Source organism: Macaca mulatta, chromosome 5, assembly GCF_049350105.2.
Source record: "Macaca mulatta isolate MMU2019108-1 chromosome 5, T2T-MMU8v2.0, whole genome shotgun sequence".
Classification (NCBI taxonomy): domain Eukaryota; kingdom Metazoa; phylum Chordata; class Mammalia; order Primates; family Cercopithecidae; genus Macaca; species Macaca mulatta.
Genome location: NC_133410.1, coordinates 24,256,095 through 24,328,183, shown reverse-complemented (window position 1 = coordinate 24,328,183; position 72,089 = coordinate 24,256,095). Strand labels below are relative to the sequence as shown.

At 40.9% G+C, this 72,089-nt stretch overlaps 1 protein-coding gene and 2 pseudogenes across 4 annotated transcripts; all 3 read right to left on the bottom strand.

Moving 5' to 3' along the window:
- Positions 1 to 16,351: 16,351 nt before the first annotated feature.
- LOC144341132 (small ribosomal subunit protein eS19 pseudogene) lies at positions 16,352 to 17,153 on the bottom strand (annotated as a pseudogene). Its single transcript, XR_013417796.1, has one exon. The product of XR_013417796.1 is annotated as a small ribosomal subunit protein eS19 pseudogene (transcript).
- Positions 17,154 to 29,793: 12,640 nt separating this feature from the next.
- Positions 29,794 to 64,850, bottom strand: PI4K2B (phosphatidylinositol 4-kinase type 2 beta). Of its 3 annotated transcripts, none has more exons than XM_078003217.1 (10): positions 64,175 to 64,850; positions 56,822 to 56,976; positions 54,010 to 54,210; positions 52,621 to 52,752; positions 49,779 to 49,932; positions 48,387 to 48,454; positions 44,478 to 44,577; positions 40,407 to 40,540; positions 39,780 to 39,839; positions 29,794 to 31,860 (listed from the first exon to the last, which is right to left on the bottom strand). In XM_078003217.1, the coding sequence occupies exons 2-10, from the start codon at positions 56,954 to 56,956 to the stop codon at positions 31,687 to 31,689; spliced, it is 1,158 nt and encodes a 385-aa protein (XP_077859343.1). In that variant the 5' UTR covers positions 56,957 to 56,976; positions 64,175 to 64,850; the 3' UTR covers positions 29,794 to 31,686. The 3 variants fall into 3 exon arrangements, with proteins under 3 accessions (XP_077859343.1, XP_002808453.3, XP_014993604.2); XM_002808407.4 differs by having other exon boundaries at positions 64,430 to 64,850; XM_015138118.3 differs by having other exon boundaries at positions 49,779 to 49,917; positions 64,430 to 64,850.
- On the bottom strand, positions 58,643 to 58,737 carry LOC114678616 (U2 spliceosomal RNA; annotated as a pseudogene).
- Positions 64,851 to 72,089: the final 7,239 nt, after the last annotated feature.

Sequence of the window (72,089 nt, the reverse complement as noted above, 5' to 3'; positions counted from 1 at the left end):
GGAAGACCAGCAACAAGAATAAAACCTGCAGAGACCCTACCACAGCAGCCTCTGCTTCCCAGTTCTGGATCCCGGCACCCCTGCTGAGAGGGCCCCGCAATCCCCTTGACTTTATCTCTCTAATTTCCAAGAGTAAAGCTCACCAAACCTTTTTCCAGCCCTGAAAAGTCTCAACTGTGAAAACTTGGCTGGGAAAGGACTTGGATACAAAGGGACTCTGTGTAGCCTTCCTTGGATCTTTGAAAAACAGCGACAACACTGCTGAACCAAACACCCTGAAACTAAGGACGCTTTCTGATAAGCTATTGAGATTCACTGGTCATTTCTGCTGTGCTGGACAAGAGCCTCAATGGAACAGGACTTTCAGAAGCCAATAAAGACCTGTGGCATGGAACTCCTGAGACTTTCTCCATCCACATCTCAAGGAGCTGCCCTGTCCCCTGTCTTCCTGCCTGAATAGGATACCTCTCTGGCATGAAAGCAGGGAATGAAGTGCAGGAGAGAACGTGTGTGTGTGTGTGTGTGTGTGTGTGTGTGTACGTAACTGCTTCTTGTAAACGCATAGAAATTAAACCTCAAGGCCGGGCGCGGTGGCTCAAGCCTGTAATCCCAGCACTTTGGGAGGCCGAGACGGGTGGATCACGAGGTCAGGAGATCGAGACCATCCTGGCTAACACAGTGAAACCCCGTCTCTACTAAAAAATACAAAAAACTAGCCGGGCGAGGTGGCAGGCGCCTGTAGTCCCAGCTACTCGGGAGGCTGAGGCAGGAGAATGGCGTAAACCTGGGAGGCGGAGCTTGCAGTGAGCTGAGATCCGGCCACTGCACTCCAGCCCGGGCTACAGAGCGAGACTCTGTCTCAAAAAAAAAAAAAAAAAAAGAAAGAAATTAAACCTCAAGATAAATACATCTGGCTGGCATGATGGCTCGCGTCTGTAATCCCAGCACTTTGGGAGGCCGAAGCAGGCAGATCGCTTGAGGTCAGAAGTTCAAGACCAACCTGGCCAACATGATGAAACATTGTCTCTGCTAAAACTATAAAATTTATCTGGGCATGGTGGCAGGCCCCCTGTAATCCCAGCTATTGGGAGGCTGAGGCAGGAGAATCACTTGAACAGAGAAGGCAGAGGTCGCAGTGAGCCGAGATCACACCACTGCACTCCAGCCTGGGCAACAGAGTAAGACTCCGTCTCAAAAAAGAAAAAAGAAAGACAAATAAATCTGCTGAAAAGTAAAATACCATGTTTAGTGGGTTGTTCTCCAAATGTTCATGTTCACTCAGAACATCATATGTGACCTTACTTGGCAGTAGGCTCTTCGCAGAAATAATCAGTTAATGCTCGAGATGAGATCACACTGGATTAGGGTGAATCCTATATCCAATGACTGGTGTCCTTATAAAAAAGAGGAAAGGACACAGGGAGACAAAGGCCATATGAAGACAGAGGTGGGCAGAGATTGGAGTTATCTGCCACAAGTCAAGGTACGCCTGAGGTCTCCAGAAGCAAAAGGCTTCCAGAAGCTTCTAGAGTTCCTCTAGACACTGAGGCAAGAAAGAGGCAAGAGGTGGTTTTAGCTGAAGGTGTGGCTTCCAGCCTCAGCCTGCTCACACAGGAGGCTCTGGGCACTGCCATATTGCCTTCTTTGAGGCTGGGGCTTTTCTAAACCTCTATCAGTCAGTCACAGGCTGTGAGTCTCCCTGTCACAATCCCAGATGTAAGCAGAAGTCCTGCATGGGACTTTAGAGAAGCCCCTTATAGGAACTGACTAGGTCTATCTCCTTGTTCTTTCCCCTCTCCTCCTCCCTGCAGTGTGGATGCAGATCTGAGGACTGAAGCTCTCTGGCAGCCACCTTGGATCATAGAGTCACCTGGAGACAGAGGCCAAAAAGATAGGAGGAACTGGACTACCTAACGTGGCTTCTTTGATATGAGAATAAACCGTTGTTCGGCCAGGCGTGGTGGCTCACGTCTATCATCCCAGAACTTTAGGAGGCCAAGGTAGGTAGATCACCTGCCTGGTTAGGAGTTTGAGACCAGCCTGACCAACATGGTGAAACCCTCTCTCTAATAAAAATACAAAACTTATCTGGGTGTGGTGGCAGGCACTTGTAATCCCAGCTACTAGGGAGGCTGAGGCAGGAAAATCACTTGAACCCGGGAGGTGGAGGTTGCAGTGAGCGGAGTTCGCACCTTTGCACGCTCCAGCCTGGGTGATAGAGCAAGACTCCGTCTCAAAAAAAAAAAAAAAAAAAAAAAAAAAAAGAATAAATCCTTGTGTATTTAAGTCACTTGTATTTTGTGTTTTCTGTTACATGCAACCCAATATAGGCTTGGGTTTTTTTTAAAGCCAAAAAAGTGTGATTTGTAACTAAAATTATATATACTGTATACTCTCCAAATGATTACTTTCCTCCCTTAAAAAGGGAAGAATTACACCAGTACACAATATATACATGTAACCAAACTGCACTTGTGCCCCCTAAATCTATAAAATTAGAAAAAGAAATATAATATGAAACACATATGTAATTTCAATTTTTTCAGTAGCCACATTTTTAAAAATACAGGCAAAATTTTTTTAAGATACCAATAATGGAAAAATTAGAACTTGGATAATTAAAATTTTTTTAAAAATTCTACCAATGTGTCTGGTGCTTTAAATATAGAAACGACTTCATCCATGTATAAATTCACAGGAGCTGTGATTGCACTCATCTCAACGAGGAAGTAGGATCAGAGAAGGTTGCCGTGTGGGGCAGTGGTAAAGAATGTTGGCTCTCAAGTCACATTGTCTTCGTTCTTTGTTTGTTTATTTTTTTTGTTTTTGTCTTGGTTCGAACCACAGCTCCACTACTCCTAGCTTAGGCAAGTTACTTAGTCTTTCTGTGCCTCAGTTTCTCATTCTGTAACATAGGGATGATAACCATAGTAGCTACCCTTTTAAGGTACCATTGGGAGGATTAAGAGTAATAATTCATATTAAGTACTTCCCACAGAGCCTGGAACATAATAAGCAATTAATAAAGTTTAGTCATTATAAAGGCTCAGGATTGGAGTTGAACCAGAATTTGAATGGAAATCTATCCAAGGCTGAGGCTGCTGCCCCTTTTGTAGTCTCAGTAGGTGCATTATAATGACCCTTTCTATGTGGGATGGAGTGTGCTGCCCGCTCCCTCGCCTCCGTTCCACCTCTCACCGCTGCTGGCTTGATTAACACCTACTCGTCCCCCAGGAGAGGGAAGCATTCTCTGAGCCCCAACATTGGGTTAGATGCTCGTGGGCTGTGCTCCTGCCGCATCCTGAATGTACACTCCTGGTATGAATTATCACTCCACATTATAATTGCCTAATTGCTGACTTGCACTCCCCTCTACACTGTAAGCCCTTTGAGAACAATGGTTGTGTATTTTTCTTATATCAACAGTACTGGCCAGTGGCTCATAGTAATCCCAGTACTTTGGGAGGCCAAGGCAGGAGGATCGCTTAAGCCCAGGAGTTTGAGACCGGCCTGGGCAACAAAGTGAGACCTCATCTCTACCAAAAATTAACAACAACAACAAAAATTAGCTGGGTGTGGTGATGTGTGCCCATGGTCCCAGCTACATGGGAGGCTGAAGTGGTAGGGTCACTCGAGCCTGGGAGGTTGAGGCTGCAGTGAGCCGTGTTTGTGCCACTCCAGCCTGTGAAACAGAGTAAGATCCTGTCTCAGAAAAAAATTACTGGCACATAATATTTACTATCTATGTATTGATTAAATTACTACTATAATCACATTTTTAAAATCTGCAAATATTTGAGCTGGAAGGGACCACTTAGACATCTCATCTAGTGTTTCCACCAAGGCCACCTGGGGGAATTTTGGAAATGTGTGGAGGTGTTTTTGGCTTTCACAAGAATTGGGGGACAGTTCCGGTATTTGGAGGGCAGCTGGGTGCTGAGTGACCTATAATAGTTAGGACAGTTCCACCTAATGTCCCACATACTTTTATTGTCTGCATATTTATGTAGATCAAAAAGCTGTTATAACGTCTTTAGCCTAGAAGACGTTATAACAGTTTTGATTTACACTATACAAAAACAAACTATTTTTGTTGTTGTTGTTGAGACAGAGTCTCGCTTTTTCACCCAGGCTGGAGTGCAGTGGCCGGATCTCAGCTCACTGCAAGCTCCGCCTCCCGGGTTTGCGCCATTCTCCTGCCTCAGCCTCCCGAGTAGCTGGGACTACAGGCGCCCGCCACCTCGCCCGGCTAGTTTTTTTTTTTTGTATTTTTTTTTTTTTAGTAGAGACGGGGTTTCACTGTATTAGCCAGGATGGTCTCGATCTCCTAACCTCGTGATCCGCCCGTCTTGGCCTCCCAAAGTGCTGGGATAAAACAAACTATTTTTGTACAGTTTTAATGTATCTGAGTATTTCAGGAACACAACTACTGTGTGTGTGAAGGGGAAATGACACTGTGTTTTATCCAGAATGCTCGCTATCATGGAAAAATCACATGAGCAATAGCACCTGGGCCCATGGTATCTGAATTCCCAGTACAACCTTCCTGTATCATCTGCATCTGTAGCCACTGCATTCATGATCATTGTGTCTGTCAGCAATTTTTGCATAATAAGCCATTCCAAGGCAAATAATGATCATTCTCTCCCATGCATGACTGGGTTTGCTGGGGGTTGGTTGGTCTTGGCTGGGCTCAGCTGAGCAGTCCTGCCTCAAGCATGGTTAGCTTGGCTTGGCCCCTTGCTTGTGTTGGACCCAGGTCTGTTCTTAGTATCTCATTGTGAGACCCAGGCAGATGGGGCCGCAGATTCCTGGGAGAGGCTCTTTTCATGACAGTGGCAGAAGCAGGAGAAAGCGAGCCTCCCTGCACAGCACATTTCAAGCTTTCATTCAGTCTTGTCTGCTGTTAGCCCAAGCGGCCAAAGCAGGCCCCATCGCCAAGCCTGAAGTCAACACGTGGAAAAGTAAAAGCACACGCCTGCCGTGGAGGTGGAGGAAAGAGAGTAAATACGTTTGAGCAAAAATCTAACCTACCTTAGTGATTCGACCTGATGGTCTTAATGTAGCCCTGATCTCAAAATGTCATAGACAAAAAAAAAAAAAAACCCATTTTGCCTTACATATCTCCAGTACTAATGTACTCTGATAAGAAAGTCCATGCCTCTGATCATTTCATTATAACTTAACCACGTGGTCATGACTATTTACATACAAAATACAGACAGTCGTGTGTCACCGAATGACAGGGATACATGCGGAGAAATGCATCACTAGGCGATTTCATCACTGTGTGAACATCATCGAATGGACTTACCCAAACCCCAGTGGTATAGCCTACATCCCCCTAGGCTACGGGGGATAGCCTCTTGCTCCTAGATTACAAACCTATACAGTGTGTTACTGGACTGAATACTAAAGGCAACTGGAACCCAGTGGGAAGTATTTGTGTATCTAGGCATCTCTAAACATAGAAAAGGCAAAGGAAAAATGCCGTAAAAAAGATTTTAAAAAAGCTACACCAGTCTAGGCACTTACCACAAATGGAGCTTGTAGGACTGGGAGTTGCTCTGGGTGGGTGAGTGAGTGAGTGAGTGGTGAGTGAATGTGAAGGCCTAGGACGTTACTGTACGCTACTGCAGATTTTGTAAATACTGTACACTTAGGCTATGCCAATTTTACTTTTTAAAAAGTAATTGCATCCCAACACTTTGGGAGGCTGAGGCGGGAGGACTGCTTTGACCCCAGGTGTTCAAGGCCAGCCTGGGCAATAGGGCAAGACTTCATCTCCGCTGAGATTTTTTTTAAAAATTAGCTGGGCATGCCGGCATGCGCTTGCAGTTCCACTGTGGGGGCAGTGGGGTGGGAGTGGGGGGTCATGGGGAGGAGGGGTGGGATGAGGTGGGAAGATCTCTTGAGCTCAGGAGGTCAAGGTTGCAGTGAGCTGTGACTGCACCACTGCACTTCAGCCTAAGTGATAGAGCCAGATCCTGTCTCAAAAAAAGGAATGGCAAATAGAAATTGCACCACAACAGCCCAATGGCTACAATGTCACTAGGAATTTTTCAGCTCCATAATCTTTTGGGGCCACCATCGTATATACAGTCAGTCACTGAGTAAAACATCATTATGCAGTTCATGACTATATTTTATTATAAATAACTGTCCTTTTATTTTTAATATATGTATTTTATTGGAAATTAGGTGTTTAGATACATTGTATAATGTATTAATTTCATTTCAAGAGAGTCAAGAGGTTTGCCAAGTACTTTTATGAAAAGGGGGCTGTGAACTCACACGTGTGAGACTCACAGAGGTAATCCAACAGAGCTCAGCATAGCAAGAGGCAGGAGAGCTGAGCCAGAGGGCATCCCTTGGAGTCCTGCCCTCCCGTGTACAAAGTGTGTCACTTCAGACATGGTGTTTCACATCCCTGAGGCTTTCTCAGCTGTGCTATGCGGTAATAATACAAAACTCTTCCTGGCTGCAGTAAGAATTAAGTAAGGTCTGGGCTGGGTGCGGTGGCTCACGCCTGCAATTCCAGCACTTTGGGAGGTCGAGGTGGGCAGATCACGAGGTCAGGAGATCGAGACCATCCTGGCTAACATGGTGAAATCCCGTCTTTACTAAAAATATAAAAAATTAGCCAGTCGTGGTGGTGGGTGCCTGTAGTCCCAGCTACTCGGGAGGCTGAGGGAGGAGAATGGTGTGAACCCGGGAGGTGGAGCTTGCAGTAAGCCAAGATCGAGCCACTGCACTCCAGCCTGGGGGACAAGCGAGACTCCGTCTCAAAAAAAAAAAAAAAAAAAAAGAATTAAGTAAGATCACATGTGTGACATTCAGGATGCTGAAAGGACACAGATGACACATTCAAGTGGGTTAATTGAGGGGTATTTCACAGAGGGACAATTTGCCAGGTTGTGGGCCAAGTTAAAATAAACCACTTAGAGAACATGCATTATCTTAAGGCTATTACAGCAGGGAGCCATTTCTACCCCCAGGTCTACAAGGCCAAAGCGACCTGGAAGTCTCTGGAACTTTCTTAGAACCCAAAAAGAATAAGTATATGGAAAACGCAACTCTACAACGGCTGTGGCCTTTGGTAGAGGGCCTCAGCCAACCACGACAAGCCCACTGGGCAGAAGCTGGTGAGATAAATGCTTCAATCTCACTCTCCTCCTTCTGCCTACAGATCTTTCTTCTGCGTGTCTCCTATTGGCAAAAAGCAACCAGAAGTGAGAAGTGTCCATAAAAGTGCCGCATAAAAGTCAGCCTCCCAGAGCACAAGGCAGGAGGGAAGGATGGAGAGTAGATTTGGAGGAGAAAACAGGAGATGTCCAGTGTAGCACGGACAACAGTTAGCACCCAGTAAAGTAAGATATACCAAGATACATGTGATAGCACCATGAAAGAAATAAGGAAGCACACACACAGACATGTACACATACAATACATATGCGTGCACAGGAAATTCAAATAACCTGCCCCAAATTATAAGGAGAACCGCCACTAGAATCAAGTTAATCTCTTCATTCAAAGTCAAAGACTTTTTCCACTTCATTCCTCTAAGGATTACATTAAATTTCTGCATCAACCATGACAACTTGTCCCAAGTTTCAGACTTTTGAAACTTAAAGTAAAGGTAATAATGTTTGTCCTCAAGACATATTAAGGGGATACTGTCCCAGTGAAGGAGCAGGACTTTAGCCAGAAATTCAGGGAATGAAGCATTTCCAACTCCTCACAGACAACACGGATAGCAAGTGTAGTTAGATGTTAAATTGCTTAGAAGTCATACTAGGGCAGTTACTTCCCTGATTTAAACTAGCACTTGGGTTTAAATGCAGTTCCTGGTTACCTTTAAGTACTGCAATTTAAAACAAACACTTGAAGCCTACAGTAGCTTTCTAGATTGTTCCCAAAGCCACCCTGAGATCAAAGGCAGTGTTGTTCTCCCAGACTGGCGTCCAGGCAGAAGCACCTGGTTAAACCAGTTCCATCGGCTATGGGATCAGCCCAGCCCAAGATGTTTATACAACGTTCTGACTCTTGGGGGAAGGCAAGTCTACTTGATTTTTCTGCTGCTTCTGCGAGTCTCAGAAGTTTCCGAAGCTTTACCTGTCAGGTAGGAATTGTGCAACCAGAGCTTCTGGGGCAGGCAGAGTTCTGGGAGTCAAAGGGAAAATAAACACATCTCTTTGCTTACAGAGATTAGCGGCTTCTTTTTGAAATCACATGCTTCCAATTTCCAGATCTTAAAAAACCCAGAGAGAACATGCAAGAGCACCAGCCACTGACTGCCAGGTTAGCATTTCACTGGCTAGACCCAGGCGCCAGGACTCTGAACAAATACATTTGGAAATGTCACTTGGTCTCTCCTGGAGTCAGGTTTGGATCAGTCTCTAGCTTGGGACCTCAGGTGCCTTTTCCTCTCAACCCCAGATTAACTCCATATATGCCATGGAACAGAAAACTTTAATAGCTTTATGACTCTAAATTTGTCACCATGCTCCAAGAAAGATGTCATCAAATCTAGAAATTTGCATGCACACATATTCACTTTATGCAATAATCCAAACCCATAAACACGGGTGTACGCCTTATTTCATCATCTAAAACCAAAGATCCAAAAGTGCCGTGAACACACAGACTCTGCTCAGTGGAGACCAAGACCGTTCGTGCCACATTTTTCACAAAACAACCCTCATTTCATCCTTGGTACAAACGCCACGAGCTATTTGCTCATGTCTTTTACATGTGGAGAAAGAGCTGATGTAGGAGATTGCAAGATCTGCCCTAAGACATGAAACTAACAGAGGGCAGAACCAAGATTTAAACTCAGATGCCTATCCCAAAACCCAAACTCAAAACAGAATTGTACATACTTTCCATCCACTTATTGAAGACAGACAATATTCAGAACATAAAGTAAGTAAGTTTACAGTATTTTTAAGTGACAAAAGTTAAATCGATTGTCATTTGCTTAGTGGTAGAATAAAAACTTTAAAGCTTAAGGATTTATTTCATTGAAGAACTCTTTATATGGTTTCTGAAGTAGGTTAAAAATTAGTAAACAAAATGATGCTGATTAATAATGCAGTTTGCCTAGATAAATGTATTTTTGTTATGTATTTTTAACCATTCAAGCAATAGGCTCACAATATTTAGGAATCTTCTTATGAGAAACACTGGGTAAAAGCAAAATAGCTCACATTAGTGAATGAGAACTCACAGATTAGAAGTCAAATACTACATTGTTGCATGTTATGTATTTTGTTCCTCTGAGATTTTATCCTTAATTAGTATCAATCATGACAATATTCTTTTGATATTGTGAAAAGAGTAGTAGGTTTGCTTGATGAAAATCAAAAGAGCATGGTACTGGCATAAAAACAGATGCACAGACCAATGAAACCGGATAGAGAGCCCAGAGAGAAAGCCACACATTTGTGGTCAATGGATTTTTGGCAAAGATGCCAGGAACACACAATGGGGAAAGGACAGTCTCTTTGATAAATGGCACTGGGAAAACTGGATATCCAATGAAGAAGAATGAAGGCAGACTCTCACCTCACACTATATACCAAAAATCAACTCCAAATGGATAAATATTTAAAATATAAGTTCCGAAACTGTAAAACTACAGAAGGAAAACATAGGGGAAAAGTTCCATGACGCTGGTCAAGGCAATAAGTTTTTGTGTGTAACCCCAAACGCACAGGCGACAAAAGCAAAAATAGATAAAAAGGATTCCATCAAACTAAAAAGCCTTTCAGAGCAAAGGAAACAATCAACAGAGTGAAGAGACAACCTGCAGAATGGGAGAATATATTTACAAACAATACATCTGATAAGGTCTGAATAGCCAAAATACATCAGGAACTCAAACAACTCAGTAACAAGTAAACAATCTGATTTTAAAATGGCAAAGGATCTGAATAGACGTTTCTCAAAAGAAGACATACATGGCCAACAAGTGTATGAAAAAATGCTCAACATGATTAGTCATCAGAGAAATGCAAATTGGAACTGCAAGTGATGGAAAGATGTGGGGAGAAGGGAACCCACATACACTGTTGGTGAGAATGTAAATTAGTACAGCCACTATGGAAAACAGTATAGGAATTCCTCCAAAACTTAAAAATAGAACTACCATATGATCTAGCAATCCCACTGCCGGGTATATATCTAAAGGAAATGAAATCAGTATGTCAAAGAGTTATCTGCACTCCCATGTTAATTGCAGAACTATTCATAATAGCCAAGGTATGGAATCAACCCAAGTGTCCATCAATGGAAGATGAATAAAGAAAAGGTGGCATAATACACAATGAAATGCCATTCAGTCTCAAGAAAGAAGAAAATCCTGTCATTTGTGACATGAATGAACCTGGAGAACATCATACTAACTGAAATATGTCAGGCACAAAAAGACAAATACGGCATAATCCCACTTATATGTGGAATGTAAAAAAAAAAAATTGATCTCATAAAAACAAAAAGAAGAACAGTAGTTAGCAGTGGCTGCGGGGAGATGTCGGTCAAAGGACACAAAATTTCAGTTAGATAGGAGGAATAAGTTCAAAATGTCTACTGCACATCTTGTAACTGCAGTTTGTATACTATGTTGTTTGGTTTTTGTTTGTTTCTTCTGTTCTGTTCTGTTTTGAAACAGGGTCTTGTTCTGTCACCCAGGCTGGAGTACAGTGGTGTGATCCTAGCCCACTGCAACCTCAACCTCTTTGACTCAAGTGATCCTCCCATCTCAGCCTCCTGAGTAGCTGGGACTGTAGGCATGTGCCACTGCACCCAGCTAACTTTTGTATTTTAAAAAATGTTTCGGAGACGAGGTTTCACCATGTTCCCCAGGCTGGTCTCAAACTCCTGGGCTCAAGCTATCTGCCCATCTGGACTCTTAAAGTGCTAGAATTACAGGTGCAAGCCACTATACCCAGCAATACTGTATTGTATACTTGAAAATTGCTCAGCCTGGCACAGTGGCTCACACCTATGATCCCAGCACTTTGGGAGGCTGGAGTGGGAGGATTACCTGAGGCCAGCAATTCAAGACCAGCCTGAACAACACAGAAAGATCCTGTCTTTATTTTTTAAAAAAATAAAAATTAGCTGGGCATGGTGACGTGCACCTGTAGTCTCAGGTACTCAGGAGGCTGAAGTAAAAGTATCCCTTGATCCTAGGAGGTCAAGTCTGCAGTGAACCAGGATCTCGCCACTGCACTCCGGTCTGGGCTGCAGAGCTAGACCCTGTCTTTGGAAAAAAAAAAAAAAAAAGAAAAGATCAAAAAGCAAATTGCTAAGGGAGTGGATTTTAAATGTTCTCACCACACACACACACACACAAAGTGAGCTAATGCATATGGTAAAAGCTTAATGGCCAGGCGCGGTGGCTCACACCTGTAATCCCAGCACTTTGGGAGGCCAAGGCGAGTGGATCACCTGAGGTCAAGAGTTCAAGACCAGCCTGACCAACATGGTGAAACCCTGTCTCTACTTAAAATACAAAAATTAGCCGGGTGTGGTGGCACACACCTGTTATCCCAGCTACTCAGGAGGCTGAGGCAGGAGAGTCATTTGAACCCGGGAGGTGGAGGTTTGCTGTGAGCCAAGATCGTGCCACTGTACTCTAGCCTGGGTGACAGAGCAAGACTCTATCTCAAAAAAAAAAAATTTAGCCATTTCACAACGTGTACATATACCAAAACATAATATTGTACACCATAAGTATATACAATTTTAACTTGTCAATTTAAAAGAGAAAATCAAAACACCATCATCATTTAAAAAGAGCTAAATAAAAACAATTCATTGGTGAAGCTGGGACAAGAACTAAGTTTTCAAAGAAGTGGGGGAAAGATCTAACAGTACTACACAGACAGGAATATTTTATGATTGTGAACAGAGCTCCTGCTGCTACAGCTCTCTGGATCCTTTGGGACTTCTCTACCATGATGAATTACTCAATCAAAATTAAAGATCTCTTATCTAACTCCTAGTGTAAAGGCGATATTCAGTTTATAGCACCATTAATGAAATACTTTGCCAGAAATATTTAACCGGTACCTATTTAAGCTTTTAGATGTCACTTCCAGTTTATAGAATATAGATTACAGGATCAAGTTGAACATCAAGAGGAGATAATTATACAAATCCAGAACCAAGAATATTCCAAATGTTAATGTCAGAGGAAAGCAAAGGAACTGTTCTAGATTAAAAGATAAAACAAGGCCGGGCCCGGTGGCTCATGCGTATAATCCCAGCACTTTGGAAGGCCGAGGTGGGTGGATCATTTGAGGTTAGGAGTTCAAGACCAGCCTGGCCAACATAGCGAAACCCTGTCTCTACTAAAAATACAAAAAAATTAGCCAGATGTGGTGGCACGTGCCTGTAATCCCAGCTACTCGGCAGAATCGCTCGAACCTGGGAGGTTTGAACCAGGGAGATGGAGGTTGCAGTGAGCTGAGATCACGCCACTGCACTCCAGCTTCAGTGACAGAGCGAGACTCCATCTCAAAAATAAGAAAAAAAGAAAAAGATCAAACAAAATGCATTGTATAAAATTTCATTGGATCCCAACACACACAAAAAAATCCAGCTGTAAAATATGTATTTGGTGAATAACTGAAGAAATTTTAATACGGTCTATATAGTGGAGTGGGAATTTTTTGTTAATTTTCTTTCTTTTTTTTTTTGACAGAGTCTTGCTCTGTCACCAGGCTGGAGTGCAGTGGCATGATCCCAGCTCACTGCCACCTCCACCTCCCAGGTTCAAGCGATTCTCCTGCCTCAACCTCCAGAGTAGCTGGAGATATAGGCACGTGCCACCACGCCCAGCTAATTTTTGTATTTTTAGTAGAGACAGGGTTTCACCATGTTGGCCAGGATGGCCTCGATCTCTTGACCTCGTGATCCGCCTGCCTCAGCCTTCTAAAGTGCTGGGATTACAGGCGTGAGCCACTGCGCCCGGCATGTTAATTTTCTTAGTAGAGATGATGTTGTAGTAAGTGGAGAATGACATTCTCTTTCTCTTCCAACATGGCCTCTCCATGAGACTAGTCTGGACTTCCTCCTAGCACAGTGGGCTCTGGGTAACCAGACTTCACACGTGGCTGCTGACTTCCCAGGGTGACAGTGGAGGCTCCGTGGTTTCTTAAAGGGTAACGTTAAAGCAAGCTGCAAGGCCAGCCCAAGTGGAAGGTGAGCAGAGGTAGATCCCACTTCATGATGAATGAAACAACTCATGCTTACAAAAAGGGAAGGAATTGATAGGGGCCATCTTTGGAGACTATCTACTCCCCAGTGCCAAGGACCTGATTAAACATATCAAGAGGTTGAATGAAAGCTTCGCCCTCCACAATACATGAGAAATCCAGACACTGAAAATATGTTTCTATTATAAATAAGAAAAATGTAGAGAGTTCACATTAAAGAGAGTCAATAAGCATTTGGTGTATAGAACATTTAGGTTCTTTTCCTTATATGCAAGGAATTTATCATCTATGAGGCAAAGGTAGAAATATGCAGGTATAAAACATGTAAGAGCAAGGATTAGGATATTATTCCCTAGAAGACATCTGACTTTAGATCTATTACCATTTTCAGCTTCCCCTCCCTCACTTTGAACAGTATTTGAGGAGTGAATCCCAGAAATGAAGCTATATTTTACTGATTTTTGCATTCCTACCAGTGTTTTGAGAATCTGGCACACAATGAGCACCCAATGTTTGTTGAATTCAATGAGTGAATCGTATCTATCATACAAACTGTTATCCATTCAGGAGTGGGAATTTTAGGAAATACACAAGGGCTGCAGCAAATACATATACCTGTCATAATTGAAAAATGAGCTGTTCTGGTTCACAACTCTGTAGAATAGAACCATGAGCCCAGTAATAAGAAACAACTTGATCTCAATAGTCAAAATAGGTACTGCAAATGCAGGTTGAAAAGTTCCTACGCGTAAGTAAAAACCTCTCAGATTCACTTTAGGAAGGGTTTATAGGTGGGTTGAAGACTCGATAGTTTCAAGATCCTTGTCCTATCTCAATCTTCCATCTGGGATATGACTAAGAAGGGGTACTGGCTAATGCATACACAGGTGCTTACAACTTTTATATAATACTTTGGGTGGTGTTATGGCTGAATCATGTCCTCCTCAAGTTCATATTTTGAAGCCCTAATCTCCAGTGTGACTGTAATTGGAGACAGGGCCTTTAGAGTTAAAGGAGGTCGGAAGGGTGGAGCCCTAATTCAATATGACTGGGGTCCTTGTAAGAAGAGAAAGAGACAGCAGGGATGTGCATGCAGAGAAAAGACCCTGTGAGGATACGGACATACAGCAGTTGTCTCCTTGGTCTTGGACTTCCAGCCTCCAGAACGGTGAGAAAATAAATTTCTGTTGTTTAAGCCACCCAGGCTGTGGTATTTTGTAATGGCAGTCCTCACAATCTAATAAAGCTGGCAAACAAAACATTCAGGTAAATGTGCTCTTTCATATTACACAGGCTTTTTAAAACAGTATAATAATTGCAACTTGGAAAATAACAGAATATAAAAACATTTACCTACCACTCGGATTTTAACAAATGTGGACATCTTGTCATATTTGCTTCAGATATCTTTTTTAACTTTAAGAAATAAATTTGTTTTTGTTTTTGGTTTTTTGAGATGGAGTCTTGCTCTGTTGCCCAGGCTGGAGTGCAGTGGTGCAATCTCGGCTCACTGCCATCTCCAACGCCAGTTCAAGCGATTCTCCTTAGTGTCCCAAGTATCTAGGATTACAGGCATGTGCCACCACACCTGGCCAATTTTTGTATTTTTAGTAGAAACAGGCTTTCACCACGTTGATCAAGCTGGACATCTGTGGGTTTTTTGTTTTGTTTTTGAGAAGGGGTCTTGTTGTGTCACCCAGACTGGAGTATAGTGGCATAATTACTGATCACTGAAACCTCTGCCTCTGCCTCCTAGGCTCAGGTGATTCTCCCATATCAGCCTCCTGAGTAGCTCAGACCACAGGTGCACACCACCATGCCCAGCTAATTTTTTGTATTTTTGGTAGAAACAGGGTTTCACCATGTTGTCCAGGCTGGTCTTGAACTCCTGGGCTCAAGCGATCTGCCTGCCTCCCTCCCAAAGTGCTGGGATTACAGGCATGAGCCACTGCGTACAGCCCAGAAATAACATTTTATACTTTTATACTTAAAACTTTATATTTTGGTACCCTTTGGGTCTGCTTCCATACTGTCCTAGCCCAGAGGTAATCACAATTCTGAAGAAGGAAACCATTCCTGTCCACGTATTTATATACTTACATATATGCAAATGTCAAAAAGCAACAGATAGTATTGCTTTGTATTTACATGAGTGATATGGTTAAATATTTGTGCAAGTTTTTTCCTTCAACATTGTTTTGAGGTTTACGTACACAATTTGATACATGTAGCTATAGTTGATTTATATTCACTGTTCTATAGTCTTCCATTGTATGAGCACACAATTTACTTATCCATTTTCCACTGACAGATCTTCAGGTTGTTCTCAATGTTTCAGTGTTATAAACACCACGGCATGGAACAACCTTGCATATGTCTGCTTGCATGCATTAGTACCACAGAGTATTTGCACCTTCAGTTGTACCAGATATTGCTCTCCAGAATGAGGCTGAGGTAGGTAGATCACTTGAGTTCAGGAGCTTGAGAACAGCCTGCGCAACACGGTGAAACCCTGTTTCTACTAAAAATACAAAAAAACTTAGCCAGGTGTGATGGTGGGTGCCTTTAGTCCTAGCTACTTTGGGGGCTGAGGCAGGAGGATCACTTGAACCTGCGAGGTGGAGGCTTCAGTGAGCCAAGATTGCACCACTGCACTCTAGCTTGGGTGACAAAGTGAGACCCTACCTCAAAAAAAAAAAAAAAAAAAAAAAAAAAAAAAAAAAAAAAAGGACTGTACCAATTGTCAGGGTTTAAAATTTCCCCATGTGAAATGGTAAATCATTTTTTATTACTGTGTGAAGGATAATCCACATACAATGAGCTGTACAATTTAATGGTCTTTCACAAATGTCTTCACTTGTGAAACCAGAACCATGATCAAGATAAAAACATTTCCAGGGGCCAAGATGGCTGACTAGAAACAGCTGCCGTCGGAAGCTCCCACTGAGAAGAAGAAAAACGGCAACTGAGGTATCCAGGTTCTCTCCTTGGGACTGGCTAGGAGGTTGGTGGGACCCATGGAGGCGGGTAAAAGCAGGGTGGTGCGACAGTCCACCTGGGAGCCACATGGGGTAAGGGGAGCTCCCACCCGTCTAAACCCAAAGAATGGACTTAGAGGCATGAAGAACAGCGCAAGTGAGACTTTTAATAACAGTCTTGCAAGAGTGGGTGTCTGGTGAGCAGGCACATCCAGGGCAGTCGCAACAGGTAATTTATCTCCTAGCAGCAAGTCCCTCCCCCAGTTCCTCGTTTGTTGAGTACTATGGGGTTACAATCTTCCCAGATGTCACCCAAGTTTCATTATCCCTCTTATAAGGTTATACCCCGTCCCCTTCTCCGCTTCAGTTTTGATTTCCCAATAACGAAACTGTCTTCTCTCTCTCTCTTTTTTCTTTCTTTTCTTTTCTTTTTTTTTTTAACGAATGAGGCAATTTATTAACCCAGCATTGTTTGTTCGAATGCTTCTTGTTGGCAGCTGCCACCTGCCCGGCAATTCTGTCCAGATCTCTCTGTCCCTGAGGTGTCAGTTTGCGGCCCCCATCTTGGTCCTTTTCCACCATTTTCAGCCCCTCCAGGGCTTGGAGGACTCGGCGAGCCACACTCTTGGAGCCTTGGCTGACGTGGCTGGGCGTGACGCCGTTTCTCTGACGTCCCCCATAGATCTTGGTCATGGAGCCAACCCCAGCGCCACCCCGGAGGTAGAGGTGCCGCGCTGTGGAAGCAGCTCGTGTGTAGAACCAGTTCTCATCATGGGGAGCAAGCTCTTTGTGCTTGGCTAGCTTGACGGTGTCCACCCATTCGGGGACTTTCAGCTTCCTGGACTTTTTGAGGAAGGTTGCCAGAGCTCTGACGAACTCCTGCTGGTTCATGTCTTTTACAGTAACTCCAGGCATCATGCGGCCTCGCGCTGCCAGTCAGGGGAAAGGGAACTTTCTTCTCTCTTATGGGTTGACCCTCCTCTACATTCTGTTCGCTTATTGTGACCTTCTAGGTGCATGAGCCATGCGGTTTGTCACATTTGCAGACTGGCTGCCATACTTAGATTTATCATGCCTTGCAAATGGACCATTTAAAATATTTTATCACAGAAAACCACACTTTTTCCATGGATCTGTGCAAGCTGCAGATCAGAAGGTCCCCCTTGTGAGCCCATGCCACCAGGGCCTTGGGTCCCAAGCACAGAGCTGTACAGATTCTCAGTGACCACTCAGCTGGAGACTGCTGAAGACTACTGAGCTACTGAGTTCCGGGTTGGGGGAGGCGGGGAGCCATCATCCCTACGGCTGCCTTTGGCCTAAGATGACTGAGCTGCTTGGGGGAGGGGCAGCAGTCACCACTGCAGCTCTAGTCTGCAATTTGGATCCATGAGGAATTTTCCACAGTGCAGCACAGTGGTTGTGGTCGATTGTGGCCAGACTGCCTCTTTAGGCCAGACCCCTGACCTATCCCTCCTCACTAGGTGGGGCCTCCCTGCGGGAATTTCAGCAACTCCAGCCAGGTGTTTATGGACAAAACTCTAATCTTCCTGGGACGAAGCCTCATGTGGAGAGGGATGGTCACGGTCTCTGGATCAGCTGACTCAGTCTTTCTGCCAGCTGGCTCTGAGAAATCCAGGCAGTCCAGATGAGTGGGCTTCCCCACAGCACAGTGCACCATCTCCGCTAAGGGGGCAGCCAGAGTGCTTTGTTAAACAGGTCTCTGATCCTGTACCTCCTGACTGGGTGAGACTTCTCAACAGAGGTTGCCAGACACCTTATGCAAGAGCATTCCTGCTAGTATTAAGTTGGTGCCCCTCTGGGACAGAGCTCCCAGAGAAAGGAGCAGGCAGCCATCTTTGCTCTTCTGCAGCCTCCACTGTTGACACCTTCAGGTCCAGGAGGGACCCAGGAAAATAGGGTCTGGAGTGGACCCCCAGCAAACTGCAGCAGCCCTATGGAAGAAGGGCCTGTTAAAAGAGAAACAAGCAAACAGAAAACAACAACAACAATGGCATCAACAAAAAAGTCCCCACAAAAACCCCATCCCAAGTTCAGCAGCCTCAAAGATAGAAGCTAGATTAACTCACAAAGATGAGAATCAATGAAAAATTGCTGAAAACTAAAAAATCCAGAGTGCCTCTTCTCCTTCAAATGATTGCAACGCCTCTCCACCAAGGGCACAAATTTGGGCAGAGGCTGAGATGCATAAATTTGACAGAAGCAGGCTTCAGAAGGTGGGTAATAACAAACTTCACTAAGCTAAAAGAGCATGTTCTAACCCAACGCAAAGAAGCTAAGGACCATGCTAAAACAATACAGGAGTTGTTACCAGAATAAGCAGTTTAGAAAGGAACATAAATGACCTGATGGAGCTGAAAAACAACACGGGAACTTCACAATGCAGCCACAAATATCAATAGCCAAATAGAGCAAGTGGAGGAAAGAATTTCAGAGCTTGAAGACTATCTTGTTGAAATGAGACAGGCAGACAAAATTAGAAAAAAAAAAAAAAAGAATGAAAAGGAACAAACAAAATCTCCAAGAACTATGGGATCATGGAAAAAGACCAAACCTACAACTGACTGGAGTACCTGAAAGAGACAGGAAGAATGGAACCAAGTTGGAAAACATACTTCAGGATATCATCCAGGAGAACTTCCCCAACCTAGCAAGACAGGCTAACATTCCAATTCAGAAAATCCAGAGAATTCCTGTAATATACTCCATGAGAAGATCAACCCCAAGACACATATTTATTTACCTCCAAGGTCAAAATGAAGGAAAAAATGTTAAGCACAGCCAGATAGAAAGACCAGGTCACCTACAAAAAGAAGGCCATCAGTCTAATCGTGGACCTCTCAGCAGAAACCCTAGAAGCCAGAAGAGATTGGGGCCCAATATTCCACATTCTTAAGGAAAAGAATTTCCAACCCAGAATTTCATATCTGCCTAAATTAAGCTTCATAAGTGAAAGAGAAATAAAATCCTTTTCAGACAACCAAATCCTGAGGCAATTCATCACCTCCAGGCCTGCCTTGCAAGAGCTCTTGAAGGAAGCACTAAATATGGAAAGGAAAAACCATTAACGGCCACTACAAAAACACACTGAAGTACAAAAACCAATGACACTATGAAGCATATACATCAATAAATATGCAAAATAGCCAGCTAGCATCATGATGACAGGATAAAATTCACACATAACAATATTAACCTTAAATGTAAATGTGCTAAATGCCCCAATTAAAAGACACAAAATGGCAAGCTGGATAAAGAGTCAAGACCCATCAGGTGCTGTATTCAAGAGACCCATCTCACATGCAAAGACACACATAGGCTCAAAATAAAGAGATGAAAGGAAATTTACCAAGCAAATGAAAAGCAGAAAAAAGCAGGAATTGCAATCCTGGTTTCTGACACAACAGATTTTAAACTAACAAAGATCAAAAAAGATTAAGAAGGGCATTACATAATGGTAAAGGGTTTAATTCAACAAGAAGAGCTAACTATCCTAAATATATATTCACCCAACACAGGAGCACCCAGATTCATAAAACTAGTTCATAGAGACGTACAAAGAGACTTAGACTCTCACACAATAATACTGGGAGAATTTAACACCCCACTGTCAATATTAAACAGATCATTGAGACAGAAAATTAACAAAGAGACTCAGGACTTAGACTCAGCTGTACATCAAGTGGACCTGATAGATACCTACAGAACTTTCCACTAAAAACAACAGAATATACATTCTTCTCAGTGCCACGTGGCACTAACTCTAAAATTGATCACATAATTGGAAGTAAAACACTCCTCAGCAAATGCGTAAGAACTGAAATCATAACAAACAGTCTCGCAGACCAAGCACAATCAAATTAGAACTCAAGATTTAAAAACTCACCCAAAACCACACAACTACATGGAAACTAAACAACTTGTCCTGAATGTCTCCTTGGTGATTAATGAAATTAAGGCAGAAATCAAGAAGTTCTTTGAAACCAAGGAGAACAAAAAGACAATGTTCCAGAATCTCTGGGATGCAGCTAAAGCAGTGTTAAGAGGGAAACGTATAGCAGTAAATGTCCACAACAAAAAGCTAGAAAGATCTCAAATTGACATCACAACTAAAAGAACTAGAGAACTGAGAGCAAACAAACCCTAAAGCTAGAAGAAGACAAGAAATAACCAAAATCAGACTGGAACTGAAGGAGATGGAGACATGAAAAATCCTTAAAAAAAAATCAACTAACCCGGGAGCCGGTTTTTTGAAAAAATTAATAAAATAGACTACTAGCTAGAGTAGCAAACAAGAAAAGAGAGGAGAATCAAATAGACACAATAAAAAATTATAAAGGAGATATCACCACTGACCCCACAGAAATGCAAGCAACCATTAGGGAATACTATAAACACCTCTATGTGAATAAACTAGAAAATTTAGAAGAGATGGATAAATTCCTGCATATATACACCCTCCCATGACTGAACCAGGAAGAAGTTGAATTCCTGAATAGAACAATAACAAGTTCTGAAATTGAGGCAGTAAGAAATAGCCAACCAACCAAAAAAAGCCCAGGACCAGACGGATTTACAGTTGAATTCTACCAGAAGTATAAAGAGAAGCTGGTACCATTTCTTCTGAAATTATTCCAAACAACTGAAAAGGAGAATATCCTCCCTAACTCATTTTATGAGGCCAGCATCATTCTGATACCAATACCTGGCAGAGATACAACAAAAAAAGAAAACTTCAGGTCAATATCCCTGATGAACATTGATGCAAAAATCCTCAATAAAATACTAGCAAACTAAATCCAGCAGCAAATCAAAAAGCTTACCTACCATGATCAAGTTTGCTTCATCCCCAGGATGCAAGGCTGGTTCAGTGTATGCAAATCAATAAACATAATTCATCACATAAACAGAACTACAGACAAAAATCACATGATTATCTCAATAGATGCAGAAAAGGCCTTCAGTAAAATTCAGCATCCCTTCATGTTAAAAACTCTCAATAAACTAGGTATTGATGGAACATACCTCAAAATAATAAAAGGCATTTATGACAAACCCACAACAATATCATACTGAACAGGCAAAAGCTGGAAGCATTCCCCTTGAAAACCAGCACAAGACAAGGATGCCCTCTCTCACCACTCCTATTCAACATAGTATTGGAATTTCTGGTCAGGGCAATCAGGCAAGAGAAAAAATAGAGTATTCAAATAGGAAGAGAGAAAGTTAAACTGTCTCTGTTTGCAGATGACATGATCCTATACCTAGAAAACCCCATCGTCTTGGCCCAAAAGCTTCTTAAGCTGATAAGCAACTTCAGTGAAGTCTCAGAAAACAAAATCAATATACAAAAGTCACAAGCATTCCTGTCCAAAAACCATAGACAAGCAGAGAGCCAAATCATGAATGAACTCCCATTCACAATTGCTACAAGGAGAATAAGATACCTAGGAATACAGCTAACCAAGGAAGTGAAGGACCTCTTCAAGGAGAACAACAAACCACTGCTCAAGGAAGTCAGAGAGGACACAAACAAATGGAAAAGCATTCCAAGTTCATGGATAAGAAGAATCAATATTGTGAAAATGGCCATACTGCCCAAATTAATTCATAGATTCAATGCTATTCCCATTCAACCACCTCAGACCTTCTTCACAGAATTAGAAAAAACTACTTTGAACTTCATATAGAACAACAACAACAACAAAAAGCCCGTGTAGCCAAGACAATCTTAAGCAAAAAGAACAATACTGGAGGCATATTACTCAACTTCAAACTCTACTGCAAGGCTACAGTAACCAACACAGCATGGTACTGGTACAAAAACAGACACATAGGCCAATGAAACAGAATAGAGATCTCAGAAATAAGACCACACATCTACAACCATCTGATCTTCAACAAATCTGACAAAAACAAGCAATGAGGAAAGAATTCCCTATTTAATAAATGGTTCTGGGAGAACTGGCTAGCCATATGCAGAAAATTGAAACTGGACCCCTTTTTTACACCTTCTATAAAAATGAAAGATGGATTAAAAACTTAAAAGTAAAATCCCAAACTGTAAAAACCCTAGAAGAAAATCTAGGCCATACCCATTCAGGACATTCGCATGGGCAAAGATTTCATCACAAAAAGGTCAAAAGCAATTGCAACAAAAGCAAAAATTGACAAATGGGATCTAATTAAACTAAAGAACTTCTGCACAGCAAAAGAAACTATTATCAGTGAGAAAGACAACCTACAGAATGGGAGAAAATTTTGAAGCTAGACAAAGGTCTAACATCCAGAATCTACAAGGAACTTAAGCAAATATACAAGAAAAAAACAAACAACCCTGTTAAAAAGTGGACAAAGGACATGAACAGACACTTCTCAAAAGAAGACATTTATGTGGCCAACAAACATATGAAAAAAAGCTCAACATCATTGATCATTAGATAAATGCAAATCAAAACTACAGTGAGGCTGGGCACGGTGGCTCATGCCTGTAATCCCAGCATTTGAGAGGCCAAGGCAGGTGGATCACTTGAGGTCAGGAGTTCAAGATCAGCCTGGCCAACATGGTGAAACCCTGTTTCTACTAAAAATACAAAAATTAGCCAGGCATGGTGGTGTGTGCCTGTAGTCCCAGCTACTTGGGAAGCTAAGGCAGCAGAATCGCTTGCACCCAGGAGGCAGATGTTTCAGTGAGCTGAGATCACACCCCAGCTTGGGCAACAGAGCAAGACTCCTTCACTCGCACACACAAAAAACTACAATGAGGCCGGGCGCGGTGGCTCAAGCCTGTAATCCCAGCACTTTGGGAGGCCGAGACGGGCGGATCACTAGGTCAGGAGATCGAGACCATCCTGGCTAACACGGTGAAACCCCGTCTCTACTAAAAAATACAAAAAACTAGCCGGGCGAGGTGGTGGGCGCCTGTAGTCCCAGCTACTCCGGAGGCTGAGGCAGGAGAATGGCGTAAACCCGGGAGGCGGAGCTTGCAGTGAGCTGAGATCCGGCCACTGCACCCCAGCCTGGGCGACAGAGCCAGACTCCGTCTCAAAAAAAACAAAAACAAAAACAAAAACAAAAACAAAACTACAGTGAGATAACATTTCACGCCAGTCAGAATGGTGATTATTAAAAAGTCAAGAAACAACAGATACTGGCGAGGGTATGGAGAAATAGGAACACTTTTACACTGTTGGTGGGAATGTAAATTAGTTCAACCATATGGAAAACAGTGTGGGGATTCCTCAAAGATCTAGAACCAGAAATACCATTTGATCCAGCAATCCCATTACTGGGTATATACCCAAGGAATACAAATCATTCTATTATAAAGATACATGCACGTGTATGTTCATTGCAGCACTATTCACAATAACAAAGACATGGAATTATTATTATTATTGTCAACCCAAATGTCCATCAATGATAGATTGGATAAAGCAAATGTGGTACATGTATACCATGGAATTCTATGCAGCCTTAAAAAGGAATGAAATCATGTCCTTTGCAGGGACATGGATGGAGCTTGAAGCCATTATTCTCAGCAAACTGTGCAGGAACAGAAAAACAAATACCACATGTTTTCGCTTACAAGTGGAAGCTGAACAGTGAGAACGCAGGGACACAGAGAGGGGAACAACACACACTGGGGCCTGTTGCAGGGATGGCATGGGACAAGAGACAGCACCCGGATAAATAGCTAATGCATATAAGGCTTAATACCTAGGTGATGGTGATGGGTTGATAGATGCAGCAAACCACCATGTCACACATTTACCTATGTAATAAACCTGCACGTCTTGCACATATATCCTGGAACATAAAATACAATTAAAAGAAAAGAAAAGTAAAAATATTTCCATCATCTCCCAAAGTTTCCTTATGCCTCCGTGCAATCCAGCCCTCCTTCAATGTCCATGCCGAAGCAACCACTGGACTGTTTTAACAATAGTTTTCATTTTAGAGAATTTTATATAAATGGAATTCATACAGTATGTTCTGTGTCTGGCTTTTCCAGTTACCGTAATGATTTTGAAATTCATCCATGTCACTGTGTATTAGTAGTTCATATCTCTTTACTGTATGGATATGCAGCATTTTGCTTATCCATTCACCTATCGGTGGACACTTGGGTTATTTTCAGTTCGGGGTCAAGGCTGTTATGAACATTTTCATGTGGATGTTTGCTTTTATTTATCTTGGGCAAGTATGAAGAAGTGGAATGACTGGGTGGTATGATAAGTGTATGTTTAATTTTACTCATGGTTTTTATTTGCATTTTCCTAATGACTAACAATGTTGAGTATCTTTTCATGTGCTTATTGGACATTCATTCCTACGTCTTCTTTTGTGAAGTGTCTATTTAAATATTTTGTTTCTTAATTAGGAATATTCTTTTATTATTGTTAATTAATTTTTTTGAGACAAAGTCTTGCTTGGTCATCCAGGCTGGAGTACAGTGATATGACCTTAGCTCACTGCAACCTCCGCCTCCCAGATTCAAGGGATTCTCATGCCTCAGCCTCCCAAGTAGCTGGGATTACATGCATGTGCCACCAGCCTGGCTAACTGTATTTTTAGTAGAGTTTTGCGATGTTGGCCAGTCTGGTCTTGAGCTCCTGGCCTCAGGTGATTCATTTGCCTTGACCTCCCAAAGTGTTGGGATTACAGGCGTGAGCCACTGCGCCCGGCCTGGGAATATTCTTGAGTTGCAAGATGACTTCATGCATTCTAGAATTCTGGATACAGGTACTTTAACAGATATGTTTGGCAAACATTTTCTCTCAGTTTGTAGCTGCAAACTGATTCTCTCAGTTTGTAGCTAGAAATGTCAGTTTCTTAAAAGTGTCTTTTGAAGAGAAGTTTTTAATTTTCATGAAGCCCAACTTCCTTTTTTTTTTTTAATGGTTTATGCCATTTGTAGTCTAAGAAATCTTTGCAAACCCAAAGCCATTAGATTTTCTGCTCTTTGCTTCTGGAAGTTTAGCTTTTATTAACTCTTTTAAGTCTATGAGGTGAAGGTGATGATTCATCTTTGATTTTTTTGCCTATCTCCCCCTACAGCACCATTTGTTGAAATGACTATCCTTTCCCATTGAATTGCCTTGGCACCTTTGTTAAAAAATCAGTTTACCACATGTATTGGGTTTATTTCTGGATTTTCTATTCTGTTTCATTGATCTATGTGTTTATACACCAATACTACAATGTCTGATTATTGTAGCTTTTTAAGTTTTGAGATCAGGTAGTATAAATCCTCCAACTTCATTCTTCTTGTCCAGCTGTTTTGGGCAAAACATTTCCATATACATTATAGAATTAGCTATCAATTTTTACAAATAAATTCAGATAGGATTTTGAGTTGAATCTATAAATTTGGGAAAATCAAGGTCTTAATATTATCAATACCTAAGCATTGTATAGCCTTCCACTTATCAGAATCTTTCAGTTTTTCCAATGCTCTCTTATGGCTTAGTGTAGAGATCTTACACATCTTCATGGACTTATTTCAAGGAATCTAATGTGTTTTGATGCTGCTGTAAATGATATCTTTTTAAATTTCAGACTAATGTTGCTCACATGTAAACCTTGCAAAATTCACTTATTAAGGCTAATAGGTTTCTGTAGATATTTTTGAATGTTCTACATGCATAATTATGCCATCTGTAAATAATAACAATTTTCTTTCTTCCTTTGACTTCTTGTTGTCTTACTGCACTGGTTAGGCTCTAGAGTATAACACTTGAGTAAAAATAGCAAGAGCAGGTGTCCTCGTCACATTACTGATCTCAGGAGGAAAGTGCAAAGCCAGAATAATAGTTCCCAAAGATGTCTCTATCTGGGGAATTAAAAAGTTGCAAATGGAATTAAGGTTGTATATTGGCCGACCTTAAAATGAGGAGATTATTCTAGATTATCTGGGAGGGCCCAATGTAATCACAAAGGCCCTTAAAAGTGGAAGAGGAAGGCAGAAGAGTCCGTTTAAGAGCAATGCAATAAGAAAAGGATTTAACCCACTGCCTCTGACTTCGAAGATGGAGGAGGAGAAACAGAGCTGAGTAATGTGAGTGGCCTTAAAAAGCTGGAAAGGGCGAGAAAATGGATTCTCCCTGAAGGCCTCCAGAAAGGAATGCAGCCCTACTGGCACCTTGATCTTAGCCCACTGAAACCTGCATCAAGACATCTACCTACGGACTGTAAGATAATAAATCTATGTTGTTCTGAGCCAGTAAGTTTATTATAACTTATTAGAGCAGCAATAGAGAACGAACACCCAAAGCTTTCGATTTTTCAACACTAAGTACGAAGTTTGCTGTTGGTTGGTTGCAGATATGTTGTCTATTTGCACTTGTGTCCCTTCCAGTTTACTTATTTTGTAGAGATGGGGGTCTTCCTATGTTGCCACGGCTGGTCTTGAACTCCTGGGATCAAGGGATCCTCCTGTCTTGGTCTCCAAAAGTGCTGGGATTACAGGTGTGACCCACCAGGCCTGGCCTTATTTTTATTGAGACAGATCTCACTCTGTCGCCTGGGTTGGAGTGCAGTGGTGTGATCATAGCTCACTGCAGCCTCAAACTCCTGAGCTCAAGTGATCCTCCTGCCTCAGCCTCCTTAGTAGCTGGGACTATGGGCATGCACAACCACACCTAAATTTTTACATTTTTTTGTAGAGATCGGGGGCTTGCCATGTTGCCCAGGCTGCTCTCCAACTCCTGGCCTTAGGGATCCTCCCACCTCGGCCTCCCCAAGTGCTAAGATTACAGGCATGAACTACCATGCCTGATCAGAGTTTTTCCAATTTTTGTTGTTCTTTCTTAGCTTCCATGGCTTCTTAAATTCCTTCAGCATGTTTTAAAACATGAGGTTACTGTTTTCCTCTGCTTTAAAGATGTTTCTGGGATACCTTCATTTTCTGTGGGTATGTTATGCAGATTGTAAACTTTTTTTTCTTTGAGCATATTGTAAGATGTAGTCTTACAATTTGTAAGATGTTTAAATCAGATGGATTTTCCTATATGTTTCTTCCTGTATTTTTTTTTTTTGAGACGGAGTCTCGCTCTGTCACCCAGGCTGGAGTGCAGTGGCTGGATCTCATCTCACTGCAAGCTCTGCCTCCCGGGTTTATGCCATTCTCCTGCCTCAGCCTCCCGAGTAGCTGGGACTACAGGCGCCGCCACCTCGCCCGGCTAGTTTTTTGTATTTTTCAGTAGACACGGGGTTTCACTGGGTTAGCCAGGATGGTCTCGATCTCCTGACCTCGTGATCCGCCCGTCTCGGCCTCCCAAAGTGCTGGGATTACAGGCTTGAGCCACCGCGCCCGGCTTCTTCCTGTATTTTTAAAAGATTCCTGTGTAGGAGATGAGGGTGGGCCAGGACAGTTTCTGAGCTTCCTGGCTCTTAGGGCTCTCTCTTCTGTCGTTACTACAGAGTATTAGATAAGACGGTTTTGTGTGTTCCTCCCTCTTCAGTACTTTGAGTTGTCTCATTCATTTGGTCCCCTCTTCTCTCATTATCTGAGCCACTCTCCTTTACCCCTGGGGTCCTTCCCTCATCTGTGCATGTTCTATTCCCAGTAGTTTTTCTCAATATAGCCCTATGTCCTCTCACTGGTTGTTTTTGAAAACTACAAAGACCAGATTGCCTTAGTACCTTCATACCTTTCTGCAGGCCCTTTTATTAGCTACCAGGTGAATGCTGGACAGCCTTCTACTAATTTTGATTACGGTTTTTGGTTTTACCAATTGAAATTTCCACCGCTAGTGGGGATCCTTCTTGTGGGGGCTTGGTACATGGTGGCAAATTCTGGGTTCTTTAGCTCTTAGGACCATCAAGAGTCCTAAATCCCCCTTCCCTTCTCTCTGCTTGATCCTCCGAAGCTGCTATTGCCACATGATCTTGTTGGTATTGATTTTATTTATTTTAAGAGATGAGGTCTCACTATGTTGCCCAGGCTAGTCTCGAACTACCTGAGCTCAAGGGATTCTCCGCCTTGGCCTCCAAAAGTGCTGGGATTACAGGCATGAGCTGCCATACCTGGCCATGTATTGATGGTTTTAACCCAAACTATTCATATTCTGGAATTCAAAAAGACAATCTTTCACCTAGCTTTAGTGAAGAAATGTTACGGTATGCCTCCTATATTTAACAGTGATTGGTACTTTTCTATTTACATCCTAATGTCTGGGATAGGATAGACTAGGCTAGAGTAACAATTACATTCAAAACTGTAGTGACTCAACACAGCACTTCTTTCTTGCTCATGTCACCGTCCAGTGTAGTCAGGAGGCTCTCCTGGTAGCTTTCCCCAGCAGTGCCTCCTGTGCCCTGGCTGCTTCCATTTTGCAAATTCTTTGTTCATAGCTGAATGGAAAGACAAGAGAGTGGTCAATCCTGACAGTCTTACTGCCAGGCCTGGAAGTTGCATATATCACTTGTCTCCACATCTCACTGGCCAGAACTCAGTCACGAGGTCCCAAACTAATTGCATGAGAGACTTGGAAACACAGTACAGCACTAAGAATCTCTGCTACAACTCTGTACAGTTGCCCAAGCAAGTTGGTGAAAGAAGGCAGGCTATAAAACCTAGGATGCTGCCTGTCTCTTCAAACAGCTGTACAAGGATTTCAGATGTAATTTGATCAAAGAACGTGGCGCCATCGTTTTTAAAAAAGGTTTTAATTCCATATAATACAGTACTTCTGTTGTTGTTGTTTGTTTGTTTGAGACAGAATCTACTCTGTCACCTAGGCTGGAAGCAGTGGTGCGATCTCGGCTCACTGCAACCTTGGCCCTCCCTCCCGGGTTCAAGTAATTCTCGTGCCTCAGCCTGTCAAGTAGCTGGGATCACAGGTGTGTGTCACTACGCCTGGGTCATTTTTGTATTTTTAGTAGAGATGGGGTTTCACCATCTTGGCGAGGCTGGTCTCGAACTTCTGACCTCAGGTGATCCGCCCACTTCGGCTGCCCAAAGTATTTCAAATTTTGGAAAAGTTTTGTGAATCAAATTATCTTCAAGTATGCAAAAACCATGTCTCCACAAACAGTCTTCAATTGCTGACCAATTTTGCGGTGATAAGGTGTTGGCATATTTAATTAGGTACAATTAAAATGTCTTTAATTATAAAGGTTTCAGTTAAATATCTTTTGGAATTATAAAGAATTAGGCTAGGCGTGGTGGCTCACGCCTGTAATCCCACCACTTTGGGAGACTGAGGTGGGCAGATCATTTGAGGTCAGGACTTCAAGACCAGCCTGGCTAACATAGTGAAACCCCATCTCTACTAAAAATACAAAAATTAGCCGGGCATAGTAGAGCACACCTGTAGTCCCAGCTACTCAGGAAGCTGAGGCAGGAGAATCGCTTGAACCTGGGAGGTGAAGGTTGTGGTGAGCTGAGATTGCGCCACTGCAACTCCAGTCTGGGCAACAGAGTGAGACTCCATCTCAAAAAACAAAACAAAACAAAAATTAAATTATATCTTTAATATATGAAGAAAATGGCAGTTTGGCCTCGTTTATAGTAAATGTGTTCACAAACATTCTAAATATTCCAAACACATACATACAGAAGAACATAATCTTATGACTTTTATTACCTTTAGTCTATCACATTTGACACTATAAATATACTCATTGAAGAAAAACCATACTATTTAAGAACTCAGTTCATGAAAGTTTACAAAATACAACCAATGTACTCTGACTTGTGGTTATAGCTTAACTATCTCAACTTCACTTTTCTGGTATGGTCAGATCTTTTGCAAATATTTCCATAGTATTGTAATTTTATGATATAAAACAGTAGCAATTTATTAAGCTTTCCATTATAAAAATTAATATGGCAATTCTCAAAATACTGAAAAAACTGTTTGATGAAAGGAGTACCCACATCACTGCAAAGTATTTCCTTTCTCTTAGAAAACATCTTCAAAAGGCACATTTTAATTACTAGTGTTTATCTAAAGATAGTAGTTTGAGTTTTGAATTTCCAGTCAATTTTCCATTACCTCAGAATCGAGCTAATGGAGGGTTGGAAGAGGTAGGAAAACGCAGGTTTCCAATGAACTCCCTCAGGGCAGCAGAATCCTCATTCATCTCATCCACGAAGACCAAAAGGAAGATGTAAGGGAAGTGGGAATGGCAGATCTGTTTTGCATCCTAATTTAACCTTCTATACAAAATACTTCATTAAAAGCAAATAAACAAACACAAGACAGTAAGCTTAGAAAACAAAAGGCCTAGACCACAAATTGCCCGGTTAAGCCCAAGTGGTGATATTGGTTTTAAGCCTCAAGAAAATGAAACTTCTGCTTCTGTAAAATCACATCTTCATCTGTTCAATTTAAATCACTTAGTGCAGTAACAATGTTACAAATTCCAATATGTCAGACATATGGATGATATTCAAAATAAAGTACAAAAATACATTTCAAAATCAAATATAAATGACTTTATGGTTATCTGCCATGCTCCCCTTTAATTTGACCTGATAGTCTATATTTGACTGTAATTATAATAACATCTGTAATTTCAAGTACAATAGTACAATAATAATAATTTTGAAGAACGTATGACCTAGGACCCCAAAATGCAATCCAATATACAATCTGGAGTATGGTTTCCTTTTTAGTGAAGTTTAATACTAATTGAAGTACTAAATTGAACAAGGCCAGTACTCTGAAGTACTAATTTCAAGTACTTGATCCCATGTAAGAAACAGAAGGGAATTTTTAAGGCAATTTTGGTATTCCAAAATATTGAGGATCTACCTTAACTTTCTATTATTCCCCTCAAGTCTCAATTGAGTGTTTCCACTTTTTTTTAAAAAAGGGGAGATTTCTTTAGTTTTTTTCCTCACTACAACAAAGTAATTCACCAAAAATATTCTCAAGTACAAAAACCAAAATGGTCCTCTATTACTTAGCCAAGATAAAATTTTCTGGTCCCTAATAATGGTCACTTTAGGAGTACTTATTCAAATTCTAAAATAGCAGCTTTTAAAATTAAGGCAACATTGCTTTATTCTTACCTGTTTTTCTATTAGCTAACTATTAAAGTTTATAAGAGCAATTTCAGACATAGGCATCCTCAAAGGCCTTTTGTAATGTAAGAAGAGTTAACATGAACATTCTTCTAATATTAAAAGTTACTGTATTCTACTTGGAATTCTAGAGTAATTACAGTCATTCCAGCATGTGTAAAATTACCTTTTAAACTAACAACAACATAAAATACAAATTTTCTACAAAAATACAATATTGGAGATACAGCACTTCTTCCCTGAAATAGAAATTTAATATTTGGAGAAAAAACTGTAAACTTTTGGTTACATTCAAAATATAACCTTTTAAAGACTTAAATTATTTGAGGTTTTAGCAACTGGAGCTCCTAACAGCAGATTTACATTACTACAATGTTTTTACACCACAATAATTCTAAACAGTTTGTTTATCTTACTCTTATATTTACTACCAGGAGGAAAAAAATGGCTTCCTGCAATTGACAGTCTGGGTAAAGGAATTGCTCAGGTGGACAATCCGACCCTGACTTCCACCTTGACTGCGTTCCACAATCACGCAAGGCATCTGTACTAGCTGGAAAGGACTCTTCCCGTCTCTCAATGCCTGAGTAAGATTTAAGATCTGTGGGAAGAAGAGAGATTTTTACCAATTTAAAGAAGATAAAAAGCTTCACTTCACTGACATTTTTTAAACCATTTATTTATTGTAATTTTTATTTCATCCATTTATGAGCAACAGAGACTGTGATGATGAGTACCTGTTATAAATATGTATTATAAGAATGTGTGTATGTTTACACACACACACACACACACACACACACACACACACAGCATTAACTTTTGCCAGATGGTAAGTTTAAAAATATTCTAGAATATCCTCCCTACGTCCAGAAGCAATGGAATCAAAGAACAGCAAGTGAAGAGGTCTACATACATATTCAATTTAACATAAAATCTCAACAAATACTGGTTTAAACAGTCTGGTTTTAACTAAATACTTGCCTTATCCATTCATTCAACAAATTTATTGCATGCCTACTATGTGCGAGGTTCTGCTCTAAGTGCTGGGCATACAATAGTTAAAAAAAAAAACAAGCAAAATTGCTGCCTTCGTAGAGCTTACACTTTAGCAGGGAGAGGAGTCAATAAACATGAATATGTAAATTATGCCATGTATTAGAAGGTGAAATTGCTATGGGAAAGCATGAAGCAGGGCAAATAGGTTAGACAATTTGGGAAGGGAGCCATTTCAAATAAAGGTACATTTAAGAGTTTACTCTTAATAAGAAAAATAAAATTAGGGAAACTAAAATATATTATATATCATGTTCAAAGATACTCTGAGAATTTATACTTCAGCATGCAAATAAAGTTATGAAACACAATACATAGATTATAGCTTATTCTGTTCTCTGTTCAGGTAAAATAAAATTATAGCAATTCATTTTCTTTTTTTGCTGCATATTAGGAGAAATGTTCTTTATTGTATATTTTAGAAATACAGATTTCTCCTTCAGGTATTTGAAAATATCTAATATATACATCCTATGCATTTCACTGGTTCTTGTAAAGACTAGTCAATAGTGATAAGCACAAATGTTTTCACATAAAGCCATACTAATAAATAAACTTCACAATACTTTAAGTATAAACTAGATGGTTTATTGATTGATTGATTGATTGATTTGATTGATGATTGTAGAGATGGGATCCTGCCATGTTGCCAGGGCTGATCTTGAATTCTGGGCTCATGTAGTCCTCCCACCTTTGCCTCTTAAAGTGCTGAGATTACAGGTGTGAGCCACCACAGCTGGCCAAACTAGATGGTTTCAGTTTGTAGAATATTTGGAGTATTTAACACATCAGGAAAATAGATCTTTACTGGTAAGGTGTTACAGGGTTATAGGTTATATTTATGTTTTAGGATCACTTTTAAGTTCTTCCCTTAAAATTTTCTTTTTCTTTTTTTTGAGACAGGGTCTTGCTTTGTCACCCAGGCTGGAGTGCAGTGTGCAATCACAGTTCACTGCAGCGTCTGCCTCCCAGGCTCAAGCGATCCTCCCACCCCAGACTCCAGAATAGCTGGGACTACAGGCACACGCCACCTCAGCTAATTTTTATACTGTTTGTAGAGACAGGGTTCCGCTTTGTTGCCCAGACTGGTCTTGAACTCCTAGGCTCGAGAGATCCACCCGCCTCAGCCTCCCAAAGTGCTAGGATTATAGGCATGAGCCACCACACCCAGCCTTCCCTTAAAATTTTCTAAATTGACTACATTTGGATAACAAGAAAAAAGTAATTTATGAAATTTGAGTTTATTATAAGCATTGTTCCTACCATGAATATAAAAGTGTGCACTAGCACAGTTAAGGAAGGAAATGTTTTGGTTAGTTTCCTCTTTGGGTTTAAAAAATTCTATTCTAAAAATGTTAGTCTAAATATACCAATTTAAGTAACAGCTAATATTTTCCTGACTCTAAGAACAATATGTGACTCTTGCAGAGAATATGGAAAACAGAAACGTTGGCCAGGTGTGGTGGCTCACGCCTGTAATCCCAGCACTTTGGGTGGCCAAGGTGGGTGGATCACTTGAGGCCAGGAGTTTGAGACCAGCCTGACCAACATGATGAAACCCCAACTCTACACAAAAATACAAAAAACAAAAATTAGCCAGGTGTGGTGGCACATGCCTGTAATCCCAGCTATCAGGAAGGCTGGGGCATGAGGATCGCTTGAACCCGGGTGGCAGAGGTTGCAGTGAGCTGAGATTGCGCCACTGCATTCCAGCCTGGGTTAAAGGGAGACTCTGTCTCCAAAAAAAAAAAAGTATAGGAAAACGAAAATTGCCCTACAAATTATCAATTTTCAAATAGTTACAGAAATTGCATAAATTATTAAATCCTGAAATTAATCTATTAATATTTCTCTGAGAATTCAGAAGACACTTAATAATTCTGCATTTATTTACTAAGGAAACACTTACTGAGCACTCACTGTGTTGGGGAGAAGAGGTGACCAAATGAGGGAAAAGCTATGTAAGCCCTTAAAGAACTCAAGTTCTAGAAGCAGCCACATGAACAAGTAATTGCAGTATAGTGTGATGGAAAGGACCTCTGCCCTGACTTTAAAATCTGATCCCCTCCCCCCCATACCACCTATTTTTTCATTTCTCAAAGAATAACCAATCTATTACTCTGTTTAAATCAGAGAGGATTATTTAAAAAAATAGAATGGAGCAAATTCTGCAGGCCAGGGGAGACACTAGACTTCTCCACCCATGCCATAATGACAGCTTGATAGGGATTTGACAGTTGTGGTCCAGGCAGGTGGTATAAACTCGTGGGCTTCTACATATTGACTTTGCTTTCCTTTAGATTAGTTCACTGGTCTCTAAATTTCAGGGGGCCTGAGAATTACTGCACTATATACATCAAACCACATATATCCTACGTTATCGTAGATTTTAAGCTATCTCTCTATAGCAATGTACCCCCTATGATGATTTAAAATCAAATTTCTGAGTAAAATGTGACACCAGCATATTCCCAGGGAGTGCTGCAAAAATCAGAACAACTCCCTGTTGGCAGGAGGAGTTTAGGAAGACTGACATGGGGGCTGAAAGAAAAACTCTTTCCTAGATAAAGAGGGAAAGGCATCAAGGGGGAGAGAATGGCATGCACAAGGGCACCACTGGGAAAGGGGAAGGAAGAGCAGTTCAGATTTGCCCAGCCCAGGGAGAGGGGCAAAACGGCAAGAGATAAAGGTAGACACACTGTTTGGAGCCTGACTGTGAAGGGTGTTGTTGACTGTGCTGAAAGCCTGGACTTGAGCCTGTATACATGGACAAATTAGAGGAGTTTTAAACAACAGAAGACATGCTCAGATTTGTTTTTAGAGATTGTTCTTGTTTCAGTGTGGAAGAGGAATGGGAGAAGAGGTAAGGTCAACTTAGAATGTCAGTAAATCCGGAGAAGAGAGGATAAGGGCCCCGGGCAGAGGCAATGCCTGCATGCTGCCAACTGGCCAGGCTGGGAGCCCCCTCATTTCACAGATACATGTTATTCAAGCCCTTTGAGCCACAGTCGTTCCACCTAAAATGTAGATTACTCTGTGGAGGTGTTGTGAGGATAAACAATAATAAGCATCATTAAAGTGTCCAGTAAGGGGTCAAGCACCAGGAGGTACTAAAGGGTTAGTTTCACTCTCTTTAACACCAATTATTATTGAATCTGTAAATGAGTTTCTGGTATATAAATCTCTGAATATAAGTTCATTGTGTTTTCAGAAAAAGTTTTAGTTATTATTTCTGCATTTTTTCAGGTCACATGGAAAATATATTTCACATTGCTTGTAAGAAAATATATTCTCAGTTTCAGTGTTCCAAATTAGAATATTAGATGAATTTTACCTACCCTGATTATGACCTATTGCTATTTAATATAAAATTCAAAACATGGTTTATCTTTAACGTTCATAAACATTGCTACCAGCTCTGAATTAAAAAAAAAAAACAAAACTTTCATATTGTTTCAGTCCACATCTTTAAGTGAAGAATTAGAGCATGCCATTGATTATATGTGTAAAACTCACAGCTTACTACAAACTAGGGCAAAAGACTTGGCTGTAGAAAGCACAAATCATTAAGTTAATAGGTAAAACTGGAAGGGAGAGGGATTTAAATTATATTTATAAATGACAGAAATAACACAAGTATTTCGACTCCAGGAATTCACTGAAGTAATTATTCTGTTGTTTGGAATACAGGTTAATTTTTTTTTTTTTTTTTTTTTTTTGAGACAAGGTCTTGCTCTGTTGGCCAGGCTGGAGTGTAGTGGTGTGATCACAGCTCATTACAACCTTGAACTCCTGGGCTCAAGCAATCCACCCACCTTGGCCTCCCAAACTCAGATTATAGGCATGAGCCAACACACCTGGCCCAATACCTGATTTTTTTTAGATCTTTTTTTTTTCCTTAAGAGATGAGGTCTTGGTCTGTTGCCCAGGCTACAGTGCAGTGGCTATGCACAGGTGTCATCACAGTGTACTACAGCCTCCAACTCTTGGGCTTAAACAATACTCCTGCCTCAGCCTCCCAAGTAGCTGGGACTACAGCCGTGAGCCACCACACCTGGCCTTAGACTAACTTATTTTTAAATAAGTAAAAAACAGCCAAAACCAGAGAGCTACACAATCATGTACATAGTCAGGACATATTATCTTTTTTGGCTATCAGAAAGTTCAAAATCAAATTAAAATTAAAAAACAAAACAAAATCAAATGACAACGTGTAATAACCAAAGTATCATCATTTTATTTCTTTCTCTCCTAAGTTATTGACCCTGTCATCTTCATATTTTATTACATTCATTTTTATAATGCCTTTTTCTTTTGTGCATGAGATAGGATATGAGTAAATAAACCTGAAATAGGAGACAGCCACGGACACATCTTTGTAACAGATCTCAGAACTGGAACACTCCCACACCTTCTTAGACAGGCTTTTTTTTTGAGACAAGGTCTTGCTCTGCTGCCCAGGTTGGAGTGCAGTGGCACAATCTCAGCTCACTGCAATCTCCTCTACCTCCGGGGCTCAAGTGATCCTCCTGCCTCAGGCTCCTGGCAGCTGGAACTACAAACACATGCCACCACGCCCAGCTAATTTTTGTATTTTTTTGTAGAGATGGGGTTTCGCCACGGTGCCCAGGCTGATCTTGAACTCCTGAGCTCAAGCAATCTGCCCTCCTCTGCCTCTCAAAATGCTGGGATTACAAGCATGAGTCACTACACCCAGACAGGCACTTTTTTTTTTTAATTTAAATTCCTCGGGTGTTAACTTTAAACCACAATTAAAGCTTACAAAATTATTTACAGCTTTTATTTACTTCTTTATTTTAAATCAGATTCCTAAAATAAAAATAAAGCTTTAGGGATAAGAAAGTTCCAGAAGATGAAGCATATTGATATGTCAAGTCAATTTGTTTCAAGCAAAAAGGTCAAATCAAGGCATACTTATCTATGCCTAAAAAATTTAGCTCAAATAAGTTTTGGGATGGCAAAACTCTGCAACATAATTATGATCATTGATCACCAAATCCTTTCACTGATGCCTGAATTACCAGAAAAAAGCCTCTTAGTGAGGCTGCTTGGCTGTCGTCTCCTCATCTACTAAGCAAATCTGTACCCCACTGTCCAGCCCAGCCTTCTGCAGCAGTCCTTAACTTTTTTTGAGGGATATAAATATTTTTGCTGAGATATAAATCCTATCTTCTCTCACACCCAACCCAAAATGCACATATTAACATTTTATACATAGTTTCAAGGAGTTCATAGAAGAATCTCAGAATTAAGATCTCCTCTTCAAAAACTTCTGTCTCACCACAGCCCTTCTTTAATGCGGAATTTCTAACTGCTCCAATGCCTTCTTTGTGGAATCTATCTACATTCTGGGGTTTAAGGCCCTCTATACTCTGGCTCCATCCTATTTCTCGAGCCTTCACTTAACTACTGGAAACTCACGACTGCATTAAGCACTGCATAAATGTGACAGAGCAGAGAGATGCATGAGCTGATAATCACCTGTCCCTTTTCACCGAGCCCTGACCTTCTCTGCAGAGCAAAACTCCATGACAGCAGAAACTTGGTTTTGCTTACTGCCTTATCTCCAGTAACTAGTTGCCAGCACTAGTTCTGTCAATAAATACTTGGTGAATGAATGAATGATTCTCTGATGTAATTATATGTACTTGTTAAAGTTGTATAATATAATAATCAGTGCAAAAACTTGACCCACTTTGTTTGCTACAGGTATTGTGGCAAACAGCTACCTTAAATTAAATGTATATTTTAGGAAGAGAGTGTTAATTTATAAGACACTAAAAGACAATGTTTACAGTACAATTTATTTCTGTTTCAAGCTTTCCTTTTGGAATAGAAATACCATTCATAGAGTCCAAGAAGCAGCAGTCATCTGAGAGTGAGCCCGGCCTGCAGGCCCACATCAGCAGACTTAATGCCTTGTACTTCTAACCTTTAACTAAAGGTGAGGAGGGGCTGGGCATGGTGGCTCACGCCTGTAATCCCAGCACTTTGGGAGGCTGAGGCGGCTGGATCATGAGGTCAGGAGTTCGAGACCAGCCTGACCAACACGGTGAAATCCCATCTCTACAAAAACATTAGCCGGGCGCGGTGGTGCACGCCTGTAATCCCAACTACTTGGGAGGCTGAGGCAGGAGAACCGCTGGAATCTGGGAGGCAGAGGTTGAAGTGAGCCAAGATCACACCATTGCACTCCAGCCTGAGCGACAGGGCAAGACTAGGTCTCCCAACAACAACAACAAAAATGTGAGGGGGGGATCAGGGAGAGGACTGAGTTACAATTAGTTTTTTCATGTTACAATCGACGCTCAATCTTGGTGACATGGTTATTCAGTGACTGCTCTAGCAAAAGCCAAACATATTCCGCAAAACAATAATAATAAATAATAATAATAATAGTAATCTATTGGCAACAGAACTTGGTACTGAAATGTCTAAGTGAATGGATCTGAGGGGGAAAAGGTAGTGATGCCCAAAATAGCTACCAAAATGGGGACCAACAATTCACAGCAAGGGAAACATTGAGCTAAATAAACAGTACACAACAAGGTCAGAACTACCTGATTTTTTTTTTTTTTTTTTTTTTTGAGACGGAGTCTCGCTCTGTCGCCCAGGCTGGAGTGCAGTGGCGCAATCTCGGCTCACTGCAAGCTGCGCCTCCCGGGTTCACGCCATTCTCCTGCCTCAGCCTCCCGAGTAGCTGGGACTACAGGCGCCCGCCACTGCGCCCGGCTAATTTTTTCTATTTTTAGTAGAGACGGAGTTTCACCATGGTCTCGATCTCCTGACCTTGTGATGCGCCCGCCTCGGCCTCCCAAAGTGCTGGGATTACAAGCGTGAGCCACCGCGCCCGGCCAGAACTACCTGATTTATAAGATAATAGAGGGAAGAAACCACTGAGCTAAATAAACAGTACACAACAAGGTCAGAACTACCTAATTTATAAGATAATAGAGGGAAGAAACTATTGGAGTCAACTTCATTTCTTTTTTTTTTTTTTTTTTTCTGAGATGCAGTTTCGCTCTTGTTGTTCAGGCTGGAGTGCAGTGGTGTGATCTCAGCTACTGCAACCTCCGCCTCCCAAGTTCAAGTGATTCTCCTGCCGCAGCCTTCCAAGTAGCTGGGATTACAGGTGCCCGCCACCACACCCAGCTAATTTTTTTGTGTATTTTTAGTAGAGATGGGGTTTCACCATGTTGGCCAGGCTGGTCTTGAACTCCTGACCTCAGGTGATCCACCCGCCTTGGCCTCCCAAAGTGCTGGGAATACAGGCGTGAGCCACTGCACTAGGCCGAATCAACTTCATTTCTAATCATCTGGGCTATTTTGGTTCAGCATAAGAGGTAGTATTAAAAATTCCATCTCCAGATCACAGTGGAGAAAACAGTTGACTACTGTTTCAAAGAGATTTTTTCCTTATGAACAAATAAAAAGGTAACTTACCTGACCCCTCATCACAGACATCTGACTTTCAAAAGTGGCTTTGTCAAATCCTTTATCAGTCTATTACAGAAAAGAAAAAAACAATTCCCAAAATAAAGACTTTGATATAAATATCTGAAAACAGATGAACTCTTCAACTCAGCAAATAAGGCCATTAAAAAGCTTTCCTAATCAATAAAATAAAACAAAAATAATATTTTTACCTGAGGTATTTTTGTATACTCCCAGAATGACATGAATAGACTTATTTATTTGTACCCCAACTTGTTCCAGAAAGGATTTAAGATGACTTTCCAGCCAATGAATTTAGGCTTTTTAAGAGAACTAAATCATAGCAGGTCACCAAATATGTATTATAATTTATAGAGTCTTCTTGTAAAAATTCAACTTTTGAAGAAAACAGCAAATTAAATTTTAATGTAGTCTCACTTCAAAGAATGCTCATAGTAAGTATAGCTTTATGAATGTATGCTCCTGTAAATAAAACTGCTAATTCCTCTCTCTCCTGTCAGGTTTTATGGCAAGCAGCAATACAAGAAATAGTGCATTGCAAATTAGCTCTATTAAGCAGTCTCTTCTATTTTAAGATTTCATTTTCTGCAATAATCAAACTAAGCATTAACTTACCTTAAAAAGTTCATAGAGATCTTCACATAAATCTTGCACAAAGTTCATGTCAGAAATATATGGTAGAATCAAGCTTCTTATTTCTTCAGAAAAAGGAACTTTTGCTTGAGGAAGCCAAGCCCAGTGAAATGGATCTAATAGGGAAAAAAGCATTCTCCTCATCAGTGGTAGGAAATGGTTTATTTAGACTCACATTTTTCCTGGTTCTTTCCTACAACTCCTAGGTTCTCCCCAAAAAAGGACAGGATAAGAACTTAATCAGAGTAAAACTATGCACTGCAATCCAAATTACTCAGATTTGGACAGTCAATTCAGATAGTAAACTCGTAATGTCTCTGAGTTTTAGACAGTAAAGAGTAAGAGTTTGGATAATGAATCTATCTCAAACAGTTCTAAATGTATCTCAATCTATCTGGTTCCTCAGTTCAGAAACTGATGAATACCTATACTTTGCACACAGCCCCAGATTGTTTTTATTATTATATATTTCTAAGAGAATGGGTCTCACTGTGTCACCCAGGCTGAAGGGCAGTGGCATGATTATAGCTCACTGCAGCCTCGAACTTCTGGGCTCAAGGGATTCTCCCACCTCAGCTTCAAAAGTAGCTGGGACTACAGGTACGTATCACCGCACCCAGGCACAGACTGAATACCACGGCTGAGGTCTGCCTGCCCTCCGCAGCTACAAATCATCAGGAATTGACCACTGACTTGTACACAGATGTTCTGAACTTTGCAATCATTAGGAGGTAAACAGGTGGGTCACTTTAAGAGACAAAAGATCCACGACTCTGAGCTAATTCTAGTTCTCCCTCAAGAAGACCATTAAATCTACACCGTGCCAAGACTACAGAGATTTGTACAGGTTTAATCTTCTAGAGAGGGTGCATATTCAGATTCCTGCAAGAGTGTAAGGTTTCTGACATGATCATCCACAGAGCTAACGTGAGCATATCCAATGAGAATCCCCAGCTTTTGGTGGATCCTACCACTTTGAAAGCCCTGAAGAAGAAATCTGCCTTTGGAGTCATTTCTCCTCAGTCACCCAGGTGGGGTGCAGTGACACAATCATAGTTCGCTATAGCCTCAATCTCCTGGGCTCAAGCAATTCTCTCGCCTCAGCCTCCCAAGTAGCTAGGACTACAGGAGCTCACCTCAATGCCTGGCTCTCACTTCTCGATCTATCTCATTGCACACAGTAGGAAGGTTACTTTGCATTCTGAAGAAAGTGTTTCCCCTGGCTCACATCTCCTTGTAGATATGTCCAATTTTTTTTTTTTAGTTTTCCCTGAATAATTTCATAGAAGAAAGGCCCTTATTTTTCATCTGCCTCTACCTTTAATCCCAACACTTAACTTCTAGTACTACCATCTAAACTCTCTCTCCTAAGGCCACCAGTCACCAGACCCAAGGGTCTGTCCAAAGGCTCACTTGCTGTTGTCATGCTACTTAATCTCTCTGTTGTATGTAGCACTGTTTTCTATCATCTCCTTTATGAAATTCTCTCCTCTGTGGCGTTGGAGATACCACTCTAAGTTTATCTTGTCTTGCAAGCTACTCCTTCTCTCTTTTGCTAGTTTTTCCTCCCCTCTTTCAATGTCACCATTAGCCGTGATTCCAGACTTAGTCCTTTCTCTTCTCTATTTGTTTAAGCATTCATAAAACATTTATTGAATACTTATGTACCTGGCATTGTGCTAAGCAATAGTGTTTGTTCTCTGTGATTTTCCTGGGTAATAGCAAACACACCATGGCTTCCACCAACAAGATGATAGCGTTTTGTTTTGTTTTGTTTTGTTTTTTGTTTTGAGACGGAGTCTTGCTCCGTCACCCAGGCTGGAGTGCAGTGGTGTGATCTCGGCTCATTGCAAGCTCCACCTCCTTGATTCACACCAGTCTCCTGTCTCAGCTTCCCGAGTAGCTAGGACTACAGGCACCCGCCACCACGCCCGGCTAATTTTTGTATTTTTGGTAGAAATGGGGTTTCACTGTGTTAGCCAGGATGGTCTTGATCTCCTGACCTCATGATCCACCCGCCTCAGCCTCCCAAAATGCTGGGATTACAGGCGTGAGTCACCGTACCCAGCCAAGATGACAGTTTAAAAGCTGTTTCCTCTCTCTCATATCCCAGGAATCAAAATAATAATAATAATAATAAATAAATATATGTCATACTGATTAAAAAAAAAAAAAAAGAAGAAGCCACCAGGAAGATAAACCACTGGACCTCTACACGTGAAATACAAAGCAAAAAATGCATAGAAATTGAAGAAAAAACTGGCAAAATCACAATCACAGTGATCATTAATTTCCTCTGAAAATTAACAGATTATATAGTCAGAAAATAAGTAAAGGATATGATATGACTAACAACCTTTAGGTTAGTAGACAGAATTTTGTGCTCATTCTTTTCAAATACTATCCTCTAAATAGGCCATATATAGGATCATACAGAAATTACTAACAAACTGTAAAACAGAATTTACACAGGCCATATGCACAGATCACAATGCAATAATGCTGGAAAATAACAACAATGAACAGTTTCTTAAAAATAGTAATAATGTACAATTAAAATAAGCTGACATAGAAATTTTAAGATCAAACAAAATACTTCTAAATTATTCCTGTCAAAAAGAAAATCAGAAAAAATGAGTATGTAAGGCAGAGTCATAGCGTAGCACCTGTGCAATCCGTGGTTTAGCCAAAATTATACCCAGAGGAAAATATGAGGCCTAATATGCATTTATAGGAAAGCAGTATAGTATGAACATAATAGGAAAAAAGAATAATGATGGAAAACATAAATCTATAAAAGAAAAAGCAAACAAACTAAAAGCCTGATCTATAAAATAAATAGGCAATTATCTGGGGGGGAAAAGCATAAATAATTAAATAAATAGAAGAGCCAATGCTTAACAACAGACAAATCTTTGGCAAGCCTAATGAGTAAAAGGCTCACTAATAAATTGAAGGAATTTAAAAGAGACATATCATGGATATGAAGATTTTTAAAACATACTATATATTTTTTATTTTATTTTTGAGACAGGGCCTTACACTGTGTCACCCAGGCTAGAGTGCGGTGGTGCCATCTTGGCTCACTGCAACCTCCACCTCCCAAGCTCAAGTAATCCTCCTCACCTCAGCCTCCCAAGTAGCTAGGACTGCAGGCATGGGCCATCACACCTGGCCCATTTTTGTATTTTTTGTAGAGATGGGGTTTCGCCATGTTGCCCAGGCTGGTCTTGAATTCCTGAGCTCAAGCGATCTGCTAGCCTCAGCCCCCAAAGTGCTGGGATTACAGGTGTGAGCCACCATGCCTGGCCCATATATCTTAAACACATACAAATGTCAGAAAACGACTATAATAAACTCCCATGTTAATTCAATTATTACCAATTTTTTTTGCAAAATTGGCTTTATTTATCTCTCCTGTCCACACCACCACAAGTATTTTAAGGCAAATTTCAGACATCATTTCATTTCACTCCCTAAACACTCAATATGCACAGAGGGAATTGTTTTAATTATAAGATAATTCTAATAAAATGCTATACTCATAAATTTAAAACTCAAGAAATCATGGAAAATTTTAAGCAAAATAAAAGTGTCTAAAACTGGTTCAAGAAGATGTAGAAAATGTAATCATTTACCACAAAAGAGACTGGGAAGGCAATTAAAGCACTACTCCCTAAGAATGAGGTCAGGTGGAGGGCAGGCCTAAATTGTTTTATAAGTGAATACAACCAAAAACTTAAAATATAGTTCTACCAAAATATTAAAATAATTTCAATGTTATATATATATTTAAAACTGGAACACTACTAAACTCATTTTCCAAGGATAACACAAAGCCTAAAAATCAAAACCAGTCATCCCAAACTAAGCAAACAATTCATAGCAAGACCCTGTAGTATACATTTGCATCCCTAATGCCTAAAACCGAGCCTTAATGAATAATCATATTTCATCTACTTTTTCCTCTTCTATGGTATCTGTAAATTTTTTTCCCTTCTCATTCTGGAAAAAAGATAATTATAGAATCCACAGAAGGTTCTAAATACTCACATGCTCTCCATTCATCAGGATGTTTAAAAGGAAATGCTAGACCATTATCAATTGCAGCTATTTTAATAAGGAATTCTTCATCATCAATCCATTTTGATTCCTATAGAGGAGAAAAATGATATGTTGATAAAAGAACCTATATAAATATTCCCAAAGGATAAATTATTTATAATAATTATTGATGTTTAAGAACATATTCTCTCTGAAAAGCCTACAAAAATTAACAATGCTACCAGAAAAAATACAAATTCACACAGGAATGGAAGAGACTGTCTGAAAAAACATGTATTTCCTAACCACTGTTTTTTAAAATTTGATATTATACCATTACTCAGTAATGGTTTTCTCTTTAAAAGGCTTGAAAATATTGTGACTTTAAAGTGATGTTCTAGATAATTTACTGCTAGATGCATTGCTTAAATGTATGATGTAAAATATTACTGATTTTTTTAAACACAAAAATCACCTTATTAAGACCTAGTCTTTCTTAGGGTCCCAAAGAAATAAGTCAAATACAAAATGTTTCTAAATGAAATTCCTTCAAAGACCATAATTAAATATAATAAGATCTAGTAGAAGGAACCTCAAGATATTCTTGAATGTAGGTGTTATCGTTTGGCCGTGTCCCCACCCAAAATCTCATCTTGAATTGTAATCCCTGTAATCCTTATGTGTCAAGGGCAGGACCAGGTGGAGGTAATCAGATCATGGGGGCGGTGTCCCCCATGCTGTTCTCGTGATAGTGAGTGAGTTCTCATGATAGTGAGTGAGTTCTCATGAGATTTGATGGTTTTGTAAGCGTCTGGCATTTCTCCTACTCGCACTCATTCTCCTGCCGCCCTGTGAAGAGGTGCCTTCTGCCATGATTGTAAGTTTCCTGAGGTCTCCCCAGCCATGCAGAATTGTGAGTCAATTAAATCTCTTTTCTTTATAAATTACCCTGCCTTGGGTATTTCTTCATAGCAGTGTGAGAATGTACTAATACAGTAGGCTGTTCCTAACTTCTGTATTCTTCCATAACAGAAATAAAGATCTCAGGAGAAAGAGGGTTTTCATGATAAAGAGTATTTCTGTGGAAGGTGATTTATCAAGCTGAACTATCTTTAGATGTAATTATTGTGAATATCTGTTTTATTTTATCATGGTGGTTCACATGGCCCTGATGTTAACTTCATATTTTTGGAATTGCTTTACTTAGAAATTAAAACAGACTAAAGTGAAACGTGTGTATTTTTTAAAGGAAAAAAAAGAGTATTCTGATTACTTAAACACAGATGGCCATTACTACTAAGTGGCCCAGATAAAATAAAAAAAAGTAAAACAGAAATTTTTTTTTTTTTTGAGACGGAGTCTCGCTGTGTCTCCCAGGCTGGAGTGCAGTGGTGTGATCTCGGCTCACTGCAAGCTCCGCCTCCCGGGTTCACGCCATTCTCCCGCCTCAGCCTCCCAACTAGCTGAGACTACAGGCGCCCGCCACCACGCCCGGCTAGTTTTTTGTATTTTTAGTAGAGACGGGGTTTCACCATGTTAGCCAGGATAGTCTCGATCTCCTGACCTCGTGATCCACCCGCCTCGGCCTCCCAAAGTGCTGGGATTACAGGCTTGAGCCACCGCGCCCGGCCAAAACAGAAATTTTTTAAGTTAAAAGTACTACAGTGAAGGCTGATGTGAGGTATGCCAACTTTATTTCTTTTAGTATATATCAAATGTCTTACACCTCATTGAAAGTGCACAAAATACTCGAGCAAAAGAATTTTCAGCAAAATCTAACTGCTCAAAATATACAAATAAAATAATTTCGGGAGCTTACGTTTATTTAATTATCTTTAATTTTTTTATTTTTTTGAGACAGGGTCTTGCTCTGTCACCCAGCTGGAGTGCAGAGGCACAATCACGACTCACCGCAGCCTTGACCTCCTGTGCCCAAGCGATCTCCCACCTCAGCCTCCCGAATCTCTGGAACCACAGGTGTTTGCCACCATGTCAGGCTAATTTATTTCATTTTACTTTTTCTACTCTCTTAAAGTCTTTTATTCTTAAGTGGTGCTTTAAAAAAATTTTTTTTTAATTCTTTGTAGACACAGGGTCTCAAACTCCTGGACTCAGTCAATCCTCCCACCTTGACATCCCAAAGTGCTGTGATTGCAGGCATGAGCCACTGTGCCTGGCCCAGGAGCTTATACATATGTGCATTTATGTTTGTATTTTAAGCCCATTTCTGCTACAACTGGCATTTATTTTTATTTCTACCATCTTCCTATTTACAACTTTATTAAGGTATAATTTACATACAATTAACTTCCTATATTAACAAGTACAATGTGATGAGCCTTGACATATGTGAAACTTTCACCCCAAAGTTTCCTTGTGTCCCTTTGCAGTCCAGCCTTCCCCCTACCCCCAGACCAGGCAACTACTGGTCTGTTTTCACTAGAAACGAGTTTGCATTTTCTAATTTTTAAATATAAATATAATCATACGATATGTTCCCTTTATGTGTAGCTTCTTTCACTCAGCATAATTTTAAATTTCATCCATGCTATTGTGTGTATCAAGTTTGTTCCTTTTTATTGCTAAGTGCTGTGAATATATATATTTAAATATCCTTGATAAACATTTAAAAGTACAAACTTTTAAAAATGATGCAACAGCTTTAAGTCATTACTTGAGAACATAAATTATAAATATTGAAGAAATATTTTTAATCACTTAAAACTTTCCCAAATGTACAAACTGTTTTAAACTTGTAAAAGTATTTTGAAAAAAAAAAAAATCTTTTTTTTTTTGTTTTTTTTTTTTTTTGAGACGGAGTCTCGCTCTGTCTCCCAGGCTGGAGTGCAGTGGCAGGATCTCAGCTCACTGCAAGCTCCGCCTCCCGGGTTTACGCCATTCTCCTGCCTCAGCCTCCCAAGTAGCTGGGACTACAGTCGCCACCTCGCCCGGCTAGATTTTTGTATTTTTTAGTAGAGATGGGGTTTCACCATGTTAGCCAGGATGGTCTTGATCTCCTGACCTCGTGATCCGCCCGTCTCGGCCTCCCAAAGTGCTGGGATTACAGGCTTGAGCCACCGCGCCCGGCCGAAAAAAAAAATCTTATGTAAATATCTAAAACTTGAACTTGGTACTCAAAGTCGATAGCAATGACTCTAAAATCTGTAACTCTGATATCAGTGTTGAGGCTCTATGCAGTCCATTATATATGTTAAAACCAGCTTCTTATAAATAGTAAAAGTACTTAATAATTTTTTGAAGTTCAGTGGACGTGATTCACAGGTTAAGCACACATGTTCCATTTATTAGGTAATATTGTATTATTTAACACTGAAGGAAAAGACTCAGAAGAAAGTGAATTAGTAAAATACAAACATGGTGAACAAAAATCCCAGAAGCCTTTATTACATAAAAGCAAAATACGGGGATTCTATAAATTTCTGAAACTCTAAAAGTACTAAGCAGGTATTATTCTTCTATTCTAATATGAAATAAAAAATAAAGCTGCCCAACAATTGACAAAAGAAAAAACAGAACTGGCTGGGCGTGGTGGCACACGACTGTGTTCCCAGCACTTTGGGAGGCTGAGGCGGGTGGATTGCTTGAGGCCAGGAGTTTGAGACTAGCCTGGCCAACATGGCAAAACTCCGTCCCTATTTAAAACAAACAAACAAAAAAAATCAAGAATCAAGAATGCAATGTAAACAAGTGACAAAAATTAAAAGTGTGAGAAAAACAGAAAAAGTAGATGTAAAAACCAAAGATTAAGTGAAAGAAGGAGGAAATGGTGAAGAATAACTTAAAGGAATCTTTTACAGAAATTGAATATATATATTCACAAGTTATACACAATTATATACATATATGTGTGTATGTGTGTATATATATATAAACATATAAAATTGTAAATTTCCTTACCTTATGGTCAATTTCCTTTTCACATTTCTGCTTTTCATATCTGACTAACCAATTATCATTGCCCCTGTCTTTCAAAACAAACAAGAAAATCTGTTACTTCATTTCTATGGACATCATGGCTTAATATCAATGAGAAAAATCTAGTGATCTCCTGATTTTTGAGACTTTCACTGGTTATCCACAGCATATTAAAGGTCACAATTTAACACAAAGAAACTTAAAAAAAAACAAACCCATAAATGTGAGTTAACATTTATTGAATATTTTCTCTGGGCCAACATTGTTTTAAGTGCTTAGTATGTAATAATTCATGTAATCCTCAAAACTACTACCCTGTGAGGTGATACAATTATTAAATCGAGGTTATTAAAATCAAAGAGCTTTTCTTCACTTTAGGAAGAAAAAGCATTAACCCCTATTTCTAGGCAAATTTCTAAGCAGGCTTACCTCATGTCAGCATAGAAGTGGTCTAGACTGTAAATATATATACATATAAATTAAGACAGTAAATCTGGAAAATTATTTGATGCTTTGCCAAAAACTAAATAAGAAAACATTTTGAACCAATGGTTCTCAAACTTCAGAATGCATCAGAATTACCTGGAGGGTACCTTAAAACCCAGCCTGCCAGCACTCACTTGCAATTTCTGTTCCAAAAGGTCTAGCATAGTGTCTGAGAAGATGCGTGTTTAACAAATTGTCACGTAATGCTGACCCTGAGAGTCCAGGAACCCACAGTGGGGAGCTCCTGCTTTGGATAATCTACATCAAGGTCAACCCGAGGCCTGCAGGTCACATGCTGCCCAGGATGGCCTTGAATGTGGCCCAACAAAAATTTGTAAACTTTCCTAAAACATTATGAGTTTTTTTTGAGACTTTTTTTTTTTTTTTTAAGTTCATCAGCTGTCATTGGTGTTACTGTATTTTATATGTGGCCCAAGACAATTCTTTCATTGTGGCCCAGGGAAGCCAAAAGACTGGACACCCCTGGTCTACATCATTGCCCCTTTATAGCACAGGAAAAATTAAGAGTTTAGTGTCTTTATAGACTACACTAACAGTTACATAATGTCAAAATAAGCACCTAACATAATTTACACAATGAAGCCTTAATTACTCACACTGTGCAGATAACCAATATCTGACTTTGCCTTGCCCCTAGGAAATTCCTCCCTAGGGGACAGGAACTGATCTAAGAGCCTGCTTTGAATCAGAATCTATCCCACACAGGATGACTTCTGCCCAGGAGAGTCAATACTAGATAGACAGAGGTAGACAGAGAAAGTGGCTTCAAGACTTCAGCAACAAAAGTTTACCACTTTGGTTTAGATAACAAGAATATAGTTTGAAAATGAACAAGATTTGAGTAAACAAATGAGAGAACTTCAATACCTGTATTTCTGATGATGTAATCCAAAACAACCAATCTTTCAAATTGTGACTGAAATTGTTTTCTAATATTCTCAGGCAAAGGGTCAGCTTCAAATTTCCTAAGCCAATATTCAGCCTCCTTGTAACCTTCAACAAATAACTGAAAGGAACCAATCTATAATTTTAAGAACTATAGTTAGAAGAGAAAGTACAAGAACAAGGGGATTAATATTTATATTTCTCAGCAGTACTGTCAAAAAATACGTCATGTAAACACAATAAGAAAGAAGACTTAATACTAATTTAGATAAGCCATATTTATCAAGAAAACTATTTTTATACACTAATTTTAAATAATTGCATAAAGAATACATAGCAGATAAAAAATGCTTACCCCTAGAGTTTCAAGGAGCATAGCAGTTATTTTGGGAAAATTTTAAAAAAGAATAAACATGTATCTCCAATGTGACACTCTGAAAAAGAATGCCGTTTTCTAAAAATATTCATTAAGATGAATGTAATTATGGAGGCCAAATTTTAAACCTATTCTGCTTATTCAATAACAGTGCAATTTTATCTTACTGAATAAACTTTTCCAGATTCTTTTTCTGACATAAAATACAGTACATAATTTTTTTATTTTTTCATTTTTTCATTTTTTTTTTAGCTGTTAGACTCTTTCTTTGAATTCTAAATAAATCATTTTATTTTAAAAATAGGATGAGGCCAGGTGTGGTGGCTCACACCTGTAATCCCAGCACTTTGGGAGGCTGAGGCGGGTGGATCACTTGAGGCCACGAGTTTGAGACCAGCCTGGCCAACATGGTAAAACCCCATCTCTATTAAAAATACAAAAAATTAGCCATGTGTGGTGGCACGCGCCTGTAGTCCCAGCTACTCAGAAGGCTGAGGCAGGAGAATCGCTTGAACTTGGGAGGCGGAGGTTACAGTGAGCCAAGATGGCACCACTGCACTCCAGCCTGGGTGACAGAGCGAGATTCTGTCTCAAAAAAAAAAAAAAAAAAGAAAAAAAAGGACAGATTCCTTAACCACACAGATTCACAGATTAAATACCCTGTCTAAAATTGTAAAGAACAAATCTATTAATCATAATATTGATAGTAGTTTTGAAAAAGTCCTTTCCTTGAAGATATGACCATTTAAAAAGGCATTTTTGTTAACAAGATTACTAGTTAACAGTAAACAGTTTGTTGGAGAAGGAAATACAAATTTAAGTAGTATGTGACAAACAGGTAATAGGTAACCCTAGTTTCCTTCAAAAATACAAACAAATCACCACAAAGAAAATCTGCTTTTTATTCTAACGCTTTATGTTTTTGTTGTTGGCATGAAATTTTAATGATTTCCTAAAGGTGTTCTTCAAAATACTTATAACTAAGAACTAGTAGTCACAAATATGGAAATAATATCCTCCTTTAGGCCTTTTAAAAACTTTCAAACTCCCTGCCCACTTTGAGTAAAATTTATCTTAAAAGTTAGGTTAACGATGAATTCCTACTGAAATTCTTTTTATCTAGATAAATGTACAGAAGCAAGAAAATCATAAGCCAAATACATTTCTAAAAAATAAATCTTGGTCGGGCACAGTGGCTCACACCTGTAATCCCAGCACTTTGGGAGGCCGAGGTGGGAGGATCACGAGGTCAGGAGATCGAAACCATCCTGGCTAACACGGTGAAACCCCGTCTCTACTAAAAACACAAAAAATTAGCCGGGCGTGGTGGCAGGCGCCTGTAGTCCCAGCTACTTGGAAGGCTGAGGCAGGAGAATGGCATGAACCTGGGAGGTGGAGCTTGCAGTGAGCCGAGATAGCGCCACTGCACTCCAGCCTAGGTGACAGAGCGAGACTCTGTCTCAAAAAATAAATAAATAAATAAATAAATAAATCTTAAAGCTTTTTCTAGAATGCCTTTCCCATTAACCCTCTCTACCCTTGTTCAGCTGGCTGCTTACCATCCCTCAGGTTTATTTAAAGGTGATAAGAAAAAAGAAAATCTAATGTGTAGTAAGTAAATATAGCTGCTACCATTTACTTAACCTTTACTATGTACCAAGTACTTGACATGAATTTCTTAGTTTTATCCTCACAACAACCTAAGAGGTAGTTTTTATCATTCTCATTTTATGGAAACTGGGGCTTAGAGAGTAAGGAACTTGGCCAGGCACAGTGGCTAACACTTGAAATCCCAGCACTTTGGGAGGCCAAGGCGAGAGGATTGCTTCAGCCCAGGAATTCAAGACCAGCCTAGGCAACATGGTGAGACTCTATCTCTACAAAAAAAAAATTTAAAAATTAGCCAGGCTGGTAGTGTGCACCTGTGGTCCCAGCTACTCAGAAGGCTGAGGCAGGAAGATTATTTGAGCCCACGAGGTTGAGGCTGCAGAAAGTACCTGTTCACAACACTGTACTCCAGATGGGGCAACACAGTGAGACCCTCTATCAAAAAAAAAAAAAAAGAGAGAGAGAAAGAGAGAGCGAATAAGGAACTTGCCCAAGGTCTCAGAGCAAACTAGCAGAGAGGCTGGGATTAGGTCTGATTCCAGACCTGTGCTTTTACCCATTATTTTATAAGCCTTTCATGCAACCTCTTCCTGGAAACACCTCCCATCCCTCTAAACTGGGTTAGGTGTCCATCTATCCTCTAAGAGCTCCCTGAACTTACCATCATCTCAACAGCTTTATATTACACTGAAATTACCTGTTTACTATAAGCTCCTGGAAGATGAAAAATCTGTGCTATAATAATATCCACAGCTAACAGCACAATACGCATTCTGGCTCCTAGAGCTCGGATGTATGTGCCCGATTGCCCTCTAAATAAAGCTTATCAGAGAAACTTACCTTAGGAGGGAGTCCTATCCTATGAAACTTTCTACCCACTTTTGGCACTTTTTCTAAAGCATATTTTTTGCCTCTTGATTTTGCACGGTCAATCGCATTATAGTTAAATGTCTCACTGACAAGCCAAACCACCTAGAAACATACAATATAGAAAAATGGTTAGAATTTGTATTATAGTATCTCTATTCATATACACCATGAAATTCACTCTAATGATGAAAATTAGCAAAGTGTAACCCTGTAATAAAGGCCCTAGAAAATCTAAAACAGAAAAGCCAGGGAATTTTGCAAAGCCTTGTTAAATGAATGGCACATATTTCCTTCTGAGAGCGGTATAAAAGCCTTTCAGAGGCCTAAAATTTGCCAGTGGTGAAAGTAACAGCATTAAAATGTAGACTTAGGAATAAACATTTTAAGAAAGAAGGCTTCAAGTAAAAATTTAGAAAGGACGCCAGGTTAGCTGGGTGCAGTGGCTCACGCCTGTAATCCCAGCACTTTGGGGGTCTGTGGCAGGTAGACTGCTTGAGCTCAGGAGTTTGAGACCAGCCTGGGCAACATGGAGAAATTTCATCTCTACTAAAAATACAAAAACTGGCTGGGTGTGGTGGTGCATGCCTGTATTACCAGCTACTCAGGAGGCGGAGGTGGGAGGATCACTTGAGCCCAGCAGGACAAGGCTGCAGTGAGCCATGATTGCATCACTACACTCCAGCCTGGCACGAGACCCTATCTCCAAAAAAAGAAAAGAAAAGAAAGGATGCGGGTGCCAGGCACATGATGGTATGTGCCTGCAGTCCCAGCTACTCAGGAGGCTGAGGTGGGAGGATCACCTGAGCCCAGCAGGACAAGGCTGCAGTGAGCCATGATAAAGAGAAAAGATGTAGATGCCAGGCACATGCTAGTGTGCCAGTAGTCCCAGCTACTCAGAAGGCTGAGGCAAGAGGACTGCGTGAGCACAGAAATTTAAGGCTAGTCTGGGCAACACAGCAACACTCTGTCTCTTAAAAAAAAAAAGAAAAGAAAAGAAAAGAAAAAAATTTTGTATAAAGGCTGAAAGGACAACAATAGTAGTCTTCAAGCACATTGGCTATCTCTGCCTTCAATAGGATCTCTGGATCCCCTGATATTTTCCTGCCTTCTGAATGCTAGGTCTTTATCCTCTTTTTGTTAGCATTGTCGGATCTCACAGGGACAAGACACATTCCCTTAAATACTTTGTGGATCTACACTAGAATCAATTTACTAGTTACCAGTCACTAATGACTCTTGGAGTACTACCAAAAAAGGGGCTCCACTTTAGGTTCTATCATTAGGAATAAATACTGAAATATTCAGATATAAGCAGGTTGTAAATTAAAAGTCCATGGTTAAAAATAAAGTCTGGCTTACCTTTGTTTTAGGTACGATGCCCAGATGAAGCTTGTTGTCCACAAAATAGGCACCCGCTTCGGAAAGGTACCCCTGATTAGGAATCAGGCAGCCTCGGCCAAAGCAGCAAGGGCAGCAGACCTTATGGACATATTTGGTCCATTTTGGATTGAGTTGACCATAAGGCTCTTCTGATTTGGGTTTAAACACACCAATAATTTTCTATAGCAAAAAGTAAAAATCTTATTAGACTTTTTATATATATAGATAATCATCCATAAAATGCATTCTAATAAATTGTTTTCTACTGCTTCCCACCAAAGATACAGGCACAAATCCTCAAACTATTAAGAGGATTTATAAACCTCAAATATTAATATATTTAGTTCAAATCACATTTTCGTATTCATTCTCATTCAACAATCTAAAATCAAGACCAGTAGTTTTCAAACTGTGTTCTGACAAACCCTGGGAAGGTGAAGGCAAGGCTCTAAGACCCCATGCCCCTTGACCAGATTAACTCTAATTTCACCTGTTTTATATTGCTGGATTTCCAAGTTAAGAAAGAGTTTCACTGGGCCAGGTGTAGTGGCGCACACCTGTAATGCCAGCACTTTGGGAGGCCAAGGCAGGCGGATCACAAGGTCAGGAGATCGAGACCATCCTGGCTAACACTGTGTAACCCCGTCTCTACTAAAAATACAAGAAATTAGCCGGGCGTGGTGGCGGGCACCTGTAGCTGTAGTCCCAGCTACTCAGGAAGCTGAGGCAGAAGAATGGCGTGAACCCGGGAGGCGGAGCTTGCAGTGAGCTGCGATTGTGCCACTGCACTCCAACCTGGGTGAAAGAGCGAGACTCTGTCACAAAAAAAAAAAAAAAGAAAAAAGAAAAAGAAAAAGTGTTTCACTGATTTTTAAATGTTTGAAAATCACCATTCTAGGTCAAACAATGTTATTATTCAATATCTATTACATATCCACATTACATGTTTGCTGTTTACTTTCCCCACATTAAAGTACATTGTAATAAGCAGGGACTTGGTTTGTTAGGGCTGCATTTCCAGTACTCAGAACAGTACCTGATGCACAGTAGACATCCAAGTATGTGTTAAATTAACGAATCCAATGACAAAAACCACCTCTAAAATACAAAGATGATAAGATACAGTACACATCCATGCTGTCAGATTCTCCTACCTTAATTCTTTTCCAGTTATTTTTTCAGGAACCAACTTAAAGTAAACTCTTGGCCAGGCCCGGTGGTTCACACCTGTAATACCAGCACTTTGGGAGGTGAGCAGATCACTTGAGGTCAGGAGACAAGCTGGCCAACATGGGGAAATCCCATCTCTACTAAAAATACAAAAATTAGCTGGGCATGGTGGCGTGCGCCTGTAATCCCAGCTACTCAGGAGGCTGAGGCAGGATAATCACTTGAACCAGGGAGGTGGAGATTGCAGTGAGCTGAGATTGCACCACTGCACTCCAGCCTGGGCAACAGAGTGAGAATCCATCTTAATAAATAAATTGATTAATTAAATAAAATAAACTCTCTCCTATTAAAAAATCTTTTTTTGCTCACGAATGTCTAAAAGTCTCTATACTCTTATCGTTTGATACAATATATTCATATTCAATTTAGAAGCTTAATTATCCTTAGACAAGAACAAGTCTTATTATAAGTATATAATTGCTTTATAACACAATAAATATAATGCAATACAGTCTGAGTCACTAGTAAAAAAGTCAGCAAGATCAAATTAAGAAATCAAGCTTAGAATAAAGATTGAGAGATTGACAGTACCTACAAATACATTTTAATCTCAAAAAGGGTTTATGCTTTAAAATCATTTTTAAAATATAACTTCAATCTGCAAAAAAAGTGGGGGTGAAATTATAAATGTTATTCCCCCAGAGAAAAGAACTGCTCATTATGCATCATTCAGAAAGCTTTTAGAAAAAAAAACAATGTATTTTTGAAAAATTCTAGACTAAGTGGAGCAAAGTGCCACATCAACTTCTCTTTTCCGGTCTAGAATCATCCTGTGGTTCATTTCACTTTCACATTCCAGTACTTTCAAACTTCAGATTGCTGAGCCTCCTTCCCCTGGTAAAATGCCAGAAAAGGTATTCACTACCTTTGAAAAAAATCAAGTACTTTGGAAATGACATTAAACAAGTTTTGAAGGTTTAAACTTCCACTGTGTTTGGCTAATAAGGTTACAGACTTCCATAAGATAAGGACTTGTGAATATATATACTCAATAAGGCTACAGCGGAATGTGGGTATTCAATAAATGCTTGAAACCAAGTATAAAATAACAAAATAGCAAACTGTGACTTGAAATGATTAGCTCTGTTTGTAAACACCAGAGTGCTTTAGTAAAAGCAAAAAATTGAGGCCGGGCACAGTGGCTCACACCTGTAATCTCAACATTTCGGGAGCCAAAGCTGAGGTTTGCTTAAGCCTAGAAGTGCAAGACCAGCCAGGACAATATAGGGAGACCCCTGTCTCTACAAATAATTACAAAAATTAGCCCAGTGTGGTGGCATACTCCTGTGGTCCCACCTACTCGGGAGGCTGAGATGGGAGGATTGCCTGAGCCCAGGAGGTCAAGGTTACAGTGAGGTTATGATTGCACCACTGCACTCCAGTCTGGGTGAGAGAGGGGGACCCCATCTCAAAAAACAAACAAAAACTGACCTTTATTTTGGAAAAGAGGTTACAATCAGACTTAACAGGAAAATATCTTTAGAAACTCACAATGATTTCATATTTAAATTAGTATTTACCAAAGTTTCTATTACATATAATAGGTCTGTGAAATTCTCACCCTCTTAGGATCCTTCACAAAGTAACTTCCACTTGAACCTTGAGAGATCCTTTCTGGAAAAATTCCAACTTCTATTGCTTGCTCTGCTCTCAGTATAATATCTGCAAATTCTGGGTCATCCAAGAATGCATTCATCTCTGAAGTACCAGTAGTTACTGCATTAAGAAGAAATACCAGCTATGAGAATGCTCATGATATGGACCTGCAATATGGATTGGCTTGCTGGTATCAGGACATAAGGTACAGAAAAATGTAATCAAGATTTGTATAGACTGCTCCGATCCTCCTTCCTCTCCACTGCCTAACAACACCCACTTCTCTTCAATTTCCAAATAACATGGGGGCTGGGGCAGGCACAGTGGCTCACGCCTGTAATCCCAGCACTTTGGGAGGCTGAGGCGAGTGGATCACTTGAGGTCAGGAGTTCAAGACCAGACTGGCCAACGTGGCAAAACCCCGTGTCTACTAAAAATACAAAAAATTAGCCAGTGTGGTGGTGGGCGCCTGTAATTCCAGCTACTCGGAAGGCTGAGGCAGGAGAATCCCTTGAATCTGGGAGGTGGAGGTTGCAGTGAGCAGAGACTGAGCTACTGCACTCCAGCCTGGGCAACAAGAGTGAGACGCTGTCTAAAAAATAAATAAATAAATAAATAAAAATAATAACATGGGAGGAAGTTCACTGTTCGTTAAAATAATACTAATACTTATTTACTTGAACTTCTGTCCTGCAATGATTTATCCTCCATCCTACTTCATCCTCTAGTTCCCCAATCATACCTCAGATCTTGTCAATACCAGTAACTGCAACCTCACCACACTTTCAATGTCAAGCACCTCCTGTCTTCCCAGTTCAGTCCCTCTGGCACTCCAAGTCCAAATATTCTTCTGCCCTACTAGAACCTATGAAGGACTGCTCCCCCACGTCACTGGAATTCTCTCCCTTCAAGTCCTTGCTTCCCGCCTCCTTGGCCAGCTTAAATTATGCTGGGTCTTCACAGAAGCATTCTTTCTTCCTCCCCTCATCATGGTCACCTGCAAAACTCCCAGTCCTGGTAAAACCCAACTGTCTACCAACTCCATGCCTGCACCAGGGCAGCAGAATTGAAGAAGTGCACACAAGCCAATTCCTCTCCTCAAATTCCCAACACCTCCTCTTCCATCCTGTCTCTCAGGAGAGGATCTAGCTTCCTATTTCATTAATAAGCAGCAATCACAAAATACCACGACCAGCCCCCAGCATTTATCTACCCACTACTTAACTTTGGAATGGCCCAGGTTCCATTCATGGTCCTCTTCTCTTCGTTACCAACACTGATGACTCCCAAATTTCTAATTCAAGTCTGGACTTCTGCCCTAAACTCGACTACTGTATTCAACATCTCCACTTGGATGCTTAATAGACATCTCAAACTTTACCACCCAAAACTTCATTCTTCACCTTTGCCACACCTCCCAAAGGCTTCATCCCTACGTTTCCCATATTGCAGTTGCTGGCACCTCCAAATCTTCCAGTTGCTTAGGCCAAAAACCTTATAATCATCCATGATCTCACACTCTTACCCTCTACATCCAATCAGCAAGTTGTATTGACTCTACCTTAAATAAATACCCAAAATCCAACCACCTCTTGCCATCTCCATTCCTTCCACATGATTCAGGTTACCATTGGCTCTCACCTCGATTATTCTAAGAGCCTCCTAACTGGTCTCCCTCTCTCACCCATGCCCTCTCTATACCTAACAGAGGAGCTAGGAATCCTTTTTCTTTGTAACTTTTAAGTTCAGGGGTACAAGTGCAGGTTACATAAGTAAACTTCTATCTTGAGGGTTTGTTGTACAGATTATTTCATCACCCAGATATTAAACTGGTAAGAAGAGATGCTACACTTGATCTTAGCCAAAAGACTGAGAAGCGATCACCCGGGTATTAAGCTTAGTACCCATTAGTTACTGGTCCTGACTCTCTCCCTCCTCCTACCCTCCACCTTCCGAAAGGCCCTGGTATATGTTGTTCCCCTCTATGTGTCCGTGTGTTCTCATCATTTAGCTCCCATTTATTAGTGAGAACATGTGGTGTTTGGTTTTCTGTTCCTGTGTTAGTTCGCTGAGGATAATAGCCTCCTGCTCCATTCATGTCCTTGCAAAGGACATGATCTCGTTCTTTTTTATGGCTCTTAAAACATACATCATGTCACTCTTTTGGACCAACCAGCCCATTTATTTCCCATCTCACAATAACTCCAAGTCATTATGACCCCCAAGACCCTTATCTAATCTCTAACCTCCACTTTACTTTTCTATTTAGCACTTACCATCTAATCTACTACGTATTTATTTTGGGTGCTCCAAGAAACCAGGGAACTCCAAGACAAGAGAAACTTCAAAACAAGGATTTATTTCACCGCTGTATCCCCAGAACTTACAGAACTTATTATGTTCCTGGAACATAATAAGCACTTAATAAACACTTGCTGAATGACCTTGCCCTGACCACACCTAAGGGTTATTACTGGTCCTTTAAAATGCAGAGACTAAAAGTGGAGAATAAAAATAAGAGAACTCATTGTATAACCTTTTTTATTTAGCACAGTTGAAGTATGTATGAAGTATGTATGAAGTATGTAAGTAACTTATCGAGTTTCCATCTCAAACAAATAAATCAAAATGAACTCTCTCTTGAGGATTAGAACTATAAACCTAAACCTGCCCATCTTTACCATATCTTACCCACTAACCAGAATATTTTCTAGAACAAAATAGATGTTCACTGGCCGGGTGCAGTGGCTCACGCCTGTAATCCCAGCATGTTGGGAGACTGAGGCAGGAGGGTCACTTGTGTCCAGGAGTTCAAGACCAGCCTGGGCAACATAGTGAGACCCTATCTCTGTAAAAAAATGAAAAATTAGCTGGGTACAGTGGCATTTACCTGTAGTCCCAGCTACTTAGGAGGCTAAGGTAGGAGGATCACTTGTGCCCAGGAGTTCAAAGCAGCAGTGAGCCATGATCATGCCACTGCACTCAGCCTGAGTGTCAGAATAAGGCCCTGTCTCAAAAAAAAAAAAAGGAAACTTGAGGTGTTCACAAATTTGGTGCACTGAACCCAGCCTCAGGGCTTTTGGCGCTATTCATCCTTCAGGTCTGGAATTGGATGCCACTTTCTCTAAGTCTTCCCTGGCCCCTACATCTAGGGCATGGCTCCATGCCTCAATGCACAGCTTTCCCCATCCAAGCACATATACACAGTCTGTTAGGGCTGTTTGTTTTGACTGTTTCCTCCATTAGGCTATAAAGCTGTGAGACGATAGGGCAGGTTAACAGGCATCCATCTAATACAGGTCACTAATGTTTCCCCAAAGCCTTGATTTCCACTGCACCCAGTAGGCACTCAGAATATTTGATGAATGATGCACGTCTGCAATGGATGGAAAACAATGTATTTTATGCACTGGTTGAGAAATACTCTCCAACACACTGCCACTCACTGTCTTTCAAAAGCTCACTTATGGAGAATGGTCAAAACACATGGAACATCTACTCTGCTAAAACCTTCCTCTAAATTAAACCAGATTATCAGTACATTGAATCTAGATGAGGCAATATAAATAGCACCAATAGTTAAAAACTATTTCTGCTGAAATGGGCTTCAGGGAAGTTTTAAGAACTACCTCTATAAAATTAATCACTTTTATCACAGATATTGTTTAGCATACAGCATTCACCAAGAGACTGTGACAGGCTATCCTTTGTCCATTCTGTTTTGGTTCAAATAACCAGTTTATTTTAACTTTATAGACCTCGTGATTGTGTTTCTCTCAAGTTAGCTGATCAGTAATCTTAAAAACTAAATTGATGGGTTGCCTGCATTAAGCATCTGAGGTGCATCTTGTGTACTCTTATTCCAGGCTCCATCTTCTTCTCATCTTTCTTCCTTTTAAATGATTTTCTTACTCTATTCACGTATTTATAAGCCACCATGAATCATTAAATGACTTACAAATTCATTTTCTTTTACTTTGGCAGCTCCTTGTGAATTCCAACACTGTTTTCTAACTGTTAGGCTCTCTAACAGAAGCTAAGTGCGTCTGATTTGTATTAACTGGGACCTTGGAGAAGTCACTTCACTTCTTTGTGCTTTTTGTTGTTGTTGTTTTTGTTTTTGAGACAGGGTCTTGTTCTGTAACCCAGGCTGGAGTACAGTGGTGGAATTATAGCCCACTGTACTCAGTGTAACCTGAAACTCATGGGCTCAAGCAGTCCTCCTGCCTCGGTCTCCTGAGTAGCTTGGACTACAGGTGTGCATCAAAGAGGCCTCCCAAAGTGTTGGGATTACACGCATAAGCTACCATGTCCAGCCTCTCTCTGTACTTTCTTAAAATGAGAACAAGGCCAGGCATGGTGGCTCACACCTATAATCTCAGTGGTCTGTGAGGCCAAGGCAGGTGGATCACCTGAGGTCAGGAGTTCAAGACCAGCCTGACCAACATGGTGAAACCCCGTTTCTACTAAAAATACAAAATTAGCCAGGCATGGTGGCGCGTGCCTATAATCCCAGCTACTTGGGAGGGTGAGGCAGGAGAATCACTTGAACCCGGGAAGTGGCGGTTGCAGTGAGCCAAGATCATGCCATTACACTCCAGCCTGGGCGACAAGAGTGAAGCTCTGTCCCCCCACTGCCACCCACTGCCCCCCCCCAAAAAAAACAGTACTCACATCACAGGGTTGGTTATGAATTAATATATATGAAGCATATAGAAGTATCCCTAGCACATATTAACTGCTATGTAGGCATTAGCTATCATTACTACCCAATTCACTGATTAAAATAACTAGAACAAGGAACGCACTAATCCTTCCACTTTGACACTGATCCAACAACACTATGGTTTATGCTGTTTGTAGATTTTGTTAAATGCCTTGTTAAAGATAACAGACATGACATTCTTCCACTGGTTAAAGTACATAAACCTCTTGCTTATATGAACAAGAGTTAAGCATCATAAATGATGTTCATATTAACCTAAAGGCAATAATTTCTTGGAACTAGTGAGGTAGTTTCATGGAAATCAGATGGTAAAGGACAAATGAAGTTAATGGAGTCACTTAAAAAATAACTAAGCTTAAAAATCGAGTTAAATTACTCAATCATGAACATTTTAGTCTTTAAAATTTTTTTAAAGTTTTCACAGAAACTATTTTAAAGTCCCAATAAAGGTAAAAACCTCCAAAATAACCAGAGACACAATTATTTTATAACACTTGTGGACCCACGGCAAAATGGAAAAAGGGCAGAACATGAAAAAAGAACTAGGCTTTTTTCTGTTTTATCACTTCCTGGGTGATTTATCACTTCCTGGGTATCTGACTTCAGGCAAACCATTTACTCTGAAGTCCTACGAGCTACCAGTCATTACCAGTTTATTAATTCTGAATCCTCATAACGAGAATAAGGGTGAATAACAACTAACTTGCTGTGCTGTTGTGAGAATAATTTTTTTTTTTTTTTTTTTGAGACAAAGTCTCACTCTGTCGCCTAGGCTATAGTGCAGTGGAGCCATCTCTGCTCACTGCAACCTCCACCTCTCAGATTCAGCAGCGATTCTCCTGCCTCAGCCTCCCGAGTAGCTGGAATTACAAGCGCCCGCCACTATGCCTGGCTAATTTTTGTATTTTTAGTAGAGGTGGGGTTTCACCATGTTGGCCAGGCTGGTCTCAAACTCCTGACCTCAAATGATCCACCCACCTAGGCCTTCCAAAGTGCTGGGATTACAGGCGCGAGCCATGGCACCCGGCAGAGAATAAAAAATTTTTATTTATTTATTTACTTATTTATTTATTTATGTTTTGAGACAGAGTCTTGCTCTGTCTCAAGACAGAGCCAGGCTGGAGTGCAGTGGAGAATAAAATACTTTTTAAAAAAGATCTTAGCAAATTGTAAGCTGTGATATAAGTAAGATACTACCTTTAAAAAAGGTAGGAATTCTAAGAATCCATTTGCATTCTAACACTATATCCTCACTTTGACTTTTTGTTTTTGTTGATTTATTCTTAATAGAGATAGGGATCTCACTATGCTGCCCAGGTGGGTCTTGAACTTCCAGCCCCAAGCTATTCTCCTGCCTAGATCTCCCAAAAGGCTGGGATGGGATTACAGGACTGCCATCTCGTTGGCCTCTCGCTTTGATTTTTTTCTAGCCTTAATACTGTTTGTTTATAAAATACCTCACTTTCACAGAATAAGTGCATTTTGAAGGCTTTAGGCTCTTTTAAAAATCCAGGTACACAAGGTAGCTTACACAAGGTAAGGGGCGGAAAAAGGCAAGCTAGCTATTTTACAGATTAAATTCTAAGTAATATATGCCCAAATTGCCAATGTAGCTAGGCGAATGCAGGCCCGTTTGTGATCTGGTTCGAGCTTCACGTTATCTGGTTAAACGATAATGCATCCATCAGCAAACATTATAACGGGAGCAGACTTTGGTTAAAGCTTAAACCATCAGACAAACGGCTCCCCTTGGGCTTCTCTGATTTATTTACTCTAGAATATGCCTGAATGTAACTTCCAGCTATAACTTGAATGACCGATTCTATCCAAAATTCTTTAAACTGTAGAGGACACATTAGTGTACCACTAACAGTACATTTAAAATCTAACAACTCCAAAAAAACTAAGCAGTGTTAAAGAAACTTCCATTTTCTGTGGCTTTTAAGCTGTCATGTGTGAAGCAATAAACCAACGGGGTGCACAACATCTCATTTAATCCATCCTCACAACCAGCAGGGAGGTGTTACCATCGCCTTTTTACAAACAAATCTGTCTCACCTCTAGCTGAGAGTCTTACAAGTCTGCTATTTCCATTACATTAGTCTAACTCCACTCAACACGCCAGAAAAATCTCACTTTATTAACAAATATCCAGGCCTGCACAGCATACCTAAATTTAACTAACGTTCAACATCGTTTCAATTGCCCTGTTTCACCTGAGGGTATCAGTCCACTTAATAGCGAAAAGAGGTTTTTCGTTTCGTTTTCTTACGTATTAGAAGTAAATCAAGAAAGAGAAACTAAACTGTAAGAGGGCAGGAACAGACTTTCAACTGCTTTTTGCCCCCTGTGGCTAACGTCACAATAACAACATTTAATGGAAAAAGGTTTTAAAACGTGCCCCAGTGGCAACTGGATATTCTGGTTGTCCATCTCTCTCCTGTCATCCACTTCGCAAATTCACCACTCCAGGAACTTTCCTGAGAGTTCAAGGTTCTTAATTCAAAGTCAAGTCCAAACTTGAGCAAGGACTGACGTCATTTTACAGCGTTAACCTCTCCCCAGTGTCTGATTCTAGAAGTTTAGACTCACTTTGCGGGGAGGTCTAAAGAATCGGTTTAATGACAGCCACTGGCCTTCGGAGAGCAAGTTCCCCGAGACAGAGCGAGCAGGCGAAGCGCACGCGGTGCGTCTGCGGCTGGCCCCGGTCCGAACTTGGGAGCCGCTGCCCAGCGATCGGGGAAAGCCCGTCCACCTCGGCTAGCGCGCGCGGGAGACAGGACAGAGCCGGGCGACAAGCGCAGCCGCCTGGAGGGGCGCGGGGAGTAGGGCAGGGCCGGGTCGCACCTGAAACCGCGGGGCGGCTCCGGTCCAGGTCGGCGGGCGAACTCCGGGAGACCCCCACGTTCCCGGGCGGGAGCGGCAGCTCCTCGTCGCCGGCCGCGCCCTCCTCCCCGGCGGCGTCCAGCAGCCTCACGGCGCTGCCTGGGGCGCCTCTCCGCGGGTGGGCCCAGGCGATCCGCGATAGCAGCGGCTCCCGCTCCCCATCCTCCTCCTCCTCCGGGCTCCCGCTGTCCGCGGACGCCAGCCGGTCGGGCTCGGAGGGATCCTCCATGGACTCCCTCTGCTCCCTCCGCGCTGAGACCAGATCACAGCAGCCAGGTGCCCGAGACTGGGCTCTGCATGGCGGGGAACGGGAGCAACCGGGTGGAACGGACGCCACCTCACCAGCGCACGGGCCCGCTTGGCGCCCGCTTGGCGCCCGCCCAGCGGTTGCCCCGCCCCGCCGCCGGCCTCGCCCCATTTCGCGCCTCCGCCGGGCGCCTCCCCCGCGCCTGCGCAGAAGGGCCGTGGCAGGCGGCGGCGGCGGCGGCGGCGGCGGCGGCGCGCGTGGGAGTGAACAGAGGGCGGGGCTTTTGAGGGGGCAGGTGGGGCGGGGCCGCCACCTGCCTCCGTGAGTGCGGAGAGAAGCTGGGCACAGCTCGCTTTACTCCCAGTGGAGGGCGGGAAGCTGAGTAGTTTCCAAAGAGGTTCCCTCTTGCAACCAAAATCGGCCCCTCCGCGACAGAATTCTCTCTTAGAGTTTACCATAATCTATAACAATAGATTTAATTGTGCGACATTTCTTTCCTCCACTGGACGTCCAGGAGGGTTTGTATGTTCTTTTTTTTTTCTTACTAATCTAGGTAGAAATTTATCAATTTTTAAATCTTTTCAGAATATCATGTTTTGGTTCCATTGATTTTCTGTTTTCTAGTCCGTTGCCTTATTTTGCTCTTTATTCCTCACTTGAAGTTTGATTTCCTCTTCTTTTTCTAGTTACTTAGAGTAGAAGATTATTGATTCTAAATCTATCTGCTTTTCCAATGCAAGGATTTAAGGCTATAAATTGCCCTCTAAGCACTGCTTTAGCTGCATTCTCCGTTTTTTGTTGTTGTTGTTGTTGTTGAGACGGTCTCGCTGTGTTATCCAGGCTGGAGTGCAGTGACACAATCATAGCTCACTGCAGCCTCAACCTCCTGAACTCAAGGGATCCTCCCACCTTTAAACTGTAGAAGACACAGTAGCTGGAACTGCAGGCGTGCATGATCACACCCTGTTAATTTTTAAATTTAAATTTTTTGTAGAGATGGGGTCTCACTGTTGCCCAGGTTGGTCTTGAGCTCCTGGTCTCAAGTAGTTGTCCTGCTTCAGCATCCCAAAATTCTGGGATTACAAGCATAAGCCACCTTGCCTGGCCTGCTACTGTGCTTTCATTTTCCTTCAGCAGAAAATAGTTTTTAACTTCCTTTATGATTTCCTCTTTGACCCTGTAAAGGAAAATAAAAATCTCAGAACCATCCCCCACCCTCAACTTGTTATGTCAGGGGGAGATTTAAGCCTGGAGACTGAAGTCACCCAGCACTACAATCCTTTTCCCAAATGGATAGCGGTTACTTCCCATCATTGTATTAAAACTTTATACGTTAGCCAGACCCTCCTCAAAATGCAAAACAAGCCTTATGTATCTCAGTCTCAGGATGACTGTCCTCAACAAATTAATAATAGTGAATTCTTTACCGGCCATTAAACCTTTCAAGATGTATATCCTTCCATAAAACAAGGACATGTCAATTGTATAACTTTAAGTCTGCAACCTAAATCAAACGGGTACAATTAAAGTCTGTTAAATTTCACATGGATGATTTCAATTACAAGTTTATCTTCCCAGATGCAGAACAAGGATAAGATCAATCATTCCTTCACCTGAGATATCTGCATAATTAACTTCCTTCACTCCATTTTCTTTGAATGTTCACCTTAAGCATAGCATAGAGTTACTGGGCACTACTTAAAGTCTAGCAAAAATGTAACCATTTGCCTCACCACCTACAACCCTCTTCCTTGATGCCTTCTCCACTTTAAAGAAAGAATAGCTGGAATTACAGGTGCCTGCCACCATACCTGGCTAATTTTTGTATTTTTTAGTAGAGATAGGGTTTCACCACATTGGCCAGGCTGGTCTCGAACTCCTGACCTCAGGTGATCCACCCACCTCGGCCTCCCAAAGTGCTGGGATTACAGGTGTGAGGTACTGCACCCGGCCTGTAGCTGCCTTTTAATTGCAGTTTTGGGTCCATTTACATTTAATGTAATAATGATGTGGTTGAATTTAGATCTATTATTTTGCAATTTGTGTCTTATTTGCTTTAACCTTTTCGGTTCCTCTGTTCCTCCTTTCCTGCTTTCATTTGGATTAAATTCTGATTATTTCATTTTCATTCCATCATTGGCTTTCTGTTATATTTCTTTTTTTTTTTTTTTTTTTTTTTTTTTTTTCGTTTTTTGAGATGGAGCTTAACTCTTGTAGCCCAGGTTGGAGTGCAGTGGCGAGATCTTGACTCACTGCAACCTCCGCCTCCTGGGTGCAAGCTATTCTCCTTACCTCAGCCTTCTGAGTAACTGGGACTACAGGCATGTGCCACCATGCCCGGCTAATTTTTGTATTTTTAGTAGAGACAGGGTTTCACCATGTTGACCAAGATGTTCTTGATCTCCTGACCTTGTGATCCACTGGCCTTGGCCTCCCAAAGTTCTAGGATTACAAGCATGAGCCACCACGCCCAGCCTCTGTTATACTTCTTTACATTAATTTTCAGTGCTTTACATTAATTTTCAGTGCTTACACTGGGGTTTTCAATATGCATCCTTAAAATATCTCAATGTACTAAGAGCCGATATTGTACTATTTGACATAAGCGGTAAGAACTTAGCAAAAGTGTCATCCCATTTATGCCCCATCCTTTATGTTATTGCTGTCATGTATACTAAGCCTATATATTTAAATACAGTGAATAATTTTTGCCTTAATTGCTTTTTTAGAGAAATTACCCACATAGTTACAACTTCCGGTATTCTTCCTTCCCTTTTGTAGATCAGAGTTTCTATCTAGTATCATTTCCCTTTCCTCTGAAGAATTAAAAACAAATTCTTGTAATGCAGATTTGCTAGTTAATATGGCTTGGCTATGTCTCCACCCAAATCTCATCTTCAATTCCCACTATAATCCCAGGCCTTTGGGAGGCCAAGGCCAGAGGATTGCTGGAAGCCAAGAGTTTTAAAGACCAGCCTGGGCAACATAGTGAGACCCCATCTCTACAAAAAAACCCAAAATTTAAAAATTAGCTGGGCATGGTGTCACATACCTGTAGTCCTAGCTTATGGAGAGACTGAGGTGGGAGGCTTGAGCCCAGGAGTTAGAGGTTACAGTTAACTATGATCATGCCACTGCACTCCAGCCTGGGCAAGAGTGAGACCCTGTCTCTAGAAGAAAAAAAAAAGGTTAATTGGAAAAGCCAAGTTTCATTATCAAATCCATCAGCCAAAGAAGACTTTTTCCAATTCACATAAACATGTTAAAATATATTATTGTATCAACATCTCGGTTTTAAATTCTAAGGATCTACCACCTTCAGTATGCCTTACTGATACTTTCTTCACTTGGTTCTCATGGGGTACTCTGCTAGGAGTGCAATCTTTGATAATAGTCAGGATTTAGAAGAGGCAAGCTCTTTAAATGAAACTTGTCATCACTTCTACAACCTTGTAATCACCTGATGGTTTCTTACTGCCTACTGCACAGACAAAATCAATCCACTGAGACCACAGCCTTGCAGTAGAGAAAGAATTTAATTGACACAAGGTTGACCCATGTAGAAGAACTGGAGTTATCATTCAAACCAGTCTCCCTGAAAGCTCAGAACTTAGGGTTTTTATGGACAAATTGGTGGGCAGGGGCCTAGGAAACTGGTATTGCTGATTGGTTGAAAATAAACTCACAGGGGCGTGGAAACCAGTCCTCATGCACTGAGTCCACCTCTGGGTGGGGCCACCGGATCAGCTGAGTCATGAGTCATGAGTCCTGGTGGGGTCAGTCTGAAAGATATTTCAAGAAAACAATATTAGTTTCTTCAATAGTAATGTTATCTAGAGGCGCAATTGGGAAAGTCACACATCTTGTGATGTCCTAAGCAGAAAGGGATTTTACGTGACTCCTGAGCAGTAAGGGAATGTAGAAACTTCATATTAGCAGAGTTCAGGGCCCTCCCATAATCCTATTCTTGTGGCCATTCATTAGTCTTATTAAAATGGTTTTGGTCCCTGAGCAAGGAAGGAGTTAGTTTTAGGGAGGGACTATTACCTTGCTTTTAAGTTAAACTGTACAGCAACTTCCTCCCAAAGTTAGTTTTGCCTACCCCCAGGAATGACCAAGGACAGCTTGGAGGTCAGAAGCAAGATGGAATTAGCTATATCAGATATCTCTCACTGTCATAATTTTGCAAAGGTGGTTTCAGTCTCTCTCTACAATACATATTAGTATTCAGAACATCCTAACATAGGCCTAAATGCACCGTGTCCAATGCCACTGTCACCTTTAAAGGAATTTTTTTGGAAACAGAGTCTTGCCCTGTCACCAACCTGGAGTGCAGTGGCGTGATCTCAGCTCACAGCAACCTCCATCTCCAGGGTTCAAGTGATTCTTCTGCCTCAGCCTCCTGAGTAGCTGGGACTACAGGCCACCACGCCCAGCTAATTTTTGTATTTTTAGTAGAGATGGGGTTTCACCATGTTGGCCAGGATGGTCTCAATCTCTTGACCTCCTCAATCTCTTGACCCACCTCGGCCTCCCAAAGTGCTGGGATTACAGACAAAGGAATATTTATTTAACAAAAAAGAAAGAAAACACTGCTGCTACTTTAGGGAACCTTTGTTAAAGAGGCTTTGCCGACACACCTGTATTTCAAATCCAGCCTTTGTTGGGAGCCTCGGGTTTGTTTACACCTTGGGGCAAAAAGCCATTGGAAGATTCAGAACAGGTGTTCTGACACCAACTCATGCCCTGCTATTCAATTCTGGCACTAACTACCCAGAGTTAGTACAGAACCCACAAGTTAAGCATTTAGTTCTCCACAAGTTTGTCCTCATTTCAGATGCCAGCCATGTTTCTGGGGTCCCCTGGCCACCTCCCCTTATGAACAACTAGATACAAATTCAGGCGTCAAGCCTGACCCCCTCAGATTTGACAATTTGGTAGAATGACTCACAGAATGCAGTAAAGATCTCAAGGTTCTTGCCTTCATGAAGATTTCGATGAGATGGGATTTACAGACCAATGAACAGATGATTCCAATACAGTAAGATAAATGCTCTGTAGAGGAAGTACGGGCTGCCAAGAGGGCATAGAAGATGGACCAATATTTGGGAGGATCAGGAAAGAGAGTTAATAAAGATGAAACAAAGGTAGGGGAAGGACTTGACTGAAGTCAAACTCCACCTGAGATTTTGGTCATTTCTTTCAGAAATTCAGTTGTTTCTTTTTGCTGGTCAAATAAATGGTCAGGGTAGGCTTCAAGGGGCAGATGACATGTAAGTAGAGACTGAAAGGATGAGAAAGAGCAGTTTATACAAAAAAAAAAAAAAAGAAGAAGAAAAGAGAAAAAAAAGAAGGAAGAGTGCTCCTGGCAGAGACGACCAAAGGCTCTGAAGAGTGCTCCCTGGAGCTCTCTGGTGACCAGAGCGGGAAGCATAAGCTTCAAGAGGTGGTCCAGGGCCTCACTGTGTTTTCTTTCTCAACCTGAAATAATCCAGAGGATTAAAATCCAGTTTTGTTTTTGTTTTTGTTTTTTGAGACGAAATCTCGCTCTGTCGCCCAGGCTGGAGTGCAGTGGCACAATCTGGGCTCACTGCAACCTCCACCTCCCAGGTTCAAGCGATTCTCTTGCCTCAGCCTCCCAAGCAGCTGGGATTACAGGCACGAGCCACCAAGCCAGGCTAATTTTTGTATATTTAGTAGAGATGGGGTTTCACCATGTTGGCCAGGCTTGTCTTGAACTCCTGGCCTCAAGTGATCTGTCTGCTTTGGCCTCCTAAAGTGCTGGGATTATAGGTGTGAGCTACTGCGCACAGCCTAGAATCCAGTTTTGAAGAGGTTATTCAAATGCAAACCTGAGAGTAGTCATTCAGGTAACACACACTCCAAGAGAATGGGGTCAGTGCTTTCAAGTTAAAAGTTAAGGTCTTACTTATATAGGCAGGAAACAAAGACATTTAGTAGGATTATAATACTTTCTATAAAAGGCATGTTTATGAGCTACAACAATTTAATTAGTTACAGTTTGTTTTCTTTTTCTTACGGCTTGTTTTCATTTCCTTTTTAATTTAAAAGAGAATATTTAATCTTCTATCTTAAGACAACCTAATAGTCATGAAGTTTTTATGTGAGAGAAAAAATGGGAAGTTAATCTATAATGAAGATTAACAGTTGATATGGTTTGGCTGTATCCCCACCCAAATTTCATCTTGAACTGTAGCTCTCATAATTCCCACATGTCCTGGGAGGGACCCAGTGGGAGGTAATTGAATCATGGGGGCAGGTCTTTCCCATGCTGTTCTGTGATAGTGAATAAGTCTCATGAGATCTGACAGTTTTATAAAGAAGAGTTCTCCTGCACAAGTTCTCCCTCTCTTTGCCTGCCACCATCCATGTAAGACATGACTTTGCTCCTCCTTGCCTTCTGCCATGATTGTGAGGCCTCCCCAGCCATATGAAACTGTGAGTCAATTAAACCTCTTTCCTTTCTAAATTACCCAGGCTCAGGTATGTCTTTATCAGCAGTGTGAAAATGGACCAATACAACAGTAAATATGGAAGGGGTCTTCCCTGGCACCCTTTAGTAATTTACATTTTACAACACAATGTAGGTAAGGAAGAAGGCTAATCCACAATCAGAGAAACAAAAGTTACAGCTGCCTAGGTTATAAGTGCCTGTAATGTGACCCAGTTCCCATAATCACATTCTTTTAAGGCTCAAAATAAATTAAGGCTCCAACAGTTTAAATTTTCTATTACTTGTTTTCACATCTTTAATATAGTTCTTGTGTCAAGATTTTCAGCCTTTTGGCTAAAGATCCTGACCACCCCTCTACCCACTAGCTAGAACCTATAGGGTGAAAAATAGCACAAAATGATGATGTTAGAGATCTTGGGGATTTACAGAGCTGGAACATATGAGTCAACAACGTTTGGATTTAACTGGAAATTCAGTGGGACTTTTTGTTGTTGTTGTTTGTTTGTTTGAAACAGGGTCTCACTTTGTTGCTCAATCTGGAGTGCAGTGGCACAATCATAGTTTCTTGCTACCTTAAATTCCTGGGCTCAAGGGATCCTCCCACCTCAGCCACCTTTGTAGTGAGGCAGGAAATTAAACAAACATAAAATTAAGAAGAGAAAAACGAGCTTTCTATATTAGGCTGACTCATCCCAAAGGCAGTAACAGGCAAAGCCTAAATCCAGACGAAGTCTCAGTAACATTCTCAAAGAAGCCAGGGCTCAAAGAGATGTGCTCTGGAGACTCTCGCAGCACTCCCTCAACATAAGGATAAGAAAAAGTGAAGTTCCCCCTTGAATCCCACCCCCTTCCATGTGATTGTACCTTGCTTTGCAAGTGTTATGAGTTTATAGATTCCT

Excerpts from the sequence above, each read along its gene's own strand:
- PI4K2B (XM_002808407.4), bottom strand. The coding sequence starts at position 64,697 with ATGGAGGATCCCTCCGAGCCCGACCGGCTGGCGTCCGCGGACAGCGGG. Across the intron at positions 52,753-54,009 it reads GCATCGTACCTAAAACAAAG|GTGGTTTGGCTTGTCAGTGA; the intron begins GTAAGCCAGACT and ends GTATGTTTCTAG. Across the intron at positions 31,861-39,779 it reads TGTCTGTGATGAGGGGTCAG|ATCTTAAATCTTACTCAGGC; the intron begins GTAAGTTACCTT and ends TTCTTCCCACAG.